This window comes from Python bivittatus, unplaced genomic scaffold, assembly GCF_059951505.1.
Source record: "Python bivittatus isolate LINGU-HERP-01145 unplaced genomic scaffold, Pbiv_v1 ctg000340_np1212, whole genome shotgun sequence".
NCBI lineage: Eukaryota > Metazoa > Chordata > Lepidosauria > Squamata > Pythonidae > Python > Python bivittatus.
Genome location: NW_028277056.1, coordinates 12,156,282 through 12,228,370, shown reverse-complemented (window position 1 = coordinate 12,228,370; position 72,089 = coordinate 12,156,282). Strand labels below are relative to the sequence as shown.

At 41.8% G+C, this 72,089-nt stretch overlaps 1 long non-coding RNA gene across 1 annotated transcript; it reads left to right on the top strand.

The window, feature by feature from the left end:
• Positions 1-17,472: 17,472 nt before the first annotated feature.
• On the top strand, positions 17,473-67,687 carry LOC103048946 (uncharacterized). Its single transcript, XR_456408.4, has 3 exons — positions 17,473-17,691; positions 59,091-59,183; positions 67,557-67,687. It is a non-coding gene; the product is annotated as an uncharacterized LOC103048946 (long non-coding RNA).
• Positions 67,688-72,089: the final 4,402 nt, after the last annotated feature.

Sequence of the window (72,089 nt, the reverse complement as noted above, 5' to 3'; positions counted from 1 at the left end):
AGAATTCCCCAGCTAGCGTCAAGTTGCCAAGGTTGAGAAACACTGCTCTAAATGCTTCACTTGGGTCACAACTACCTTTATGGACTAGTATTTATGTTTGGGTTCCCACCTGATATTGCCTACAGCTCATCTCTCGCAGGGGCCAACCATTTGTGCAAACTTTGCTGAAAGCAATTTGTGCTGAAAGGCAGGCTAAAAATACCTTAAGTAAATTATTTACCCAAGTAATTACTAATTGCAAATTAGTAATTGTTTAAAAGTTCTAAGAAGTTATTTATAAACTATAGAAACTTAGACTTATAAACTTATCAGATGTTCATCTACTTTTCCTCAAAATGATCTACATGGCATCCTTCTCTACATCACAACAGTTTGGTGAAGTAGCTCAGGAAGCGTTTACTAGAAGAGAAAATGTGGGAGAAAAGAAGTGGTTAAAATATAAAGATTTATTAGATTTTGAGGAGGGTGAACCAAGTTTTAAAACAAGAGAACAGTTCGAATTAGAAGGTTTTACATGTCGCTGGTTTACTCATATGCAAATGTTTGAACGTTTTAAGTTGGATGAAAAGAATTATAGATTTGTTAATGAAATATCTTATTTTGAGACTCAACTCTGTATAAATGGTGAGTTATTGCTAAAATGTATAAGATGTTGTTACAGATGAACTTAGAAGAACAAGTCTAGGATTGTATGATTAAATGGGCTAAAAATTTCAGATACGATATCATGTTGGAACAATGGGAAAATATGTGGAACAAAGATTTGAAATTTACGCTGAATTATAATTTGAAAGAGAATTTTTATAAAATGATGTGCTGCTGGTATTTAACTCCTGATAAGTTATCAAAAATGTATACTGGTATAACAAATTGGAAATGTTCAGAAGGTGAAGGAACCTTTTATCATCTTTGGTGGACTTGTGAAAAGGCTAAAAAATTTTGGGACCAGATATGCATTGCTATTCAAAAGATTCTTAAAGTGAATATTAAAAAAAACCAGAATAGTTCCTACTGGGTTTGATGAGAAAGGATTGGAGAAACAATATGGATCTTTGCTTCTAGATATGATCACAGCTGCAGGATTGTTATATGCGCAAAGATGGAAAGACAAATACCTACAGTGGAAGAGTGGATTATTAAACTAATGGACTTGGCTCAAATGGCGAAGCTAACAGCTTTAATAAGAGATAATACTGTTTCTAAATTTGTCTCCTCATGGCTACCCTTCCTAGGTTATGTGTTGGGTTGGGAAAAAATGAAGCTTTGATTGTGGGATTTAATGATTAGATGGTTTGCATTGATAGAAATAATGTGAATTAGGACTAAATAGTGGTAAGAGATTTTTTTTTTTTTAATTTGTACTCATATCTGTATTGGAGATAGTCAGAAGTCGCTTTCTGTTTTATCTTTCTACTTGATCTCACTCGTTTAGCTTTTGTCTTTTTCTTTTAGTTCTATCTTCTCTCTCTTCTATACTTTCTGATTTGTATTTTAATTGTACCTTTTATATATCTTAATAAAAGTCTTGATTAAAAAAAAAACAATTTGGTGAAGTAGGTTGGGCTGAATGATACTGACTGGGAGGGTCCAAAATCATTATAGAGAGTAAGGAAGGTGACCTAAACAGAGATACGTAAGCTGCATTACCAATGCAATGAGGGCTCCTAGTTCCCAGTCTTAGTTCTCTTCTAACCATCTCCATCTCTCTTCTCAACCTCCAAAGGTTTTATATATGTGCATGAAGACTTCTCCACAGTTGTGTGCCTTGATTGTTCAGGATTCCTGATTGTTTGGAGAAACTTATATTCAAATAGATATACTGAAAAAGCCCCCGATTCTGACTTGCTGATCACATGAGGCTCAGGAAGGTGAAATTCTACTGGCCAGTATATTGATCTTATTTCTTAAAAGGGATTAGTAAACCCTCATAATAAAAATGTGGGGAAAGGCAATCCACCTGAGATGCCATGATGGCTGAGTGACTTTGGGCCAGTCACTCTCTCTCAGCCCAACTCACCTCATGGGATTGTTGTGGTGGGGAAAATAGGAGGAGGAAGAAGCATTAGTATGTTTGCTGCCTTGAGTTATTTATAAAAATAATAAAGGTGGGATAAAAAACCTTTTTAAAAAAAGCATTTAATGCCAACCCACTGATGCCTTAATTTCATATGAGAGATATTTTAATGCATCCAGTCCCATCCTACACTATTTGAGGTGGAAGGGAATCACAAAGGGAGATAGTTAAATCCCTGTCATGAAGTAAAGTTATTTAGGATTGTCAATGGTGTAAAAAAGTGTCCCCAGTATGGCCAAGTGAATGGAGCTGGAAAATGTCTTGCTTCACCTTTTCACCCAATATATTAGGGACCATCCAACCATTTACCAAGTCAGCAGAACAAAATTAATAGAACGTCAAGAGACTATTTACACTCACAGTAGCATCACAGATATGGAGTGACACAGATAGGAAACAGGTCGCTGGTGCCTAATAGCTGTTTTAGTCCTTATTACCATCCCCTGGAGTTTCAGTTTGTATTAAGGGTCTGATAAATAAAACCACTTTGTTTTTAAAGCACACTTGCTACTTTAGAGATACAGTAGATTGAAATGTCCTCAGCCACTGTAATTCAACCTCCAGACAATATGGATCATAGGTCTCCATAATAGGTTTTCTAAAGAGGATGGGCAAAGCTTTCCCAAAGATTAGCAATCTATAGAAGATAAAGAGAAACTGCTTTGACCTCCACAATATCAAGTCGTTTTTATTTTGATCTGCTGCTCTTGTCTCTCATCTTTCTATAAGAAATATCTTGGAGATACTATCTCCAGATCATTAGAGCTCATGAGACAAATTGTGGAATAAGATTCTCTATCCTTGTAGCAGGACATGGTTGGCAACTTGAAAACCACATCCAACAATGTAAGGTTTGAATTCCAGTAGGTTACTATTCCCAGAAGACAGGGTAGGCAACAATCAGTGTAGTATCTACAGTCACCAAGATACTCCCAAAACACATCTCCTTGGTACCCAGATTCCTTGCCCCATCTGGCTTTTAAAAAATATTCTTTTAATTAGAAAAATTAAACAAGAAGCTGTCATGAAGTAGCTAAAGGCATCTTTAAGAGGCAGTTCATCATAACAGCCATTTAGATGCTCACCTGCCACATCCTTTTGACATTCCAGATGTGCCTCTGGTCAAATAAAAGCTGCCTACTCTGAAACAGCCAATACAGATGTAAAAATGGCAATTTATGGAAATTCTTTTGGAGTTCCTCTCTGGCATCCCCCATTCATTTTCAGTCTGGCTCTTCCATAAATTACCAGCCTAGAGAGCTTGAGATCACATGGAGAGAAAAGGGATGATGTGGCAGGGGGAGAGGGTGGGAGGGGGAGAAGCTTTGCAGAACTGAGTATTTTTCACTTCTCTCCCTTGAGGGGAATGTGATTCCTGGGCATATTCTGGGAAATTTAGTGATCTACCATTACTACCATTTGTTAGAAAATAACAGCTCCAAAGGAATGGTAGTGGTATAACTCAGCTCTCCACCTACCCCTCAAAATGAAGGGACGCAAGACCTGCGGACAAGAATGAGTTCCTTGGAAACCCAGAGAGGGGGTCTCTTATTGCTTCACCTTTCTTTGAGTTAATTTAGCTCTGCCCCATGACATATGCCAACTTTGCCCAACTTGATGCCTTCCAGAACTCCCAGTGCCAGCACATCTGGAGGGTGCAGGATTAAGTTAGGCTGAAATATTGGGTTATTAGCAGTCTGAAGCAGCAGGAGCCCCCAAACAGAGTTCAGGGCTTAGTTGTGCAGGTTTTATATAGATTATGCAAAGTACTCTTGTCTATGAGGAGGAGGGAGAAAAAAAAATGGGTCAGGCACAGGAGAGATTGCCTCACCTTTTGATGTGTATTCCCCATGGTGTGCCTGCTTACTCTCTTGTAATCCCTTCCTCTCCCATGAATGTAAATACAAGCATTAATTCCCTTCTTGCTAATTATCCCAGCATTGGGGTGAGCATTCCAAAGGGCGGGGGAGTGGGAGGAAGGAAAGCTGAAGAAAAATCATAAGCACAGCTGTGGTCATGTGCTTTTCCACTTAGCAATCTCTTTGTTTAGCGACGGAGTTGCTGGTCCCAATTGTGGTCGCTAAATGAGGACTACCTGTAGCTTGCTAAAGCCTTAAATCCTTTTATCTTTAAAGGATCGAAAGGCTTTATCAAGGACTCTTTATTAAGGACTGCCTTAAAAGAATTAATCTTTGTCTCTAGCTGTTGCTTTCTCCAGGGATTCTAGAGAAAATGAAAAGCAACCTTGGCTCCCTCAGTTGGCTAGAGGATGAAGGACAATTTAGAGGGGGAGTATAGAGCAATGGGAAGCCAGTGTGGTACAGTGGTTATGGTGGTGGACTAAGATCAGGGAGATCCAGGTTTTAGTCCTCCCTTAGGCACGGAAACCAGCAGGATGTCTTTGGGCCATTCACCTTCTCTATCTCACCCCTAGATTGGGAAGATGAAGTCACATGCATGCTCCTCATTTGCAAAAATCTTGCCAAGAAAACTGTACGACCTATCTGTTAAGTCACCAGGAGTCAAGATTGACTCAATGGACCCTAACCACAGTGGTATAGAGCAAAATAGAAGGTCCCCAGGATGGTGGTGGAGTGAAGCTGGGACGGACTACATGGTGAAACCTCAGAGAGCTATTACCAGTCAGCATCAAGAAACAGGACGAGACTGGCCACTGGGTGAGGCTCATTCAAACATGTTAGGGCATCATGCAGCTTCTCTGTTTTTGGCTTCGTAAGTGGTAGGAATGCCACACTGTGCTTTGTAAACTACAGGTAGTCCTTGTTTAGCAACTTCCTTGTTCAGCAACCAAAATTATGACAGTGATGAAAAAGTAATTTTATGACCAGTCCTCGCATTTATGACCTTCACAGATCTGTAAAGCAAAGAAAAGCTGAAGTAAGATCATAAGCACAGTCATGGTTCCACTTAGCAACCACTTTGCTTAACCGCTGAGTTGCCAGTCCCAATTGTAGTCACTAAACAAGGACTACCTGTATGCTTCAGCATGTTCTGCACACTCAACCAATTGTGGCTTAGTTATCAAACCATACTTAAGCACAAATCATGATTTAATGTGCGATCCCAATTAATCTGAACTGGTTCATAGGATATGCCAAACCAAGCACTTTAATCACAACACGAAATTATGGCTAAGTTTTATTATGTGTACCTTAACTATAATCTAGTATGTCATCCAAATTTGGATGTGAGTTAAAAATGGACTACTTGTAAAACCATAAAATGAAACTGCAGTTGAAGCTTCTTTTCCCCCAATGAATATCTTTGTGTGATTTATATATAAAATGCATGGAGCTTTGATTGCATTGTTCCAGCTGCCATTTTAACTTTTTTTGACTACCTCTGCATTTCTTGTTCTTGTTAATGTGTTTTAGATTGTGAGCTTCAGGCCAGAAACAGTTTAATCTCTGTACAATACTGTTTTAGGTACTTTGTAAGTTAATAATAATAATAATAAAAGTAATAATTTACCATTCTTGAAGTTTATACCAATACCTAATACCAGATAAAAACTCTTCTTGATTTTTCATACTTACATAGGGATTATTGTATTGTGCTCTTCATAAATAGCCTCTGGGAGACATAAATCATGAATCAAAATTCAGATAACTGACTTCCTTTTAATATAAATGTGGGATTAACTAACTGTTGTGCTTGGCCGCTGAGCTGTGCTGAGCTGATGAATACTAAATTGGCAAAGAAGATAAAACAGCAGTAATGGACACTTGTAAACTTCTTGTCTGAACATCTGTCACCAGTAACATAAGCATGAATGATGGATGATCCTGTAAATGCCACTTTCTGTTCTAGTATAATGCAGTTACTTTAAACATTTCCAAGCAAACATTCTGTAATCAAGGATGGGAAGCAAAGAGAACAAAGGCAAATCTAATAGAAAAACAGACCACCCCCAAGTCCAACATTGTAAACCAAAATCCAGCTTAGCTTTGTTTCACTACAGGGCCAGAAAAATACTAATCGCTCTTGAAATGAACTGTTGTCACAGAGGTGATCAGGTCTAGTTAAAGATATCAGGGAGGTAAAATGTCAAAATGGCAGCCACATTTACACAGCGATGGTCACTTTCTTGACTTCTTTTAACCCTCTGCAAATGTTCCTGGGTCCAGCCACTTGGCAGAGGCACAAAGAGAACAGAGGAAGGGTCATAAGGAGAGAGATGGATGACAATCTATGTTTCAGTCTGAAAAAAAAGGAAACTGAGAGGGGGTATGAAGGATGTCATGCAGTACTTGAATGGGTATCAACAGAGAAGGTTAAGAAGTATCTTCCCTTGTTTCAGAGTAGAACGGACTTAAACTACAGGAAGGCAGATTCCACCTGACTGATGGGAAAAGTTCCCTAACAGTAAGAACAAGGTTATTTATTTATTTGATTTATATCCCTCCTTTTTTTTCAGGAGCTCCAGCAGTGTGAATAGTGCTCCCTTCTCCAATTTGTTCCTACAATCACCACCCTATTAGGTTGGTTGGGCTGAAAGAGAGCGATTGCCTCAAACTCATCCAGTGAGCTTTCATGGCTGAAGGTAGACTTGAACCTGGGTCTCCTCAATGCTGAAGATCCAAATCTAGGGGCAGTGACTCTTCAGCACCTTGTGATCTACTGACCACGAGGAGGCCTTGGTTGTAGATAGAGAGTTAAGCACTTAATCCAGTGCCAGTCCAGCTCTTTAACCACCACCCACACTGGTTCTCAGACTGAAAGTGAAAGATACTTCTATTATGACATCATGACACAGGTTTCATCATTTTGGCATCATCTTGCTTGAGAGGATGCCTACTGTATATACTTGCGGGTAAGCCAAGAATTTTAGAGGCCAAAATACACCCCCCAAAATTGGGTTGGACTTATCTGCGGCTGGGCTTATCTGTAAATATCTACGGTAGGTTTCTTTAGAGTTCTCCACAATCTCATTCTGCGTGGAGGTAGCCTTATCAGAAAACAGTGCCACAGTCTTTGTAAAAAAAATAAAAAAAATTCCTTGGCTCGCTTTTTTTTGCTTGCATAAGCAATGTGAACAGAACTCTTGCTTCACTTCCTTTTCAATTTCTCAAGCCAGCCATTATGTTCTCAATACCCTCCCCTCTGGACACTTAATGCTGTTTCCTACAATCACAGTTAGAGCTATTGTGAAAAATGCCTGGTTGCTAAACTGCCATTACACTGTCCTTCCATGCATTAAAGTTAGCAAAGGCTTTTTAACAGAGAGAGAAGGAACGGTACCTTCACAGCAGAGTAGTTTCCTCCACAAACAAGGCTCCCATTTCTTTTTGCAAGTGGTAAGAGGAATGCACGCGTGTACTGAAAATGTAGAAGACAGCGCCCTAGCCATTTTCTTGTGCTTTTGTGTGAAACAGGGGCAAGGGGACTTTTGTTACCCCATGAACCATCACGGCTCAAGGAGCAGGACAAGCGGTCTGACTTTTTAAACTTTCTTATTAGTTGGTTGGGAGAAGATTCACTTGACTTACAGGATAGAGCACACACAAACACACACACCCCGTCTCTGCATTTTGAGACTAGGAGAAGCGAAGACAATTAAAGGTTAGCTTCAAACTCCTTTGTGGGGTTTAAAAGGTAAAAAGCTCCCTCAGGTCTTTTCAGTTCCTTCCTAAATGAACCAAGACTATCTGGGCTTGGAAGGAATTAGGGGATGGAGATGGAGTGAACTTGTGTCTTGTGGCTAACTCCTCAGATCAGCTCCGCTGTACTTATTGTCCCATCTCCATTTTTTGGTACGTATTTCAGTTCCTCTGAATTGTTGGGCAAATACTTCAGGTGAGCTCTGACCAGTACAGAATAAAAAGGAACAATTACTTCCTATGATTTAGATCAGTGTATCTCACACTTGGCCGCTTGAAGATGTGTGGACTTCAATTCCCAGAATTCCCCAGCCAGCACAGCTGGCTGGGGAATTCTGGGAGTTGAAGTCCACACATCTTCAAGCGGCCAAGTTTGAGAAACACTGATTTAGAAGCTGTGGTTGCTTTCCTTGATTAATGCATTTTGTTTCTGCTGGTTGTGTGGCTGGGCAAAAAATCTGGGAAAGACTTGAAACCCAGGATCTGCAAGTAATCTGTTGAAGGCTGCATTGCCTGTAAATAGGAGGTGGAGTTAAGCAAGTTATGGGCGGGGCCAGAGTTGAAAGTCGGTGGGGCCACCATTCTGGCATCTCTTTCTAAAAGGTTTCTGGCAACCTCCTCTCTCTCTCTCTCTCTCTCTCTCTCTCTCTCTCACACACACACACACACACAAGCCACTTCACATAAAACAATTAAAGCCTGATTCTTTGAGTGGGTCTTCACGGTCTGAAAAGCCTTCTTTGTTCCTTTCTGGAGGGCGAACATTTATACGTGTTACTGTAGTTCCATAGTGTCTGGTAACTGATACTGTTTTGTTTTTAATCCTATTACTGTCTGGAGGCATGTGAGGTGCGTTGGAGCAGTATAGGAGCCGGTAACTAAGTAAATAAATATTATATTTTATTAATAAAAATGGAAACTGAGAACCCAATGGAGCCTGCTGCCCTTGAGAATGTTTTTTACATTGGCCTAACTCTTTTATTTGCTGGGAGCTGATAGCTGAGAAGCATTTTCAATCCCATTAGCATCTATGGTAGTTTAACAACTTTGGTTAAGCAAATCAGGCTGGTGTGTATATATATATATATTCTCTCTTGGGAGTCTGGAGCTGATTGTTTTACTCTGATTCCTGTACATCTGTTCTTCGAATTCCTTTCTGTACATCAGCAAAGGGACTTTGGCATGTTGGCTTGACAATTAAACTAACTAAACATAATCAAATGCTTTGTTTGCTTCCCCTTCTCCCCCCCCACTGCCCCCCCCAAGCTTATGAGGTAATCAACAAAAGCTATGGTTCTCTTTGCTGTGAGCAGAAATTGGGAATTTGGTACATCTATCATGGGGAACAGACAGCTTATTTATTCTGCTTAGTGAAATTAAACCTTAGAATCAATTTCCTCATGTAAGAAAGAAAAAAAAACCCTATTCACACAGTCCTCCTTGAAGAAGGGGGGACATTTAATCACACATTCTGCATGCATTTTGAGATGGCACACTCCCAGACTATTATATCATTTGATTTTAGGGGGGGAAAATTCATAGATCACCTCCGTCATATCTTACACGTTCTTAGAACTGATCTATCTAATCATTGAGTCTTCAGTCTCCACCATCTAAGCCAGGCAAGTTTATTGGTGCATATATTTATGTGTATTCCCATCTACCCACCCTTGACAGATCTTCAAAAAGGTAAGCAGGTTTGGATCTGGGATGGGAGATCACCAAGGACTCCCAAAGTGGCAGGCTAGTGTGGGAAGTTGAGAAAACATCTGACAGATGTAAATAGAAATCCACTTCCATATTTTTGCCAAACAATTATATTAATATGTCCATATAAAACAGAGTTTTTCCAACTTGGCAACTTTAAGATGAATGGACTTCACCTCCTAGAATTCTCCAGCCAGGCTGACTGGGGAATTCTGGGAGTTGACACCCACACATCTTAAAGTTGCCAAGTTGGAAAAACACTGATGTGGACATTAGGAATCAAACTTGACTCAAGGGACACTTGGCTTCAGAGGTTCTGTGTGTGCGCGCATGTGCGCACACGCACATGGCTTTCTGGTTATGCTATTGTTACCACTAGGAGGTAGGGGGTTCCTCCAAAACTGACCAGCTCCCCAAAATAAGCAAAGTCACAGAAACCAATTGCATCAGTCGGTTAATTCCCTATTGTGGGAATTAAGGTTCCAAAGAAAGGATCTGTCAATCGATGGGAATAAGCATTCATTCATTTATTCAGTTTATATAGCCGCTCATCTCACATACTTGACTGGGGGCAGCTTATAAGGTTAAAAACACAAGCAATACCAAAAACCAAAAAATAAACATTAAAAGATTGAAACAATTAAAACCATATCATACAATCAACAGGAGAGTGCAGTCAATTCAGGAACAATATAACCATTTTATAGGCTGTGCGCCACTACAACTTGATCTCCAGGCCAGATGGCAAAGCCACGTCTTCAGGCCTTTCTGGAAGGCCAGCAAGGTCAGGACCAGCTTGACCTTGGGAGGAATGATGTTCCACAGGGTGGCTGCAGCAGCAGAAAAGCTCTCCTCCTGGGTCCCATTGGATGGCACTCGCTCATGGATGGAACCCGCAACATGCCCCTGCCGCTGGAACTGATGGGACAGGTAGATGTAACTGGGGAGAGGTGGTCCTTCAAATAGCCTGGCCCCATGCCATGCAGGGCTTCATAGGTCATCACCAGCACCTTGAATTGAACCTGGAAGCAAACTGGTAGTCAGTGCAGCTGGCGAAGCAGAGGTGTCCCATGTGCAGATCTAAGTGTGCACCTAACTATGCTGAAGGACAAAAACAGGGCTGGGGGGTAGGGTAGAGAAAATTCCCAAATACCTGAGATGCTATAACATTGCCTTTCTCAATCTGCATACTCCCAGATGGATGGAATGGATTTCAGCTCCCAGAATCCCCTGGTCAGCCTGGTTATTACTGGGAATTGTGGGGATCGGGCTGCTAGATTGATTGATTGATTGATTGATTGATTGATTGATTGATTGATTCATTCATTCATTCATTCATTCATTCATTCATTCATTCATTCATTCGTCAAATTTATATGGCCGCCCATCTCACAAAAAGTGACTCTGGGAGGTGTACAAACCAAACTCTGAAAAAGTTAATATATAAAAGGCAATTATTCTTTTTTTAAAAAAAAATTTAAACCAGAAGGCTGAGAGAGAGCAGCAAAGTTAATAGCCATGGAGCCCCCTCAATATCTCACCAGTCCTCTGGGGCCCCCATTCATAGATGAATGAAGATTGCTGTAACGGGCACCCTGGAAAATTATCTTCTCTCTCTCTCAACTCTCCATGATTATACGTTACTGACTAGGGTGCACATTTATTAGGGTGAAGGGCTGGTGTGTGCAATTTGCTAAAGCAAAGGCAGGCTTCATACAACACACTGAACCACAACCCCATTTCAGCTGGCTCTGATTTGTTATGCACACTCAGCTATTGCAAAGATGGTCAGCTTTCCTTTTAAGATGGGCTTCATAAACAAGAGAGGGAAGGGTGAGCACTTTGTGACATCATAACGCCAAGACAGTGGCCAGGACTTAGCTTCCTAGGTAGGTAAGCCTCAAGGGAAACATCAGGCAGGACGTTTTTCCCAGTGGGAAATGGGTAATGGTTTGTGTCACTGCTACAAATGACTGGCAAGACAGGTAGCAGAAGTGTCATTTGCCCTGGAGCATTTAAGTAAGAATCAGTCCAGTCCCGGCATTGCCAATAGACAGCTCAGCTTCTTCAGCCCATTTTCTTTTTTACTGACTGTACAATTATATCTATATAGCTTATTCATGTTTTCCATGACAACAGCCTGCACTTCTCTTCTCACCAGTCGCATTCCAGAAAACAGAAAAGTAGAAGAACACAAAGAAGCTCTCCTGGCAACAGAATGACAGTAGGAATTTTAAAAAGGCAAAATTAGGTAATGTGCAGAGCACCGACGGCTGTTCATGTACATAATTGCATTAGCGCTGGCTCAGAGCAACAATACCTGCTCCATAAACAGAATTCCTCCATGTGGTAGGTTGTCCTGCAGGTTAAATGCAAGGCATTTAACCTTTCTCGCTGAATTTGAGAGAAGGCAACTCCTTGTGGATCCAGGCAAAGAAACCCATTCTAAATGACACAGAATGTTGATGGAACAGCCAACCATGTTGCAAAGTGTTTAGGAATATGCACCACGTCACCGAAGTTTGGGCCAGGGGTCACCTGCCACATCCTACTGCTTCTGTATCAGCTTCAGTATTGGGTTCAGCAAATCAGGTAGGTGGGAGGGTTTTGAAGGTGGGAGGGTTTTCTTCTTCTTTTAATTGCCTACACCAGTGTTTCTGAATTTTGACAACTTTAGGATGTGTGGACTTCAACTCCCAGAATTCCCTAGCCGGCATGCCTATAGATTTTTTTTCTGGCCTACAGACTTTCTCTGCTAAGTTGTGCCATTCTCAGGTTACCATAAAATGCCAAGTGCCATTCTTGCATGTCAAGCCCCACCTCCTGAAGTGCCATAAACCAACAGATTCTCATGTTATTATTTTTACCTGACTTGGAGTATTCCTTGTGAGAAAGAACTTGAAACAGTAATAGGCTGCAAAATGAGTATGAGTCAGAAGTACAATATAGTTGCATCAAGAACAAATTCCATTTTAAGTTTTGTCATGAGAAGTAGAGTTTCCAAACCACAAATGGGATTGTTTTACTTTATTCTTCATTGGTCAGTTCCAACTTTAGGATATGGTGGCCAGTTCTGGGCACACACTTTTAGGAAGACTGAAGTAAAGGAAAAAGTATTTTCCAAGAAAGGACTAGCTGGCTGGCTGAAGAATTCTGGGAGTTGAAGTCCACACACCTTAAAGTTGCCAAGATTGAAAAACACTGTTCTAGTTCCTGACCATTCTCATTGCCATCCTAAAAAAAAAAAAAAAGGATTGTACAAGCTGAGAATGGTTAGCCTTGAGAAGACGGGGAATATGATAGTACATTTTAACTACCTAGGTGTGTCTGCAGGAAATGGTGAAAAAAGAGTAGAATACTATCTATTTTGTATCTGCACGTCTGGTTTTTCCTACCTAAGTGTAGAATCTTACATTTCTTGCTACTGAACAGCATTTTATTGGACAGGGCCCAATGTTCAGGTCTACCAAGTTCTTTTTAAGTCTTGAGCCTGTCTTCTGAGATGTTAGCAGTTCTTTCCCCACCACCCACACCATCCCCACCTTTGTCTCCAGTGCAAATTTGATGAACATCCTGCAATCCCCTCATTTAAGTCATTTATGCAAATGCTGAAGAGCATTAGACCCAAGACACCAGCCTAAGGTTGCATGCCTCCTTCCATGCATACATAGACCCATGACCTGGCTGATGACCCAATTCACAGATTACAGTAGCTAAGAACCATCATTTTGAGAAGGTTTGGGATCCTAAATGGTTTGGGATCACAAAGCATATTCTAAAATAACATTGTTAGCATGATATAGGAACCAAACAAGTAACTGGCCCAAAGTCCTGTTCACCACTGGCCTTAAACCTGACAATTATGAATTAATTAAGTTATTAATTAATTAGCATCCATTACATCATGCTCTAACTAAGGCCTAATTAAGTTGGGAACTCCACACAGACTGGACAACAACTCTCACTGTACAGACTAACCTCTTGATGAAAAGTGTTCATAAAATGCAAGCAATCGAGTTGGAGTTCAGAGAAAGCCAAAGTATTAAGCCATTAATCATATATTTATTGCAGCCAGACAACAAAAAGAGAAATACTCTGTGGAGTATTTGGTTACCAAGGGACTATGCATGAATTTGCTTTTGTTTCTTAACTGAGATTGCTGTAGTGTCTCATGTAGCTGGTGACATCAAATCCATGCATTATTCACCTGTGGAATGTTAACTGTGGAGTGATAAGGGTAACCAGTCATCATAACAGCAGAAAGCAGAAAAGCTTTGATTTCACCAAAAACTGCCACCATAGCAGGGCATCTTTTAATAAGGTCAAAACTCACCCTTCATCCTGGACAGAACTGAACGTTCATTGCCCAGGAGATAGTACCATGTTGGGCGGCAAAGGAGAAGTTGTACTTTAATATTCCACCAGTAAAATCAAAGCAAAACTTGTTTGATCAAACTGAACACATCAGAAAGAGAAAAATCTAGCTCAGCACATTCCTTGTTGGCTTTTTTTAATTTGGGGGGGGGGCGGCAGGTAAGGCAGATTATGACAAAACAGTAAAGCCTGAAGTAAAGTCTTCTTCAAGTCAAGCTTGATTCTTAGTTCTATGGGGCTTTCCCTCCCCCCCCCCATTTTTCCCCTATGGCTTCACATATTAAAATATACCAAGTTGGATTCTGAGGTTGTCACATGTAGAACAGATCCACTGAAATAAATGGGAATTAAATCAGTCATGACTACTTCATATCCCACTGATTTCTACAGAGCCACACTGACCTTATTCACTTTCAGGACCATATTTTTCATCATCTTCGCTGCCTGCCTGTCAGCCCAAAAGGTAGACCAGACTGAGAAACCAAAGCCACATTGGTCAGGACTACTTTTATTGTAACAGCTATACTAAGAGAATCTGCATATCTGAATGTGCCTCCCCTCCCTCACATTATCTTCATTTGAAATAGGAGGGGCTTATCTGAGATGTTTTCTCAAGTTACTTTCTTGGCTGGGCTCTCTTTTCTGACCACTGCTTGGTAATGGCTTTTCCTCCTGACCTTCAGGGTCATTCCCTCTTCCCTCCACACTGCCTTAGACAGTCTAGCCAAGAGAATATGTTATGGCTACCCACTCCTCAAGAAATCAAAGGGGTTGGGTCCAGAAGAGGACCTTCTCAATGGCAACCCCCAGGATCAGATTAGTCTCCACCCTCTTATCTTTAAGAAAATGGCGGAAACAGTTCTCCCCAGAGTTTTTAGAAGGAAAGATTTTTAAATGTGGACTGTAGCTGAGATATTTAAGCTATCAAGCTGAGATATTTATGACATGTGTTGTTTTAATGTTTTAATACTGTCAGTGGCCAAGAGTCTGACACAAAGGCAGCACAGAAATAACTGTAATAAATAACAAATATGGATAACCCAGTTAACCATCGATCCACTTATAGTTCTTACCACTAATTTTGATACTACACACTCACAGTACTTAGATCAAAATCCACTATTTTAGGGGAATACCGAGCTTTTGCCCATATCTTCCAAAACATCCTTGTATCCCATAAACCCTGCACGGAAGATTACAGACAAGCTTCCATGAGTAACTGGCAATATACAAATGCAGTATTGTAATTATACATCTGTATTTATTTATATATCTCATGCTTGCTGGGGAATTCTGGGTGTTGAAGTCCACATACAGTATCTTAGAGTTGCTGAGATAGAGAAACATGCATTATCCCCTACTTGATTTAATCTTTATCTTCAACTTCTTTTCCTGGAGCACTGAGTTGGTAAGGTTTTAGAGCTCACTTTTGATTGTGTCAAGGCGTTTGCACAACACAACTGAGTGAAGATTGATCAATTATGTGCCATCTAGTTGATGTTGACTTAGTGTCCATATAGATAGATGTTCTCCAGGACACTCTACCCCCAACCTGGCCCTTTAGTTCTTCCAGTGGTGCATCCATTGCTGTTGTAACTGAGTCTATCCTCCTTGTTGCTGGTGGTCCTCCTCTTCCCTTCCACCTTTCCCACCGTTATAGACTTCTCCAGAGAGCTTAGTCTCTGCATAGTATGTCCAGAATTGGATTATTTGAGCATGGTCCTTTGTACCTGAGTGAGGCTAACTGAGAGCTGTTTTCGATTAAAACTCAAAATCTCTCCTGCCCCACTGCTGCAGAACTGTGGTGTTCCTACAAGCTTAGTGTGCCATTGATTCAAACATGCTATACAATCCCACCTATGTCTGTCTAACTCTGAATCTCACCAACAGTGCAACAGAATTTTTCTGAAAGTAAAAGTATGTGTTATGCTAGTACTAAAGCGCAGCACATCCCCCTACTTTGTATTCTAAAGCAATATCAGGTATCTTCATCCTAACTGAGATGACATAGGACAGAAAGAGTTTTAAACCCCCCTCTTGTTTTCTGAAACTTGACTCCCCCCATGCCTCAGACTTCTGAACAAAATCTAGATTGCAAGGCTATCCTTGTAGAAGGTGCTAACTGGTACACAATACTGAAAGTTTATTACATCGTGTTGAAAGCTCTACCCTTGGTTGCAACATGTTTCCTAGACCCAATTTAAAGTATCGTTTCTGATCTTTAGAAGGAGCTTCAGGCCTGGTTATCTTAAGAAGTGCCTATTTTGATAGGACCCTGCCTGGACATTAACGTCAGCTCAGAGAGGCTTCCACTGTTGGAGACCTTATTGTCCATGGACTCTGTCCTTTTCACTATGCCATTTTCAAGTTATGGACCACAGTCTGCCGCCAGAGTTGTTTTTAGCTCCCACTCTATTTTTAGAAAAAACAGTCAAGACCTTTCTGTTTCATTAGGCCTGTTCAGTTAATTGCGATTTTCACATCTTTTTTTAAATTTAAAAAAAAAGAAGAAGTTTTAACTGTTTGCTTTATTTTTTGTAAGGCAAAGTATACATTTTGTAAATAAATAAACATACGTTTAAAAAAAAAAAACCTCCCCAAAGATAATCAGCTGTTCTTTTATTCTTGGAGAAATTATTCTCTATAAATAAAAGCGGTTTTAGCTGCTCCACTGCTGGGGAGTGGTAATTTTCTTTTGTACATAAAAATGTACAAAATTGTACATGTTTATTTAAATATTGTGTGATTCTTTTTTTAAAAAAAATATCCCATCGATTTCCAATATTCAGGCCTGAGCGCCATTGGTTTTGCATCAGAATGGAACTCTGTCACATGAGGAAGGGAGCCAGAGGCTCAGGGAAACCCCAAGGTTTGCAGAAGATGCATTGACTGTGGGGGAAAAGTGCTAAGTCCAGACATGCATTCCATCCACTCCCTCCCCAATACTCCAAAGGGGGCTGAGGGTCCCCTTTTCCAAGCAGCCCCTTTCCACTCCCCCCTCCCTCCCTCCTCTTTTCCATGCAATTCCTTCCCGGAGAAGGACACCACCCTATATAAAGCAACAGGTCCACCCATCATGCTAAGCTTTTGTAGCTGGTTCAGTTTGGGCTAGGTGTGTTTTCTGAATGAGGTTTCCTGCCATTCACCCCCCCCCCCCCCCGCAGGTTCTGCATGCACGTTTTATTCTGAAGGGTTAAGAGTCAGAGGAAAGACCACATGGGGAAAAATGGATGGGAAAGGCAGACTGGGATTTTCACGTCTAACTCTTCATTCAGCATCTCACTTTCCTATTCAGCAGGACCACCAGTGCTACTCACAGAAGTAAAGCACGATAATGAAAACATAATCAAAAGAAACAGACACCCCTTACAAGCACCTGGCACCGACAAGGTGTAATTCCCGTACTGTTCACTCCCAGGTTGGGCTGCACCACGCGCCAGACAAGACGAGCACGGGATGAGGGCCTTGTATTCGGGGCGGCGTGGCAAGGCAGTCGTTTCCTTTGGCGGACCCGGGTTTAGCGTGTCGTGGGAACCCAGCCAGCGAGTGTTCCTCGGGCTTGCTCTGCAGCACGTTGGAAGCGCCTGTCATCGAACACCAGATCTTCCTCGGGAGAAAAACAGGGGGCGGGGAAACGACTCCGTGCCGCGGTTGCAACAACAGGAAACCCAGCCCAGCGAGCCGCCGCCAGGACCGGCCATCGAGCGAAGCGCCCGTCCTCGCCGGGGCAGCCGGCTCAGGCGGCCCTCGCTCGGCAGAGGGCGTCCCGCCTGCGGCTAGAGCGGAGCCGGGAGGCGTCTCCTGCCTTTCGCAGCTGGGCTGGGGAGGAGCTGCGGGTGTCGCCGCTGTTCTTGCCACGTCCCCCGGGCGAAGGCGAGCCTGGCGGCAGCTGGGAGCGCCAGCACGTGCGCGCCGGTGAGTTCCCGCGGGGCTGCGAAGTTGGGAGCGCGGCGCGGGGGGATCGCGCTGCGCCGCGCCGCGCCGCCCGCCAAGAGGGGGCGGCGGCGGCGGCGGCGGCGGCGGCGGCGAAAGTCTCGCCGGGTCGGCGCGCGCGGCTGGGACCCCTTCCGTCCCGCAGTCGCGCCTGGCGCCGGCTTCCTCCGGGCGGGGACGGCGGACCGGGCAGCTCGGGGGCCGCCGAGCTGAAGTTCGGGCTGGGGGAGGCGCGCCGCAGCCCGCGGCTCGAGAGGGGCGCGTGGCGCTCGGGGGCCGCGGACGGGGACGGGCGCTGCCTCCGCGCCAGCCAGCCAGGCAGCCAGCGAGGGGGCGAGCCGCGGCTCCCGACGCCACGTTTCCTCGGAAGCAGGAAAGCAGGCGCCCGCGGGGGAGAGGGCGAGCGGGGGGGAAGGAGGCCAGCCGCGGGCGGCGGGCGAGGCCGCTTGGGCGGGCGGGCGGCGCAGGAGCCCGGCCAGCGGAACTTTCCGGGCGAGGCAGAAGCGCCGCGCTTGCGGGAGGCGACGGGAGCGCCTCCCAGACGGGCGGCCGGTCCCGGGCGGCCGCGCTCTCCCCTTGCCGGGAAAGGGCAGGGGGTCCCGAGCCTCTCCTGGAAGGGGGCGGAGGCGGGACGAGCCAGGCTCCGGTCCTTCCCCGCGCCGCTGCAACCTCGCCTCGCCTCTCCTCGCCTCGCCCCCCTCGGGCGCCGCGCCGAGAAGCGGCTCGCAGGAGTTGGGCAGCCGGGAACTTCGCGAGCTCGCGGCTGGCGTTGCCCGAGGGCTGCCCGCTCTTCTTTCGCCCTCCCGCTGGGTTCTCCGCCTCCGGTCCTAGCGCCAGGAATCCCCCCTCGAGTTGGGGGAAGGCAAGATGCGGGTCCCGCTGTCTGTGGGGTCTCCGTCCGGCGTTCTGCGTTCCCGGGACGCCCCGAGCCCTAAATCAGGGCACGCCGCGCGGGCCGAGCCCGCCGAACAGGGTGGGGGAAACGCGGCTGAGTTCGTGGCTGCTCGGTGTGTAGTCGAAACACAGCGATGGTTGCGGCTCGTGGGCGCTTCCCTGTATCCTCCGCGCGGGATGGACCTCAGCCTGCCTCGCAGGCTGTATGGGTTGGGGATGATGGAAGTCGTAGTCAGCGCCTCCGGAGGGCACCAGACTCGGGAACGCGGGTACGAGTTGAACTTTGCTGCGCTTCCCAGAGAGAAAGTAGCAGTTCATTCAGAGGGGTGCGGGCGGTGCGGTCCGCAAAATGAAGATTTGTGGGGACATTCTGCGGTGACCTAAGATTGATTCCTAGAAATGGGGAGCCCGGATTTTGTATGAATCTGGGGAGGAAACTTTTGTAAATCTTGAGAGGAGCAACAACTTTCCTTTAAAAAGCGAGAGTCTTCTCCCTGCTTAAGCAAGATGAGTAAGGGCAACAGCAGAGACGGAATTACCGAGAAAACCCAAGTTTATTGGAAATACTGGCATGGCAGAAATGATTTCTGGCATTCCCCTAGTAATAGTGATACAGTTTTCACTTTTATGGCCTGAATTTATTTATTTATTTATTTATTTATTCATTCATTCATTCATTCATTCATTCATTCATTCATTCATTCATTCATTTATTTATTATGCCCATCTCCCCCAACGTTGCAGTGACATTAGTGGTTCCTACTTTTATTTGGGTAATAAAAGGTTAATTGCCTTTTCATCCTCTCTTCTTTCCAAGAATCTCTAGGCAAGTTACAAAGTCCTTGCATATTTACTGCACATCAACCCTGAGAGGTAGGCCAGGCTCAGCATGACTATTCTAAGGTCATTTGGCAGGTGTCATGGTTAAGTGGGGATTCTCCATGGCTTTCCCCCAGCCTGCTCCTCGACAGGTATTTTGACACGGAACTCACACTCTCTTTAGCCAGGATAGTGGTCTTCTTGGCTGTGGATGATGTGATTGTAGTCCCAATGTAAATAGAGGGTTTCTCTTCTGATCATTAGACAGTACTGGCCAGTTAGAGAATTGGGGAATGGTAGAGCCTAAAAGCAAAATTTGAAGTTACTTTTAATAAGCCCCTGATCATTTTGCATCAGTTATTCTGAGACGGTTCTCGTCCTTTGGGTCAGTAGTAAGATATAGCTGAGGCTTCATTTCCTTGGCCTGATTTACACAGGGTGCTAAATCCTCAGTTATTTAACTACGGTTTATTAATTAAACCAGTCTTCCCTGTTCGTACATCATAGTGAGTAAACACGAACGCACATTATGGCTTCATACAGTGGGTAAACCCAGCCGATATCCTGTCCAAGCGTTGACCTTCAGATTTAGTAAGATTGCTGTATCAACAATCCAGATTCTGAAATGATGGCACTTATTTAAGAGTGGTGTGAGCAGAGAGTTTCTTTTTTCATTGCCATCCTCTACAAATTGAATTTTTGCTCCCTGCCCTGTTTTTATTGGCTGCTGAACAGCCTAAATAGCATATTAAGTGATCTTGAATTTAATGAAATGCTGTTTTCACACTTCCATTTTTAATTTCCATCATTTAGCTTGCACCCTGTTGGGCTTCACATAATCGAACCTCAAGAAGGGCTGTACTCATATTCCTGACCCCCATGCTAGAATACAAGTAAAATAAAACCCACATTTTACTTATGGATATGTAAAAATGTAGGCAGAGGCTCCTACACAATATTTGTATGACATGAGTAGAATTTTTGCACCCAAAGCAGTTGTATGCTTGCCTTCTGTGGTTGGATGAGCCTTATTTCAAGCTGAATTCACAGCTTGAATTAAGCCATAGTTTGTTTAATCATTGTTTTTTTTCCCAATAAACTCCTGCGGTTTATCTTTGTCTTTTTTTCCAGAACGTTCCAAACCAAGCAATGGGGTATAATTGCTTGCCCATTTTGTTCCTTAAGAATGCTTATAGGACATATATGGAGTCAATAAATATTTATCCATTTGTTACATTTATTTTCCTCCGTTAATTCCTGCCTTTTCTCCAAGGCACAATGGAAAAAATAAAATTAAAAAGTTTTTTCCTTCTAATATTTTTTCCTGCAACAACAACCCTGTGGAGTAGATTGTGCTAAGAGGGAGTGACTGGGTGAAAATGAACTTCCATTGCTCATGTTCAGCTTGAACATCCAGATTCCAGCCTAACATCTTAACTCTACATCAAACTGAACCTATGGTGAAGTGCTAGAACAAGGCTGAACAAACCTTGATCTGCGTGAGACCTATGGTGTGGATTGACCAAATCATTTTGATCTGGGGCCTCGGTGTTTTTTTCTAAGGATCAAAATGTTAGGTTAAGGCTCTGCATCCTTTTTGGCCTTTAAACACCTAGTAATCCCCAGCGGACCAGAAATGTTGGACCTGCCCACTCCAGCGACATCATAACATCACTAGCTACAACCACTGTTTACTTTGGAGGTCCAAACCATTCAAAGTAAGGTTGCCTGCCGCTCCCTAGAAGTTGGTGTTTTGGGTTACATCTTTCAATGTATTAGTTAAAAAAGATAATGTACATCTCAAAATCAAGTCAAGTGGGACCAGATGCCTAACAGAGCTCTAGTTATGAGCAGAATGTTGTCTACATCTGGCTTAATCCTATCTGGGTGCCATCTAAGGTGGACATTATAAATTCCTTATGGAACTGATTAGCATAAATGAATCATGTGCTATGCAAAAAAATGGTTCCTTTTCTCCTTCCTAACTCTCCTTAGTTGCCTTCATTGGAGTATCTTCCATTTGTTCCATTCAGCTCAGATTAATGGTTGGGTTGCCATAGGTTTCTGATGTTCAATTAGGGTATGGTAGAAGTTGAAAAAGCTTTGAGCTAAAGTGATTTCTGCTTTTTCATTGCTGGTGACAAAGCTGTTAATTAGAATGTGTCCTTTTAAAAAAAAAATCCTCTTATAAAACAGTTGCATTATCTGACCATTGTTTTAAGTACTTCGTACAGATTAAACCTGGAGTACTTTCAAGACAGAATACTGTTGTTAAGCTTTAAGAATTAAACTCCTTAGAATTTTGGGGTTGTTGTAAGTAGAAAAAGAAAAAGAACAGAAAAATTCATAGAGAAGAATATTAAGAGAACAAAGTGAAGCTCTAATAATTGGCCAGATAATCCATTTTGAATGTGAATGAAGAATGAGCTCTGAGACAAAATTTGGCAGTTTGTAGGGAACATAAATTGTGTATTAAGCCAAATTTAATTTATACTGTTTTCACCCTTTGTTCTGAGTTGATAGTTACCTGCAAAACCAAATCTTATTGTGATCCTTCCTTTTTGTGTAACTTATTGATTTTTTATCAGTAAGGGGGAACAATTCAAAATACAGGGAGGCTAATGATTTTAAAGATCCAACTAATCAAAATCGTATACAAAAAATTATTGGCTTTATGCATTTTGGTAAACCAGGGATAGGTAATACATTTGTAATGGCCACATTTAATGACTTGGGGGACAATGATGAGCAAAGCAGGCAGGACATTGTCACATGTGGGTAGAGCTGTGAAATTTTGTATTTTAGAACTTACATTGCAGTGTTGTGTTTTCTGCCTCAATATGGTGAGAAACCAAATGGATGATTTTCAGCAATTGTGAATGGGGGTGGCCCAAAATGCTACCAAAAAAAAATGGTTTAGGAGCTGTAGGAATCCCTGGGACCTCACATTTTCCTCTGGTTGCTAAACTAAGGTTTGTTAAACAAGCCACCATAACCCAAGCTCACAATTGCACTCATAAACCATGGTGTGTAAACCATGGTGATGGATTCATATAACACATGCCAAAAGCAAATAAATCATGTTATAACTTAGTATGTTATATGAATCTTCCTTGGATAGTATGTACAGTTATGGTTGATTCATGGGGAAGCCATCAGAAATCTTTGGCCGTTTAGACCCGCAAATGTCCTGGTGGTCCCTAATCTCTGAGAACAGATTCCATCTGTACTAGATCTTTTATGTGGGCTGATGATGATAACTACTGGGAAAGCCAATACTCATTCATACTTGTCAGTCTAGAAAAGAAAACTGCTTTGTTTATAGAGCAGAATCATCTTGCACAGTTGGCGTCCCACCAGCCCCAACATCATTCAATAACTATTATCAAATGCTTCCTCTCTCTGCTGCAAAAAGATGCTGCATTCAGTTGGGTGGGCTGGGGTCCTAAACTGTAAAAATTATCCTATGGTTTAAAAATTGTGTGGTGGCAACCATGGTCTTAAGGGAGTTGTAGTCCAGATCAACTACAGGACACATGTTTCATCCTTAGTTCAACCTAAGCAGGACCTGGTCCTCTCGCAGCACAATTTGTAAGCAAAACAAGAAACCTAGCAGTAGATAGAGAAGATTGCTCTCAGTTTAAAGTATTAGCACCTAAAGATTTTTTAAAGGTAAGTTTATTATACTAATAATAAGGGTTTTTTGTTTTTTTGGTGCCTTTGAGTCAGTGTTGACTCCTGGCGACTGCCTAGACAAGTCCCTGCAGTTTTCTTGGCAAGATTTTTCAGAAGTGGTTTGCCATTGCCTCCTTCCTGGGGCTGAGAGAGAATGACTGGCCCAAGGTCACCCAGCTGACTTCATGTCCAAGGCGGGACTAGAACTCACAGTCTCCCAGTTTCTAGCCTGGTGCCTTCACCACTACACCAAACTGGTTCTCCAATAATAGTATATTAGTGCTAATATATATATTCAAACTTGTAGCAAAACAGGGTATGCGGTGCTGTGCTGTTTGCAAATGTTGAATAATATTCAAGTCTCCATGTTAAAGAGAGAACACTCTTTACAATTAACTGCCCTGCCGTTAATTGTGATCGGTTTTGCTGGTATTGCATTATCATCATTCTTCTCATCCTTCTTGGCGCTGTTCATAAAAAGTGAGTTCTGCCTTAGAAGGGTTTACTCAGGGTGCCCTTCACATTGTATAAAAATGTCATGTTTTCATTTGGTAAATGTGAGGGCGGTATATAATCTTGCGACGATCTTCTCTAAGTTACAGCCTGCCAGGCAGCTGACCTTAGTGACACTGAAGAAGAAAGTCATAATATTGAAATGCTTTCTCTTCCCCATCGCTGGAAGACAAGAGCTGTTGGCCGCAGGTGATTAGGTTAGAGAAGTGATGGTCTGAAGCAAAATAAATCCCTCTTCCACGATTCCCTGATTTTTGCAACAGAAAAATTGTTGTGGAATATTAGACAGCAACTCTTCTATGGTTTTTCTCCCCCTTGGATTGAGCAAAATGTTTTTGGAAACAAGGTTTTATTCATTCAAAAATGTGTAAGAAGATTTTTCTGGAAGGCAATCTAGAATAGCTGAATGCAACTTGTTCCAGAAGACAGGAAACAATGGGTTTATATTACAAGGAAGTAGATTTGGGTTGGACATTTTCATAAAAGCATTCCTAACTTTAAAAATTGTTTAGGGACGGAAGAGACTTTCTCAAGGATTGATGGGCTCTTCTTTGCGGGAAGTGTTCATACAGAGGCTGAATGGCATCTGTTAGGGATGCTTTAATACCGGATTCCTGCACTGGGCAAGGGGTCGGACTAGATCAGTGTTTTTCAAACTTGGCAACCTTAAGATGTGTGGACTTCAACTCCCAAATTCCCCAGCCAGCGTTCTGGGGAATTCTGGGAGTTGAAGTCCACACATCTTAAAGTTTTTATAACTGTTGAAAGTTTTTATAACTGTTGAAAACAGTTGCTAAGGTTGAGAAACACTGGCCTACAATCTTTATCTGCCAAGTTGTGCCATGCTCACATGCTGGCTGGGGGATTCTGGGAGTTGAAGTCCACACATTGTAAAGTTGCCAAGTTTGATGGTCTTCAAAAACACCTCCCAGCTCTGACATCCTATGAACTTCATTGGCTGAATAGCTGCATTCAGCTTTATATACCCTGTCAAGGTTACGTGCCAAGTATGGGCAGTGTCAGGAACCAAAGCAGACCTGATTTTGGGGTGGCTGGGTTAATTTTTTAAAAGGCTAATATATGCAAAAAGGAGCCATTTTAGCCCCTCCCATGGGGGGGCTTTGGGACCCCCAAAGGGATGCTGGCGAGCTACACATTTTGCCCCATTAGTCCAAAGCAGTAGACTATTTTTTGGGTATACTTAGAATTCCAGCCATGCTACAATTCCTTAAAAAGATGATTTTATGTGGCAATCTCAGTCTCTGTAATTTGTTCTTTTGTTTTGTTAGAAAACTTGTGGTTTTTAATAGAATTGCTATTTATTCATACATCTAAACAGGTTATGGCTAAGATACATATGCCTACTGTTAGGAGCATATGGTGCTCCAGTCTGCATCTAGCCATAATTTGGGGCCTGTGCACATCGTTTAAGGCTGCAGTTCTGTGTGTTCTCGTTGAGGGAATAAACTTTCCGAGAGCAAGCACGTCTTCTGAGCACACGCGCGTGAGTTGCCTTTCTTTGCAAGTCACCTTGAGAGACTTTCTGTCCTAAAGGGGGACCTGAAAACAAAACCCTCTCCGCCGAAATAAAACAGTGAAATTGAAAATAAAAATAAAATAAAAAAGTAAAATCATACTTTCATAAAATACGATTTTATATGCTGAGTTCTAAGTAGTGCATTTCTGTTAAGTAAAATGCGTGATGCTTTCAGAAGGAATTATTGTATCTTCCATTTTCAGCAGCAGCTGCAACACAAGTGGGGTAAGGTTTTCAGTAATACTAACATTTCTGTATAGCTTCCTTTTCTTGTTGGGCTGTTGGTCTTATGTTGTAATGGGCTGCAAAGCCAGCAAGAGGGAAGAGATGTCTGGAAGATGTGCCTTTGCTGGCTTCTCAGGCACTTAGATGGGCTCCTGCGTGTGCTTGGAAATGTAACAGTCCTTACCATAATGACATGAGCTGCATGGGTTGGGGGGCTTAAGCAATCAAATTGTTTTTCTAAACAGTGGCGTCCGAGGCAAATTTTCAAGCAGTAATTCCCTTAGAAATGTTTGTCAAGCGTCAGGTTGTGAGACAGTGAAGTGGGATCTTCAGTGCTGATGAAAACATGCACATCAGGAGTGTTGCTCAGACTGACCCAGACCAATCTAGTAATCTCCTTGGGTTCAAGGCACACCGTATGTACATTGTCCTGGATTATGCACCGATTTTAAGGGATATGGGGAGGCAGCAAGAAGAGGTGTTGGGATACAAGGAGGTTATGACTGATACTGAAGAAATAATAACAACATCAACTAAGTTCTCATCACTAGGCTGGGAATATATGAAATTCTGAGACCCAAAAAACTAAGCAGGGTTAGATCTGGTTAATAATTAAATGGAGATTAATAAGCCATTCTATGCCCATTATAGTCTACAGTACTGGAAAGTAGAAAATCAATCAAGAACCACTCACACCTCTTTTGGAAGAAGGTGATGTCTAACCACTTCTGTACTGCTCCCAAGCAAACTACCTAGACAGATCTCAATAGACACCAGGAATAATTCAACTTTGCAAATCATTATCATGAGATGTGGTGCTGGCTACCAGATTGGCTGGCTTCAAAAAAAGGTTGGACCAATTCATGGATGCTATTGGAATCAATGGCTATTAGCCTTGGTGGCAGTGGGACTACTCTGAAGGCATCTGCTGGGAGACTAGCGGGCTTCCTTATGCAGTTAGTTGGTCACTCTTGAGAATGTGCAGCAAAGTGCAGCTGGCCATGTCCAGCCAGCTGGCCAAGTGTCTTAGCCACGTTTTAAGGCTAAAGTCAAGTTTAACCTGGTTGGTTGTGCAAACATGAGCCTTGTTTCAGCACTATGGAATAGCTGCTGAAGGAGATAATATTGGGAGGACAGGGATGAGCAGCCTATTTTGGCCTGGGGGGGGCACGCTTTATGCCCCCCCCCAAGGGTTGCTGCTAGTGAGATCATGATGTCACCAGAGCAGTCAAGGTTGAAATTTTCTGCCCTTTTAAAAAAAGTTTTGGAGTGGATGTTAACAGTGAGGATATGTGCCTTTCTGGGGCAAGGTAAGGGGTCCAGCTTTAAATCCTTTTTATGTTTAAAAATGCTTTGTGGTGTTGTAAATTCCAGGATTCCCACAAATACGCTGATGTGTCTTCTCCCTGGTTTCACTTACAGTCCTGTCAGCTTTCACTGCAAAGCCTTGCTCTTAGGGTGATGATTTGCTCTCTCTCGATGGGGATAACTTTTAATCCTCATGATGACTACTAGTAGATTCCTCAAGCACAGGGCTGGTGAATTCTTTTGTTTGTTTGTTTGTTTTTTAAAGTCACCTGAAGTAGGTAGTAGCCAGTTTAACCCCCACTTGGCCTTGCTCTTCCGCAGGACTGCCTGCCACCATTGATACTAAGCCAACATCTCTGTAGCTATCTAGCTGTCCTTTGGCAGGATCCTCTTTATACAGATTGTTAATCGTTAACTTCTGCCTTCTGTTTAAGGTAAATTATAAAGTTTCTGAGCAGGGACAGAGAACGCAAGCTCCTCTATAATCTTTAGGATTTGATTGGCCTAATTGGGAAGCTGTTCCTTCTTTTCATGGGCCTTCTGATTGCCTTGATTCCCATTCTTCTCCTTACAAGGATATTCCCTGTAGACCATGCTGAGTTCCTTGCGTGCAATTCTTGGATTCCATGGCTCAGCAATGGTGCCAAAAGCTCTTGCCTGCATTGAGGAGGGCTTCCAGATTGGCTCCAGTTTGTGGATTACTTTGGAAATAAATTAGTTTGTTAATTGATATGGTCCTTTATATTGCAGAATGAGCACAGGAGACCTATCAGAAACTGAGGAGAGAGAGAGCAGGGACAAATCAAGACAAGTCTTGGTGAGGATTTACTTCTGCCACTGAGTGTAGGGTTTCTTGGTGCTGAGGATATGAGCCATTTGCCTGTAGCTAAAAAGCATGTACACACAGTTTCCAACAGTGGTCAGTCTGAGGCTTCTGGGAGTCCAGAAGCAGGAGAATGAGGCTGAGGGTTGTCCCCCGCATTTGATCTTCAAAGATATGTTGCTCCTCAGTTTGAAGAGCATTGGCACACACAACAAAACTCCCCTTTAATTTCAATGGCTCCCTTGGCACTCTCCTAGTTAGTGGCCATGTATCCATGTGTCCCAGATCATTGCATATCGCTCTTTTGGAACATCTATTTCTTCTAGGTGCCTCCTCCTCAGAGCCAGAAGAGATGTGTCTGCTTTCAGACTTTGCCTGCTGATGAGTGGAAGGACCTCATGCTAGATGCCTATCACATTTTCTGCTTCTAGCAGGATCTGGAAAGCATTTTTCAACCCACTCTGAGTGACATTATCCCAGAGGATAAAGAGACCGTCTTGGTCCTTTGTTGGGGACAGCTTAAATGCCCATCAGGTTGCAGAATGGTAGAGTTCAGAACCTCACTCTTGGCTCTCATAGCTAACAGGCTTCTATCCTCCATGAATAACACAGGACAATCCAGTGCCTGTGTGACTTTGGCTAATTGTGGCCGATTTAAGAATCATGGGTAAGCAAACCAAACCAGAAGGTGCATAAGTTAAGTCATCCTTCTGGAGCACCTCCAGGCTGAAATGTTTAATGTGACAGAAAGGGGAAAATATTACATGATAATTAATAACTGCATTTAATTAATTTTTATTTTAAATAATTGCATCCTGAGAGGGTTTCAGTGCTCTGCATGATACCCATTTGTTGGTGCAATATGGTTGGTAGATAGGTAGCAAAACTGGGCTTTATGCTGGTGGCAGATGGCCAAAATATGATCAGACGGACAAGTACTATCCTTAGCATTAGTAGATAATGTTGTATGAAGCACAGCTGAAATTTAAGGCTGGTAACCTTGTCTACACTTTCTCTATCTTTTCTCAGTAAAAGCCTGGATTGATCAAAGCTGTGACAAGCAGCAGGCTTCAATATCTGTGGGCCTATTTAGTGACAACCATAAGTATCCATGAGGGTGGGCAAGAAGAAACAAGTGACAGAAGTGCATTGTGATACTCCAACACAAACTCCATCTCTTACATGCATACGTGCAATGCTGTGGCAACAAGATGAAAAGGTGGAGCTGGTGTCCTGAAGTCTTGATGTATAGTTTGTATTTTGGTGTCGTTGTAGCTAGCTGTGAATACTTGTGGTGATGACCGTAGCACATAAGGATTGTGACTTGGAAAGTAAGAGTTGTAAATGGTGAAGAGCATGAATTGATAAATAAAATGAATGAAAGAAAAACAGATATATTGTATATTTCTGAAACTTAAAGGGAAGGATGCAGCAGATTTGAATGAAGGTTGTCTGGTCTGTGAAGCGCAGATGATGAATGCATGCAAGGAAGTGAAGGTGGAGGTTTAACTGCGAACGAAAGGGCTAAAATGTATATTTAAAAATATGAATTGGTGTAGTCCAGGTTGCCAGTGTATATGAAGGTGGGAATCCAGAGGTTGGTGATAGTTATGCTTCAGTTAGTATGATAATGACAGAACCAGAGATGAGTTTTGGGAAAAACTCTGCAACTTTCTAAATGAATGAGTTCCAGGAGGAAAAATGATTCCGCATCTGAATGGTTGGGTGGGAATGAATTGAGGGAATATAGAATGAGTGATTGGGCCATTAAGGAGATCCAGGGATGAATGAGAATGGTTAATGTTCGGTGAGTATTTGCTTAGAAAAAGTTTTTATTGTTTTGAATAAATCATATGCATTCATGCATATACATGGGAAAACAAAATAATTGAAAAGCAGGATTGATGTGATTGTTTATGATGAGAGTTTGAAGAATTAATGAAGGGTGCAGAGTTGATGAGAGGTTTGCATGTAGGACAGAACATTGTTTGGTAGTATCAAGAGTGGTTATTAGAAAAAAAGAGACCTGGAAAAAAGGGAAGCAAGTGAAGGGAACTAGAGTGAAAATACAACAATGGCAGAAAGAGAAATAAAGGAATGAATGGAAGGTGGATGTGAGGAAAGAAGTTGTGGAAGCTGCTTGGGAAAAATGAAAAGAATTATGTTACAAAGTGCTGCAGAGGAGGGTGGAGTTACGTTTATAGGGAGTATGAAAAAGGATGCTCGGCAGAATGATGAGGTGAAAGAGGCTGTGAATGAGAAAAAACACATATAAAAGATGGATTGCTGCATAAACCAAGCAAGATATAATGTTATATATATGGAAAGAAAGCCATAGTTCCAATAAATGTGTTAAAGAGGAGATTAAAAGAGGCAGAGAAAATGCAGAACATTGTTTTAGAAGTAAATGAAGAGGTCTAAATAAGAAACCCCCAGCCGTGTGAATGGGATTAATCATTTAGCGAATGATTTAGTATGAATCCAAAATGAGGGAATGCTAGCAGTATCTTAGAGGTTTGCGTGAGAATTATAGGACTATGTCAAAGAGCGAAATTGAAACAAACATGATACAAATGTTAGCATCCAAGAAAAATGATGAAAAGGAAGTCATAAATGCTTTAAGAATGCTGGAATATGATAATGCTCCAGACATAAATAGTGTAACATGAGAAATTAAATATAGATGTGGTTGGCTTATAAAGTGGGTATAGGTGCCTGGTAGAAGACCTGATGATATCAAAATGAGGTGGCGTGAATCATTATGTTCTTGTGCAAATCGTACAGATTATGTATGTACTTGTGCATCATGTCCCAAGTACATTATTCATGCCATTTGTGCAATGATGCCTGGTGCATCCAATGTTACTCTCCCCCTTTTAGATGCCAGTGGGAGTGGGATTGTTTAATATAGTATGTGTTGGGGTATGACGACCACCTTGTTGCTGATGATTAGAAGAATGCCATCTGTAGAATGGGAAAGGTAGCAGGAACAAATGCAAAAACTGCAGGGGGATTTGTTTGTTAAGTGGTCTGGGAAGACGTTGGCCAAATGTTGATCAGAAGGCCACAAGAGGTGAATAAAATTTGGGAAGTGCAGTGCAGCCTTATGCCAGGCAGGGGGTGTGCAGACCAGATTTTTTCCTCTCTTTGTAGAGAACTTTATGAATCTGAGAAAGTTTATTGTAAGTTTGTTTATTTAGAAAAAGTATGTTAAAGTGAATAGGCTTGAATTATGGAATTTTTTACACAGATAAGGAGTTGAAGGTTGATTGGGGAATGAGCTAAGAGTGGTAAGTGATAAAAGCGAGCATATGTGAGAATAATTAAAAAATGGACTGAGAAATTTTAATACATAAAACTGCTGGCAGAAAAGTAGTCCATTTTATGTTGCCTGTGTGAGAAATGAATGTTTGTCAAAAGAAGTAAAAATTGCTGTATATAAGAATGTGCTTCTGCATGCTGTATTATATGGAAGCGAGAGGAGAAAGATAAAGTTGAATGCAGTGGGAATGGAGTACTTAGGAAGAATATGTTGGAAGAGAAGAAGTGATAGGATCAAGAACAAATGGGTGCTAGATTAATTCAAAGTGAGTGACCAGTAATGAAGAAGTACACAGTTTTGTCAGGTAGAGAGAATAAATGAGAACAGAATTACGAAACAAATCTATGAAGGAAGAGTGAATGGGTAGAAAAGAAAAAGAAGGCTGAAAAAGTAGTGGTTGGTTGGGGTTGATGAGATCCTCAAAAACGGAGAGGTGAGAAGATGAAAGAAAAGGCAATGTAGGATGACGTATATTGCCATTGTGGAAGCCTGGATGGTTTGTAAGGGCAGAACGGTATGGAAACAAATTGTGAATTACGTTGTTATAGACTAGATTTAGTTATGTTTCCTTTTCTTTTGCATACCTCGTGTCTTTAATGTCGACTTTCTATTTCTGGCTTCTTTTCTGTGCTCTGCGTAATGTTGCTTGTCCCGAAAGTGAATGGTGAGAAAGGTCTGTATATTATTATACCATCCTTTGGGATTGGGGCATCTTATAAATGCTGTTAATAGGTAAAAACAACATTTGCTGGAATTAAATTTAGTTTGTTCTCCAGCGGTCTTGTCTTTTTAATGAGCACCTTCTGCGTGCCACTCAAAGGCTAAATGAGGTCCTTGTTCCCCCTAACGTTGTGCAGCTTAGCGTGAGAGTGATGTACAGAGCAGGCCTCTATGATTGTGTTCTGTAAGCGGTGGTAAAAGTATTCTAAGGACTGCAAGGCCACCTCACCTCTTACGTCTTCCTGAATCACCGATCTTGAAGTGTTTGCTGAGTGCTGTGTTGTCTAGTTCATCATGACCACTCCATACTAATTCACTCTACTAGTTTCCTTTCCCAGACTGAAAGCTGGTTAGAGAGTGCATTGCAAATTAATCTCTGGGATTGTTTGGGCAATGTCATCTCGAGTCTTGTTAGTTATTTTTAAAGTATCCTGCAAAATTCAATTAAAAGCTCTTCAGGGAACGGCCAGTGGAGTTAATAAAGCATTGCCAGCGTTTGAGGTCTGTGTGTGGAAATCAGACTGAGATGTAAGTTCGTGCCTGTGTGGGTGTGTAGGGGAGAAGAATAGGGAAGCAATGAAGGGACCAGAAGGCGAGGCAGCGTTTTAAAATATAAGCAGTCTGAGCAAAAATGAGAAACCTGAGCAGTGCATTTGCGCTTACTTAAGATACATAACGTGTGCATCCTATAAGCAGCTGGATTGCATATACATAGTTTATTGCAGGCTTCGACCATAGTTCATGCACAGAAACATCCAGTACTTTTTTCAAAATTATGAAAGTAACATCACGCTACTGTAATGCAAGCACCATCCCTTTCATATGGGTGTGCGACATCACAGTGTGCATACAAAAGGGGTGGAGCTTGCGTCCTGAGGACGCAGTGTTGATTTGCCCCTCACTGCAGATGCCTTTGCCCATTCACAAAATAAAATCATAAAAGAGAATTCAGGTAGTCCTCGCTTAACGACCACTTGTTCAGCAGCCATTCAAAGTTATGACGGCACTGAATGAGAGGTACTTACGACTGGTCCTTAAAGTTCCGGCCATCCCAGCATCCCCATGCTCATGTGATCATGATCCGGGCGCTTGGCAACTGGCTCACACTTAAACAGGTGCAACATCCCGTGGTCATGTGATCACCGTTTGTGACCTTCCCTGCTGGCTTCCCACAAGCAAAGTCAATGGGGAAGCTAGCAGGGAAGGTCACAAGTCGCTCCTGTAAGTTGTTCCCAATCCCACCACTTTTTCTTCTGAGGAGCCCGGGTATGGAGTACGAGATCCTGGGGATCTCGTACTCCATAGCACATGCCCACCTGCAGCACCCCCCTGCCTATACTGTGTAGTGCCCGGCTGTGCTTGCACTGGGCTGCTGCAGCAGCACCTACCTGGCTGCGCTTGCACTGCAAAACCCAAGCATGCTGGCTGGGGAATTCTGGGAGTTGAAGTCCACACATCTTAAAGTTGCCACGTTTGAAAAACGTTGAGCTAGATGATCTCTGAAATCTCTTCAAACTCCATGAGCCTGTGATTCTTTGAAGGACTTGTCTTAAAATCAAGCAGCTTTTTGTGCCTATTCTTTTGTGCCTATTCTGGGAGATGTGCTACTTGCCCACATGAATATTATGAGTATCATGCAGTCAGTATCACTTTAGGAAGTTGCCATCTATCACTGACTCACCTGGATAGCCAGAGAGTGTCTCTCAGGGGACCGGGAAGAGTTCTTTATCACATCAGAGATCTTTCTGTCTATTCTACAAGAGGACCAGGGCACCTCTAGCATAACAAGCAGGTGCTTTGCCTCTCAACTAATGCCAGCTCAAAAAAGGTCTTAAAATAGATGACATCTCTCTTGATTGTTGCTTCTTCTTTCTGATTTTTCAATACTCCCTTTTTGCAATCTATTTTTTCTTCTCCTTGGCTTCACACTAACTTCTTTCTCTGTCTCAAACTTGTGGAGTTATTTTGCTGAAGCTAATACCCAGGGCTTTCTGCCATCGTCCCCTCCCTCAAACAAGCAAGCTTTCCACTTTCCACTTTTGTTTATCCCTGGAGTCTTTTTCATTTCCCATATCCCACCCCCACATTTTCTGCTCCTCCTGTGGAATTGACTGCCTCTCAAGCTGGCCTTCCTTTTATTGATTGCCAAGCCCTGATTTGAGCTCAATTCATTTGCATTCCTGACTCTCATTGTTTTTGACACAGGACTAGTGATTTGTGAATAAAGCTTCATTTCTCCAGCCCCCTCCCCAAAGTCACCGCTCAGAATTGTCTCTTTGAACAAAGAAAACACTGATCTCAACAGGGTTGTTTTATTTTACTTTTAAAAGCATTTTCCACTTCATTGCACTAGAGCTTTTGTCACAAGGAAAGTAAGAGAGGGATTCTTACTTCTGAGCTCCAAGTGACTGTTGATACAATGCTTAACTTACGTAATTTTCCTAGTTTGTATTCACATCTTTAGGTTGTTTGATGAGAGTTGTTTATCGTTAGATATGTTTTTGCCCAACTCTGCATGCCTGCTATGTGCCTAAATCTGATGGAAAGAAGGTGTTGTTTGGACCAGTGGGCAGAGTTGGGATTTTGAGAACATGTGGGTGTTGTCACCAACGGCAAGTGACAGAGACTTGCATTTTCACAGAAATCACTGCAGCGGTGTGCATTGCCAGTTACAGAACACTCATATAGCAGAGGATAAATTACACCTTGTAGGAATGTTCTCTTCCACAGCCCTGTACCTTTCTCTCCTGGGCAGATTGGCCCACTTCTAAATAGGTTGCACCATTCACTGTTTTTATTTTCCTGAAATGGCTGTGGGCCCTACGCATTTGATACTGGCTTTTCAGCATACTAGTGTTCTGTTTTCTTTTATTTTTAATTAAAGGGATCTTGAAAATATTAAGTCAGGTGTATCCATGAGCCTGAAGAGGACCAAGGAAGATATCCAGGGGCATTCTTATTTTACAGCTTTGGTTTGATGATGTTTAGCTTTTAAAAAGGCAATTTAATGATAAAAGTGTATAAAATAGGCAGAATTGGGGTGGTTAATATTTCCAGACTTGGGGGCCTCAAAGAGCTGGGGCAATGCAGGTGGTTTTACCAACAAGATTGTGACATCTCAGGAGATTGTGTACCCATTATTGTTGCTGTTGTTGTTGTTACTCATTTTTCAGGGATTTCAGGGTTTTTAAGGTAGAATTGGGAACAGGAAGTCTCAACCTTAAAAACCACCAAACTCTTCATATGGTAAAAAATTGTGCATCTGATATTCAGCCATATTTGGTTGAGTGTGTTGTGTTTGGTTTAGGATTACAGTGGACAACCAGGTTAATATGTGCTAGAAGGACAAACCCTTGATGGATCACTGCCGTGTCCTGGCGAAGGGGCTTGGATAATTCAGTGAAGCCATGAGCTATGCCGTGCAGGGCCACCCAAGACGGAAAGGTCATGGCGCAGAGTTCTGACAAAACGTGGTCCACTGGAGAAGGAAATGTCAACCCACTCCAGTATCCTTGCCAAGAAAACTCCATGGACAATGTCAAAAGGCTAAAAGATATGACGCCGGAAGATGAGCCCCTCAGGTTGGAAGGTGTCCAATATGCTACCGGGGAAGAGCAGAGGGCAATTCCAAGTAGCTCCAGAAAGAGTGAAGTGGCTGGGCCAAAGCTGAAAGGACGTTCAGCTGTGGATGTATCTGGAAGTGAAAAGAAGGTCCAATGCTGTATAGAACAATATTGCACAGGAACCTGGAATGTAAGATCTATGGATCAAGGCAAGCTGGATGTGGTCAAACACGAGATGACAAGATTGAATATTGACATCTTGGGAGTCAGCGAATTAAAAAGGATGGGAATGGGTGAATTTAATTCAGGTGACCATTATATCTACTACTGTGGGCAAGAAGCCCTTAGAAGAAATGGAGTAGTCTCATAGTCAATAAGAGAGTGGGAAAGGCAGTAATGGGGTAAAACCTCAGAAACGACAGAATGATCAGTGCGAATCCAAGGCAAACCATTCAACATCACAGTAATCCAAGTCTATGCCCCAACCACTGATGCTGAAGAAGCTGAAGTTGACCGGTTCTATGAAGACCTACAGCACCTTCTAGAACTAACCCCAAAAAAGATGTCCTTTTCATCATAAGGGATTGGAATGCTAAAGTAGGAAGTCAAGAAATAATTGGAATAACAGGCAAATTTGGCCTTGGAGTACAAAATGAAGCAGGGCAAAGGCTAATAGAGTTCTGTCAAGAGAACAAGCTGGTCATAGCAAACACTCTTTTCCAACAACATAAGAGATGACTCTACACATGGACATCACCAGATGGTCAATACGGAAACCAGATTGATTATGTACTTTGCAGCCAAAGATGGAGAAGCTTCATACAGTCAGCAAAAACAAGGCCAGGAGCTGACTGTGGCTCAGATCATGAGCTTCTTATTGCAAAATTTAGGCTTAAATTGAAGAACTTTCAACTGAGTGGGAAAACCACTAGACCACTCAGGTTTGACTTAAATCATATTCCTTGTGAGTACACAGTGAAGGTGATGAATAGATTTAGGGGATTAGATTTGGTAGACAGAGTGCCGAAGAACTATGGACGGGAGGTTCATAACATTGTACAGGAGGAAGCAACTAAAACCATCCCAAAGAAAAAGAAATGCAAGAAAGCAAAATGGCTGTCTGATGAGGCTTTACAAATAGCTGTGGAAAGGAGGAATGCGAAAAGCAAGGGTGAAAAGGAAAGATATAAGCAACTGAATGCAGATTTCCAGAGAATAGCAAGGAGAGATAAGAAGGCCTTCTTAAATGAACAATGCAAAGAAATCGAGGAAAACAATAGAAAGGGGATGACTAGAGATCTCTTCAAGAAAATTGGAGATATCAAGGGAACGTTTAGTGCAAAGATGGGCATGATAAAGGACAAAAAAGGCAGGGACCTAACAGAAGCAGAAGAGATTAAGAAGAGGTGGCAAGAATACACAGAAGAACTCTACAAGAAAGATCTTAATGTCCCTGATATCCATGCTGGTGTGATCACTCAAGCCAGACAGGAACAGGAGGAAGAGCCACAGCCAAGGCAACAGTCAGATAAGAGAAATCTGAGTCCAAAGCAGGAATGGAATTTGAGAAAATGTCTCGGACAGGACCCTCCCTAGTTCTCTTTAGCATAAAGGCAGGGAGGGGAGAGGCACATTCAGAGCTGCACATTCTATTACTGTAACCCTATAATATAAGTAGTTTAGTATTCATAACTTTGGTGTTCAAATGTGGTCTACCTCAAAAGGTTGGCATCAGTCGTGCAGGTCTCAATGTGCCTCCCACCTTCCCTGCCTTTATCCTCCTTACCCACTTCCATATAGACCCACCAGTGGGCCTTCAGACAGCGTGATGAGTTCCTTCATTAATTCCACCCCTCTGACAGCATTCGCTTCTGCTTACAGATGACAATTCGAAACACTGAAGTGACAGGAGAAAAAAGTTTCCTTTTGTCTTTCTCTCCCCTCCCATGAAAAATTGGGAAACATTGAAATATTTGCAGTACAGCTCTTTAATATTCTTTGCAGAAATAACATCGCATGACACGTTATATTATGTATTAGTTGGGTTGCTTTAACAATTACATCTAGTGTGCAAAATAGAAAAAGTATATTTGGAGAATAATTATACATTTATTCAGTGAACGTGCTTTATTTTCCTGTTTTGCAACGTGGGGCTGAAAGCTGCTTAGCTTTACAAAACACAGTCTTTTCATTTCTACCTGTTTACAAGAATCAGGCAAAAGAGAAGAAACACTTAACTTTGTAATAAAATTATAGATTCGTGTCTGTTCATTCTGACGTTTCTTCTATATTATATCAAACAGCTACAGGAAGTTCTAGTTTTCAAAAGTGGAGCAAGGAATACACATTTGCCACATGAAATATAATCTAACTTTCTGAACTGGAAGAATTCCAGACGATTGCTGCATCTTTTGTGTTATTTATTGTGCTACTGTATTGGTAGTTTATAAAATATTATAATTTTTAAATTCTTTTTTCCAATGGGGGGAGGAAGGGGCTTAAGAGAAAAAGCGGTGTGTCTCCTCTTGGAATTTTTCTGTGTCACCTCCCCTCCCCCCTTTCTGAATACTGGAGAATACATGGTCCGTTGCCCTCCAGCACCGAGGAAACCCTGTTGATTTTTTTCCCCTTGAGGAAGACCTAGCCTAAATTAGGTCTCAAGAGCCACCATTTATTTTCCCCATTTGGAGAAGATATGGTCCCCTCTGGCATCCAACTTCTTCTTTTTCAAGAAAACGTTCTGGATGCAACCACCTAGTTACCGGGAATCGAACTCAGTTGAAGGAGGTTTATACCTTATCCTACTTTTCTGCAAGAGCTTTTTTTTTACTTCTTCTAGATGAATGTTTTTCATATTTCTAAGCATAGAATTCTACGGTGTTTTTCTCTGCCAGCCAGAATTACGGAATTTCGTATCCCAAAATGATCCATTTAAGTGCAAAACAGGAATGTTTTAGCGAATAGTGTAGGAAAGACATCCATGGGAACTTTGAGAGTTTTCTGGGCAGTTTTTCAAAACTTATGTGAACAATAATACTAATTTACAAAAAATGCTGAAACATTAAAGCAGGCACTCCTCTTACCCTTGTCCTGACATTCAGTCTTGATCAGTTTCTGCATCCTTCTTTAAGGGGAAAAGAGCCGTGATAGGGCAGAAGAATGCAGTTTCCATCTGACCTCTTACTTTAAGTAACTGAATAAAATAGGTGGGTCTGTGTGTACGTGTGCACGGATATGGATGATTTTCCAGCAGCGTGAAACACATTTCTCCAAATCTCTTGTGTCCAGCGGAAATACTGCTTGAATGAAAATCACACTTTCCCAGGGATTCTATGATTTGACTGTTTTGAAGATGCAATATCTCAACACTTCCTGAAGGGTAGGTGCCTGGATCTTTGGCAACAAATGAATAACAGCTGCCCATTTTTGATTCAAAAATGAAACAAAGCTACATTTCTCCTGAAGTCCCATATTTATGCATTTCTAAGCTGAAGAAGTAAATGAACAACAACAAAAATCAGTAAATCCATCCACAGGTGAGTAAAAAAAATTAAAAATGGCTAGTAACTTTTATAGGCTTATTCTGAAGCCTGTTTAATAATATTTATATAGATTACATTTTCATTGCTGAAAGGCCTGCTGACAATTCACTGCTATTAAAGTAGCCAGATGCGGAGTTAATCTGTGTTGAAAAAGTGTCTTGTGACACTGCTCAGTTGTAAGAAGGCACTCTTCCCAGGTAAAAGGTACTATTCACTCTCACCTACAAGTAAGTTTGAGCAGTGGTCCAATGTGTTTCAGACAAACTGGACTCTTTATCTTCTTTTCTCTTTTCCTCTTTCCATTTGGTAAAGTTACCACTGGTGCAAAAAAAAGTGTTGTGAAGACCGACAGTTGTGTTATGACAACCCATGGGGAAGAATTGTTAGGCAACAATTCTTAACTCTCCAAGTTCAAATCCTACCGGCTGTTGAAAGGACGTTGCTCAAATGTGCCCATCAATATCATTAATGAGCAAACAAAAGGCAGGATGCTTGCAATCTGTAAAATGCATCAGACTGTTGATTGATTATATGCTGTCAAGTTGGTGTCAACTCTTAGCGACTGCATAGATAGATTTTTTCCAGGAGAATCTGCCGGGATGTAAATGCTTCAGAATTGCTTTAATAAGGTCGATGCTGTGGATTTCTGTCTTGATCCACCTGTGCAATGTAATCATCTGAGAAGAAGAAGAATTGCAAAAGAGCTTTATTTCCCCTCTCTCAAAGGATGATTTAACGCCAGGCAATTACAAGTTCATACCAGTAGAATAGGCATTAACCTTTTCTGTAAGCATTGTTAGTCTACCGGAGAAATCTACTTTAGGTTGATGCCCGTCTTTCTTTGTATAATCATGGTGGCTCTAAAATAATGACAGTGGCTTTTAGATCTGTGGGAACTAATGGACAGAAGCCCAGAATTCTAGAGTAAATTCTTCCTTGCTCATCTGAAAGCTCTGATTGTTTGTGTAGTTTGGGAGACTACTTGCCTCTTTTTCCCAGTTCCCTATTCTTTTTTTTTCTTTTTAAAATAAAATATTTTTTGATGCATACTCCACTTTTCTGCTCTGGCAAGCAATTCATAATGCACCAATCACAATAAAATAGTTCTAAAAACTAAAGAGAATTATAGCAAAAGCAACAATATTTAATATTTGTGTGCTCATAATAGCCTTCGGTGAGATGGGCAACATTTGGTCTGCCAGATGTTGCTAAATGACATTCACAGCATCTCTTGCCACTGGATATTTATTTATTTATTTATTTATTCGGCTTGTATGCCGTCCATCTCCCCCACGGGTGACTCTGGGCGGCTCACAATAAAAACGAAGAAATACAATTCTCTCCAAGATGGCTAAAAACTATAAATAATTTAGAAACATATTAAAATACTGTAAAAAACCTCCTCTAATTTTGGCCCTATAAAAATCTGTAAGATGCTGGGGGGGGGGCAACCCATCATCCCACCAGCCATCTCCACAGGTGCGAGTCCCCCTCTGGCCCCCAGGCCTTCTGGCAAAGCCAGGATTTAATACCTTTCCTGAAGGCCATGAGGGAGGGGGCACACCGGACCTCAGGAGGCAGGATGTTCCATAGGGCGGGCGCTACAGCAGAAAAGGCTCTCTGCCTAGACCCCACCAATTGAAATTCCCTGACCGGTGGGGTCTGCAACCTGCCCCTTCTGCTGGACCGAGTGGGACGGGCTGAAGTGACCGGGGCGAGGTGGATATGCTGGTTGGTTTGCGAGGAGTTGAAGTGGGGCAACCACTGAAGAGCCACAGGGATCAGGGTTATGCAAGATCTAAATGGGCATTAGGATCTGAGGCTGTGGAGGATTCTGATGATCAAATGAGTGCAACAGAACTCTGGTTCATACCTTGCAGCTCAGTGCAGCAAGCTTTGGAGCTGAGGATGGGTCATCTATATACCCCTTCCCTCCCCCCTAATGGTCAAGGCTCTGCAGGATGATCTGTCTTGGGTCCACCTGCAAACAGGAGGGGAAAGATTCTAATAAGTCCTGTGACAAATGATAAAAAGAGCCAGGCATGTTTAGCTTGCAGAAGAGAAGATTAAAAGGAAACATGTCAGCTGCCTCCAGATATATTGAAATGCTGTCACTAGAGCAAACTTATTTTGTGTTCTGCTAGAAGGGCAGGATGCGGAGGAGAGGGCAAAGAAGTAGGTGGAAAGGAAAAGAAAAGATTGTGGTTAGGCAGGAAGAGAAATAGGACCGTGGATTAGAGGTTTTAGGTTCCTCTTTACTGAAAACATTTAAGCTGAAACTGAACAATCATTTGTCAGTTATGTTGTAGTTACATCTTGTGCTGCAGGTCACACATTGAACAAGAAGCTGGATTAGATGACTTCCAGAGTTCCTTCTGTGATTGTGAACCAATTCAGTTGCGGTTAGTTTGCTACAGCATTGGTTCCCATGGTAAAAATTGAGTCTTTGCAATAAGTGGGAGGGAGGTTTTACTAGAAGTCTTATCTTGCTGAGGTGGCAAGATCTGCCCCTTTTGTCTTGCTGAGGTAGATCTAAAGTCCACATTGCCCATCAGCTTGTTTACAGAGGCAATTAGCTACATGCTTCACAACAGAGCATAGCCTTCTCCCACTACTTGATCCTTGCATGGAGGCTCCAAACCTTTTAAAGTGATCAGAATTATTGGCCCTCGTATGTAAAACAGAACTGTTACCCTAGAGGAGAACGTTTTTGGATGAAACAGGTCAGGAATTGCTCACAAAACAGAATTCTACTGCACTGACATCAGCTAGCCCCATCATTGTATAAAGCAGTGTTTCTCAACCTCAGCAGCTTTAAGATGTGTGGACTTCAACTCCCAGAATTCCCTAGCCAGCATGGGAGTTGAAGTCCACATGTCTTAAAGTTGCTGAGGTTGAGAAACACTGGTATAAAGTGAGACAACTCTCTTGGGCTGCAGATCCTGGGGAGAGTAGGGGTGCATGAAGTCCATACTGGCTGGGCATTCTAGGATGTCTGGAGGGAACTAGATTGAGGGACAGTGAAGAGATCAGCCTTTCTCTAGGAATAGAGAAGACTTTTGCTTGCAGCTGCCCGCAAAACTAGACCAGGTTTCCAAACCTGATGTCTTCCAGATGTGTATGAATTCAGTTCCCCAAATGGCTGTGGGAGCTACACTGACTGTCAATATGTTTCTAGGTGCAGTCCAAGGAGCTGGTCATTACTGATAAAATGCTGGGTATCTTCCAGATTGTCTACTGCACTGTTTTTCAACCTTAGCAACTTTAAGATGAGAGTGGACTTTAACTCCCAGAATTCCCCAGCCAGCCATGCTGGCTGGGGAATTCTGGGAGTTGAAGTCCACTCATCTTAAAGGTGTCAAGGCTGAGAAACACTGGTTTACAGTATCTCATATACAGGTTCTGCCTGTCCAATCCAAGGGCACAGAGAAAATGGCTGCTGATGATCTCCTGTTATTGAAAGGTGCGAGGGGGACTGAAAATAGGCATTCTTTACAGAGGGTCCCCCCTCCCCCAGTAATTCTAAGGTGTATTCCTTGAGTTTGAATTCCTCGACTTTTCTCAATTTTTTTTTGGTCTTGTTTTGTGAACTGGAATTACTTGACCAACCCTGACCCCATACCACTCCCCACTTGCAATGCACGTGGCTTTTTAAGCTGAAAAACACATTAATTTGGAATAGGATCACCCCTCCCAGTGTCCACCGGACAGCTGAAGTAATCATTTGAGCCTAGGGTGAGCCTGTCCTCTTTAACGCAGAAGAGTTCCCGTGGTTAATATTTATATCAAATGCTTTAATGATGCCACAGCAAAACCGTCTTTCTATCAAAGGAAGAGCGGTGGCTTTTCCCTGTTGAATGAATGAAAGGGGGGTGGGGGTGGGGGGCTGCTGCAAAGAGCTTTTCAGTTTCTGAGGCACACATCAAGTTGGAAATAAAAGCCCTTGCCTGTCTCTAATTTGGTGATTCGTTTGCAAAATTGCCTACTCAGAGTAAAAAAAAAATAATAAAACATATGCATTTATATTAACCAATGTTCACCAGTTCTTGGAATAATGCCAGCTCTCTCAGGGCCATATCGGTGCTTTGAGCAGAATGAGTAATAATCTACTGGTGTCAGTCCTAATTTATGGATGGGTTGGGAGAGCAAGCGTTTGCCATTTCAAGTTGTTCAGAACATAGACCGTTATGTCTGCGGTGTTGTTTTTCCCAAACTGGAAATAAAAGTGTTGAGTGTGTGCTTTGGAATAGCTGAGTTTGATACACTTAGGACTGACTTCAAGCGTGCATGGCTGTTACTGGGCCTGTGATTGTAGGTTAGAAATAAGTTTAATTAAATAGAGTGGGCCATTCCAGTGGTAAAAATATGCGTAGGCCAGCATGGCATATCACATGTAGCCCTACATAATCTGTGGAGACCCCACAGCTCAACCCTGACCTACATATATTCTCTTCTATTGGTTCTACACAATCTAGTTTATACACCAGGCTAAGCTAATTATGGCTCGATTATGGCTTATCATGTTGGCTGAATCCAACTTTTGCAATGTATGAATCTTGGGTTTTGCTTGGTGCAAGAGAGCGCCCAGGGAATTGTGATTTCTTCAGTCAGCCATGGTTAAATAATGGCTTAGCAACATGTGAACCCAGCCCATGAACTGTCATAGGGAAAAACATGGCAGATTTTATTTGTATCATTTGTCTAGGTGTGTGTCTGTGTGTGAGGATTTTTGATGGTATTTTTAATGAAAGGAAGGAAGCCATAGATGAAAAAAGGCCACACGTGCAAGGGGAAGGGGGAAGCAGTTGAGAGAGGCACTGAGATTCCCATAAAGAGAGTGGTGAGAAGTTGAAAGAGCAAAAGGCGGTGGGTGGATGGATGTGATAGAAGCAAGGAGAGTCTGTGAGGATCGAAACAAATGGAGAGGTATAGCTGATGGAGTTGGCTTAATTAGATCTATTTAGATTTATTTTCCTTTTCTCTTGTCTCCAGTCTGTACTTCCCCCCACTTATTCTGTGATTTGCATAACACTGCTCACACTGAATGGGAAAATGTGATGATTTATATATAATATTATGGAAGAGTATTGCTTAGGCGGGATATAGAAGTGTTGTCTGTAGTTATTTATTTAGATTGATATGGCTGCCTCTCTCTCTATAGCAGTGTTTTTCAACCTTGGCAACTTTAAGATGTGTGGACTTCAACTCCCAGAATTCCCCAGCCAGCATTCCCCAGGTTGAGAAACACTGCTCTATAGCAACTCTGGGTGGCTAACGACAAATCAGACCACCGTATAAAATAACAACCCCCAAAATAACCAATATATAAAACCTATAATGATCACCGAGGTAAAAACACATCTAACAAACTAAGAATAGCCTATAGGGTCCAGCTAACCTCCTGACCGCCCCCCCCCCCCCATGCCTGAGAACAATCCAAGCCTTTAAGGTTTGGGAGGAACAATCCAAGCCCTTAAGCTCAGCTAGCTTAGCTTTTATTAAATGCAATTAAAATTCCCTGTTCCATTCGCCCTTGTCATGTCTTTTCCCATCAGCAGTTTGCTTAGTCTTGCAAGTTTACTTATTTCCTGTTATTACCCCAAAAAGTCATATTTTTGGAAGGCTGGTGGGCTCGGGGCCGGTCGGGGGTTATGGCATTCCAAAGGGCAGGTGTGATGACAGAAAAGCTCTAATTTCTGGATCTTGCAATGTGACATTCATTAATTGACGGGACCTGCAACATGCCTCTTCTGCCAGATCAGGAATGGGTAGAAATAATTCAAGTTACTTTCACGTGTGCAAGTCATCATTTGAAGAGAGACTGAATGCGTATACATTCACCCTTACCTGGAAATAATTGGAGATCAGCTACCTGGGGAAAAGGGGATTAGAAAATTAATTTGGTGGCAACCATGGCCATCTTCCCCATGTTTTTCAGATGTGTTGAACCATCATCCAACCGGTCATTGACATCTGTGGCAGGGGCATCATGATTTCATCGTACAGTGGCACGATTATTTTGCTTCCAGTTTCATCATTTGCACAATGATGTCATCACAGCTTCTAACACCAGTGCAACCAGCATGGCCCCTGGTAATTACCGTATTTTTCCGACTATAAGATGATACTTTTTTTCTAAAATCCTTACACTAAAAATTGAAGGGTGTCTTATTCAAGGAAGTCAGCTGAGGAGAGAACCGCGCAGTTGCAAAACTGCCCATACTTTGTCTCTGCAGACAGGCTTCTTCCTATTACTAGCCTCCAGTCACGAGTGAAATAGCTTGTCTCCCAAACGGACTTTCTCCAATCACGAGCCTGATGTAACTGACGTCAGCTGATGCTGAACAAACCAATTAGAGGAAGGCTGATTGCAGAGACAAGCTATCGGCAGTTTCACTCGTGCTTGAATGTAATCAGTTATGGAAAAGAGCCTGGAAATAGAGCTGCAGAGAGACGGTCTGGACCTCCTCCCACCGAGTGTATCAGGTCAATGTTAACTAATTACGAAATAAAAATGTGTTCTGCACTATCTTTAAAATATTGATTTCTTAATTTTGGGTTGGAAAAGTGGGGGGCGTCTTGTACATGGGGGCATCTTATTGACGGAAAAATACGGTATGTACAAGAAGCACCAGAGGAAGGCAGGCCTAGAAACTTTCTGAAGTATTATTTCTGGCTCTTACATTTGAATTAAAAATTCTTTGGAAAATCTGCATTTTGTTGGGGACGACACACTGAAAGGATGTAAGTCTTGTCAGAGCGCCGCAGCAACAAAGATGCAGAAAAAGATGGCCTCTTCATTTTTATGCTTTTGATTTTTTTCCCCTGTAACATTGATTTATTCCTTTATTGCATTGTATTGTGGCTGATTTTGTTTTTGTGCGCGTGTGTGTTTCTTATATAGGAATAAAGCACTTGTTGAAATATTTTAATCGATACATTGAATAACATCTGTGGAGTCAATTAGAAATATAAGTGGAGTAGTCTGCCAAAACGTAAACAGGTTCTGGCCTTGGAGGTGAATAAAGGAGATTGTTGAAATATTTTTCATCGGAGGAAATGCACACAAAAGAAGCACGTGTTTGGAAAAGTTGCACTGAAAAGCAGTAATATATAAGGGTCAGATGCATATAACCAAGTGTTATATGTTACAGAAATTTGTGCTGACCCCATCCTTGACATCTTTCTGGAAGTCCCTTAAACCATGACTGTGTCATCAGGCTTGGGGATCTCAAGTGGTGAATTAGTAAGGTGGCTGCATTGTCTGTAATAATAACTCTCTCTGCTACTCTGTCGCTAGTCATCCTGACGGTGCTCTCAATTCTAGAATGTTGTTTAACTGTTAGTTTTTTCATGATGTTTTTATCGTACGGCACCCAGAGTCACATTCTTTGAGAAGGGTGGCCATGTAAATATGAAAAATAAAATAAACAAACTTGTCATGTCATAAAAATACTCTGTATAAATTAAAATAAGTACATAAGACAATTGTGGAAGATGCTTGCTGGGGAGGATTGTTGCTGTAGTACAAGGTGTCCAAAGGTGGTGAGTTTGGCACACGCTCACACACTGCCCCTACTGGTTCTTGAGGAGCAACACCAAAGGGCCACAGACATCTTTTAACTGAGAATAGCTTTCCAGATAACTTATTTCATGAGAATGGATGAATGCTTCCTGCCTACCAGCCATCTCCACCCCCCCCCGTGGTCCAAAGTGAGTGATTTCTGATCGTTTCTGAGACTCGTGCATCCCCAGTGGAACTTGCCTTTTAAGTGTGCTGTTGGAAAATACCGAGTTGGGGACAGGTTGCTCAGGCGTGCATTTGTACGCATGGTGGGAAAGGCTGTGTATTAAAAAAGCAGCAGCTGACTCAGATATGGGCAATTGAACATCCAGGGCTCTCTGCATTTCCATACCTGAAGCCAATTGGATGAACATCTTCTGATGTCTGTTGCCTACCAAATACTGCATTCCATATGCAAATTCTACCCCTGGCAACAGATTACCCCAGCAACCACTTAACCATAGTATGCCTTTTATGGTTGAGAACTGTGTCCATTAAACATTTCTTGGTACAGAGATACCGAGAAAGATCAGGATCTCTGGTTCACTCCTGATGCTGGCTTGTGGGTTAGTTTGCCTCTAAATATATTATTTTATAAAGCAGCATCCATGGTTCTTCCATCTTGAAGGATTTCCTAATCCCCTAGGATAGCCTTTCCCAACCTGGTGCCCTCCTGAGATTCTGAGCTTCAACTCCTAGCATACTTAGCCTGCATTGCCATGTTAGCCAGGAATGTTGAAAGTTGAAATCCAACGTATCTGGAAGGTACCAAATTGTGGAAGACTACTGACTCAAGAGCTAAGAATACAGCTGCTATAGTGGATTCCTGCAGTGGGCAAGGAGTTGGAGTAGATGATCAAGATCCCTTCTGGTTCTTACATTACGTAATTCTATGAATATGTTTTTTTTCTTGCCCGTGTGGTACAGAATAAGATGTCATCTTTATATAATCTAATTTGGAGAATTTATATTTGGTGCAATAAATGGGAATCGTTGGGGAGGAAGGGAGTTCATCATCTAAGAGATGTTTCTGTTGCTCAGGAATTACACCTCAAGGTGGTAATTATAAGAAGTTAATAACAATAATTAATAAGAAGCAGCAGGAAACAGAACCATGTGTTAAGTTGCTCTCATGAGGACCATGCTAAGAACAAGAAAAATTACTGCAGGTTTTGAGATGTTTTAGAGGTGTCAGTAGATAAAGTAGAACATGAAACATTAGAGATAAACGTCTTGGAGCTCTGTTACTGTACTTCAGGTCCAAAAAGAATGAGAAGTCAATTGTATGTTCTTCCAAAGCTGTATTAGAGCACACAGCTCCCTTTCTGCCTCCATAATCAAAGATACCTGACATATGTTGGATTAATCCTTGAAAAGTGCAATTCTGTGTGTGTCTACTCTGAAGGAAAGCAAACTGAATTCAATGGGGCACTCTCAGGTAAATGTAAATAGGACTGCAGCCTAGACTTCTCTTGTAAAATGAACTAAAACTAAAGATGTATATCTGCTCCAAATTACTGGATAAAGATATGTGAATTAGCTGCTATTCAGATTGTCAATTTGATCTGATTCATATTGCCACTTTGATTTGGATAATCAAGGCAGTTCAATCTGACATACTGAATTTCAGTTCAAACCAATTTGATTCAGAAAGTAAATTCAAAATTCAAGAGAATCGCCTTCAAGTTGAATTTCTAGATTGAATCTTTGCACAGCCCTCCCTCCTGTTAGGGGCCACCAAGGGAGCTGCATGTAGCACTGAGCCCTGTTGAAAGCTGTTAGGCCTATAAGCCATAACTGTGACGATGGTTCTGATCTCATGGCCAAGCCATGGTTTAGCTCAGTGTTTCTCAACCTTGGCAGCTTTTAGATGTGTGGACTTCAACTCCCAGAATTCTGGAAGTTGAAGTCCACACATCTGAAAGCTGCCAAGGTTGAGAAACAGTGGTTTAGCCTATTGGCCCTATTTCTGGCTCACATTCTATCTATCCTTTCACATTCTGTTCTTTCTTTCTTCTACCAGCTTACTGCAACCATAATTTGTTACAACTGCCAAAGGAAATCCTGACAGTGATTATCTGCTTTTAGTTACTATAAGTAATTACAGTTTGCTCAAACTGGGGAGAGGTAGAGAATTTCTGCTCCAGGGAGTAAGATTAAAATAATACAAAACCAGAACATACCATGCTTCCTTAACCTACCCCATCAATCAACAGCACCAACATCCTTGAGGCCAAAAATCATCCCTGCATCCTGTTCCCAAAAGCCTTCCAGAAGAGTAAGATCTTGACTGCTCTACCAAAGCATAGTAAGGAAGAGCTTATACCCAAGAGAAGATTGTTCCAATGGAGCGGGGCCATCACTGAGAAGGCTTTTGTATGGGGATGACCTAGATGACCACATTCTTTTGTAGGTGGGGCTCTTAATTTACCTTCTCTTCTTGATCTCTCTGAGCAGGCAGAGTTTGAGTGATGGTCAGAAAGACTTCCCACTCCAGGAGCTTTCTCAAATACCATTCGGAAGTTTAGAGTGGTTCAGCATGTGGCTGCTCAGGTAGTTATGGATGAATCTAAATTCACCAGTGTGACAATTCTATCTTGGGAGCTGCATTGGCTCTAATTCTTCTTCTGGGTACAATTCAAGGTATTAGTTACAACCTTTAAAATCTACATGGCTTGGAGTCTGGATATCTTCAAGACATCTTCTCTGAAGTAAGTCTGCCTATCCAGTGAGATCATGGAGAGGGCTTGCTGAGGCTCCCATTCTCAGTTGAATTCCATCTGTAGGGATCTCATAGCTGATCCTTCCCAGTGGTGGCTCCTTTCTGTTTGCCCTTGTACATCTGGACTGCTGCCTCCCTGTTGGGCTTTCTTAGGGCTATAAAAAAGTTACTCTTTGAGAGAGCATTTAGGGGATTCTGAGATCTGGACTGTCCCCAGCGGATAGTACTGTCTGTTTCTGAGGTTACATGGCTGAGTTGTGTATTTTTTGATGATTGTATGCCATTCAGAGTCTGTGAGAATGGAGTGGCATAGGAATTCCAGAAATAAGTACATTTCCTGTAGTCCTCTGATTCCTAGGACCATGATACCATAGCCTTCCTCAGTATACCTACTGTTTGCAAGATTGTCAGTATGAACTCTGGAATTCACTGGCTGGAACACCACAGTGTATGCACTGTATCAGCCTCAGATGTCATGTCTGTATAATGGGAATAGTAGTGACTCAGGCTGTTGGGAGGATGAATTAAGATACTGTAAAGTTTATTCACCATGTTTATATTGTACTAGTCCTCCAAGATGCTTTTCTAGGTTCTAGGGCATTGAGGCTCATATTCTAATGGTCAGGTCAGTAAAACAAGCTTGTGTTGGGGGAAATCGAGATGTGAGCCAGTGAAGTTTGCATTTTGCCCTTGCTCCATCTCATAAGATCCCACGTATTACCCTCCTTGCTCCACATTGAACAGGGACAGGGACACTGAATAGGGAAAAAAATTAGGCAGCCTGCTGATCAAATCCAAATATTGTAAAGCTGAATGAACCTGTTATGCTACAGTAGGAACTTGTTTCCTTTCATTGGCAGGGAAGGGATGTAAGCAAATTGCAAGATTTTGTGGAAAAACCTCCTGTTGTTCTAGCTAGAGGAAATTTATGTGAAAAACATGTTTACCTTGCCTGACTATATTAGTGAAATCTTTTAAAAGGTTCGGGTAGGAATATATTTTACTTGTAAGCTGACTAGAGTCACTTCTTCAGTGAGATGGGCGGTGTATAAATTTGATTCATAAACAAAATAATAACATAAATAAGTACATTTCAGCAAAAAGGACTTCTGGTAATATTGATGCCATGCTGTCTTTCTACACAGAATTGAGAGAAATGAACAGGGAATTAAATCAGCTGTATTCTTGGCTGTTGTAATTATGGTCTGCCTTAAATAATAGCAAAGAGGTTCTTCATTCATCTAAGTGCCGGAGATAGCTGCTCCATTCCTGACTGAGATTGTCTTCCTCTGAAAAGGAATGGCATGGCAGATTTAAAGGGTGAATACAAGGAATGGACTGTCCCATTCTTCCTTATAATAACATCACTCATAGTTGGAGGAGGGGAAGAGATAGTTTCTTATTTAGCTGTTGTGATTTCCTATAGCAGTGATACTCTGAGTTATTAGATGGTGAGCAGAAGAAAGATCCTGTGTATAGCAGCCAGTTCAGTTTGAATGCTCTGACCTGAAGAAGCCCACGTAGACCTTGTAGATGTATCTAATGCAATAGTGCTCTCATCTTCACTGTGTTGAAATAACAATGACCTATGCACGTTCAGACACCGTATGAGATGGTGGCTGGGTTCACACAAAAGCTATAAGGCAGTGTTGTCCAAACTTGGCCATTTTAAGATGAGTGGACTTCAACTCCCAGAATTCTCCAGCCAGCCATGCTGGCTGGGGAATTCTGGGAGTTGAAGTCCACTCATCTTAAAGTGGCCAAGTTTGGACAACACTGCTATAAGGTGTTTGGGTTGGGTTTAGTGTGCTGTGCCACCCCAAGCCTTTTGGGGTACTCAATAAACGGTAGCTTAATGTAATGAATTAATGATCATGAATTAATTTATTTAACCTTTGGATGACAGAGTCTTGGAGGACTTGGTGGACAAAGTAAAAACGGTGGTTGAGAACCAATATGCACCTGAGAAAAAAGAACTGTTTCTTTCCAAGCAATATCCAATAACTCTGCTTTTTAAACTGAAAAAGACAGCATTGTTGGGTATGGTTGAGACGGAATAATAAAAGGATTAGAACAGATAAGGAATAAGTACTAACTCCTGATATGGGTGCAGCACACACAAAAAATGGGGAGATTTGATCTTTCTTTCAGGGCCATCAGCTTGACTTTTTTGACCAAACTCTGCGATGGTGCCTACCAGCTTGGCTGGGTTCAAAAAAGGATTGGGTCAATTCATGGAAGTCATGGGGATCAATGGCTATTAGCCTTGATGGCAATGGGACTGCGTCTGAAGGCCATCTGCTGGGAGACTAGTGGGCTTCCTTGTGTAGTTGGTTGGCTGCTGTGGGAACAGATGGCTGGACAAAATGGGCCAGGGGTCCAATCCAGCAGGGCACTGCTTATGTTCTTATGACAGCCCTGATCTCTGTGGAATCCTTGGGGTTCTCTGAGCTTGGTTGTTTTCTTGCAAACATTTCATTACCTGGCTAGGTAACCTCTTCAGTGCTAGAATGGAATGGCTTGCAGAGTGCATCCATGAACACCAACTAGCAGTCAGAAGACATGATGAAAACTCCTTAATCTCACGACACATGGACAGACTTAACCATAGTTTCAACTGGGAAACTGTCAGCATCTTAGAGCAAGCTAAATCCAAAAATTCAAGGGAATTCTTGGAAGCTTGGTATTCAGACAAGGCAGCCATCAACAGGCACATAGAGATAAACAACATCTATGCACTATTCAAAAGAGACAATAGAAAGGAAGACAAAAGACCAGAACATCTCCTCACCAGCAATCATCACCCAGATAAGCAGAGATTACCATCAATATTACCACCAGGGATACAACCAAGCAGTAAACAATACCCTCATCAAGGAACTACCAGAGGGGAAAAAACAAAAACCCCACCCCCACCCCCACTGGCAGGGCATGCAGAGAGCAAACCCCATCCCTTTCTAGCACTAAAGATGTTACCTAGCTGGGTAATGAAATGTTTGCAAGAAAACAACCAAGCTCAGAGAATCTCAAGGACTCCACAGTTCAACCCTGAGCTACACATATTCGCTTCTATTGGTAGCCCTGATCTCCTTTGAGCTTTTGGCATATGCTCCAACCATCCAGACCCCTCTATAATAACTATTCAATAACTTTAAATCCAGGTGGATGAGAAACCTAAAAGATAAACTCTAATTATTTGGCCTTTTCTCAGACCTTGTCATTTCATTGGGCTTTGAAAATGCTGAAAGTGATATTAAACAGCAGGGCGTGATCTGGACCTCCACAGGGATATGAATCTTCCCTTCGTGGGAGGACCAAGAATAACTTTAGTCTTCTCTTTCTGTAATATTATATTGTTGAAACCCTGTTGGGCCTTTATTTTGTTCCAGTTCAATATTTTGCTTTTGGCACTGCTGTTGGGCAGACGTCGAATCACTCTCAATTCATAATTTTTGCTCCTGTGAGTTAGGAGAGAAGGAAACAGTAAACCATCTCCATTGTTTCCTTTATAAGAATGTTTGTGTTTCGCAGGTAAAACCTAATTTTTAGGATATTCCAGGTAGGGACATTGAATTTTGTGGGTCTCATCTCTTACCAGATCAGCATACAAGTATTTGGAGAAAAGGGTCATAATCTGACTGCTGGTGGAGGACTCTTAAAATTTGGAGCATGTAGCTGGAATCCTTTGGCTTTTAATACAAAAACATGTATGTGTTGACAGATAGATGCTGTAAAGTCAAGTCTTCTTAGAGTCAGGCCTGATTCCTGGTGATAGGTCCATGTAGGGTTTTTTCCCCAATTATACAAAAATGGATTCCTTTGCCATCTTTTGGGATATTACACTGTATTGGCTTGCTATAGGTTTTTTTTCCCCCCTACATCGATTGTCTTCTTGGGATGATTTTTCAGCCCTCCCTCCTATGTCTAAATCTTTTCTGTTGGTTGAATGGCTGTAATGATATATTTGTGCCAATTTATGTCACTTGCATAGTGATGTCATTGTGCCAGTGATGTGAACAGTGCAGATGGTGTGAATGATGGAAAAGATGTAATTTGTATCATTTGTGATGATGTGATGACATATACTTGAGTCAATCAACTTTGGGGAATAATGAGTGTCCCCTTCCCCCCAGTTTATCTATTAAAATAAATTTTCACTGTACTTAATCTAACTCCAGCATCCTCTTGTTGTGTCCTTAAAATGCCCTTTTAATAGAGAAGCCTATTTGCATATTTCATCTCCTGAGATAGATGTTATCTATTTATAAATTAATCATTCATGTATGTATGTATGTATGTATGTAAAAAAATAAAATTCTTAGCCACCAACAGTGGACCATTTCTTAAAATTTGTAACCATTTGTCTAAATAGATGTATAATCGCATTGGAAGTCAAGTTAATGGAAGTGTTGGGAGGCAGAAATCTATGATTATCCTAGAATTTAGGACCATGAGCTCTTTTTGTTGGAGTTTAGCCTAAACTCTAAACCAAAGTCTTGTTTGGTTCTTCTAATCTCCTCTGTGGAAGCCTTTCAATTCTGTGGTTTTAGAATTAACAACCCATTTCTAATATGGGTACCATCTTGCCAAGTTCAATGGCTGAAAGATTGATTTTTTTCTGTGCCAGAATTTTAATGCCAACTGAGATTTGACTCAAAAGCACTCACAGATCTTTGTGTTGTGCTTCACTGTGCTGTGCTGTGCTGTGCTGTACTTCGAGCAGAATAGGAAAATGAGGTCAATAAATTCCTTGCACAGATGTTACATTGCATACTGTGAAAGTGCTTGAATACCTGTGGAAGTGACTGAGTGTTATTATTGAAACATGAACTGTAAAGGTGTTTTCTCTCTTTATTGAGTGGCCATTTCCATAAATATGTACACTCACAATTTTTATGCAGTTTGGTGAAAAACTGTTGCTCTCTTTCAGATGTTCTGGATATTGCATATTTTTGTGACTGAATATTATCAGAGCTTGTTGTGGGTCGTACAGATATATAAAGAGAATGAAGAAATAACGCCAACATTTGGTGCTTGTTTCATTTATTTCATAAACAAAGTAATCTCACGAATTATGTGCCCATGTAGCAAAGTAATTATCCCCTTAGATACAATAATGGTTGCCCCACCATTAGTTGAAATAATTGCAACCAAATGCTTCCTGTAATTGGGGATCAGTCTTTCACATTGCGGTGTAAGAATTTGGTCCATTCCTCCATGGCAAACCACTTCAACTCAGTTACATTTGAGTTTTTGGACTTTTACTTGGGCATTCCAAAATGTTGAATTTATTCTTCATCCATTTTCTTATTGACTTGCTTACACGTTGGGTATAATTGTCATGCTGCATGTTCTACTTGCAGAATTCTTCTGTACAAAGCAGAATTCATGCTTGCATCAATGATGGCAATTCATCGCCAAACCATGTCACTAATACCTCCATGCTTTGTAGTTGGTGTGACATTCTTACTGTATAATGCTGGGTTTGGTTTCCGCCACATATGACAATACCCATGTAGCCTGAAAAGTTCTACTTTTGACTCCTTTGTTCATAGAATATTTCTTCAGAAGTCAGGAAGATTATCCAGATGGCTTCATGGAAAGTTTCATAATGCACTCTCAGAGTAATTTTCACAGGATGGCCATTTTGGGGAAGATTCACTATTGTCCTCAAATTTTTCCATATCAAGATTATATCTCTGATTTTGGATTACTGAAGCCCCAGAACTTTCAAAATAGTTTTGTAGGCTTTTCCAGAAGGATCATCATCAGTGACTTTTTTTACAGAAATCTTCAGAAATTTATTTTGAGTGTGGCATGATGTGCTTCTGGAATCTATGTGGTAAAGAAACCAACATTTGTGAGATTTATATAGGGCAGGGCAAAGATAAATTGGCTCTGATTGTTTAATAAAGTACTCAAACAACTGCCCCTAGTTATACTGAACTAAGGTGTGATTTTGGGTCCATATAATACATTTCTGAGATTGTGTAGAAGAAAATTTAGAAAGCTTAGTTTCTGAAGGCACTTTCATTCTTTTAAAAGTGTTGCTTGTTGAGCAAGTTGCTGTGAAAAATAGGACTTTTTAAAATAAAAAAGAGATCAGCACACTCACCTCCCCACCCCAAGCCTCAAGGGTAAATCCAGTGGTAGCGACAGATCCTACATTGGGCTGAACTGAGATGGCTTGACATCAAATGCAGATAGTGATGAAAGACTTGTACACATGTGTCATAGTCCTACTCCTGAGATAAACCTATCTTATTCTGTGCCCTCCCATCTTACTGGGAAATCTATATATAGATAGACTCAAAGGTAGAACCCACAAGTTTGGAGAGTGAATTTCAGGATAGAGATACTACTTCTCTTAAAAAAAAAAAAACAACTAAATTATTTGGAACATCGTCCCTCCTAAGATTAGATTGGCCTCAACTGTATTGGCCTTTCAGAAGACCCTGAAGACATCAGGCCTAAAGATCCCGTGGAGGTAGGGAGCCTGCAAGATGGTCGTATTGTTCATAAACTGCTGGTTGGCACTCTCCCGTATTTTATATTTTTGGTTATTTTAACTTTGTAAAAATTTAAATGTTTAATGGTTTTGGTTGTTTATTTACATGAGTTTTGTTTTTTTGTTACTTTAACTTTGTGAGCCACCCAGAGTCATGCGTGTGAGATGGCTTCCTCTCACACGCATGAATTGAATAAATAAAAAAATTAAATTAAATTAAATTAAATTAAAAAATCCATTTCTGGATGACTCCACCAAAAATGCTTGGTTGATCTTAAGAGTATTTACACCTGATTACTACTTAAGCCCATCTCAGGTCAGTCTCATGCAGTCTGACGTTTTTGAAACCTAAAACATCACAAAGGCACAATGGGTGTGAATATATTGTAAACTGGGGGAGGGGCTTCTTTTTTTTTTAAAGAGAAAAGCAAGCAGCTGTATGATCCATTTGCTTTGTCTATCTGGCATTGTGCAACATATTGTAGTTAGCTTTAATAATCACGGCAAAGATCAATGCTGGTTTTTCTTTCATAGAAGCATAGAATTGGAAGGGGCCATTAAATCTAACCCGTGGCTCTGTGCAGGAATCCAAATTAGAGCATCCCTGGCAGATCGCTGTGTAGCCTTTACTTGAACACATCCAGTGAAGAGACCCCCATCACTTTTCTAAATAATTGGTTCTGCAGTCAAGCTACTCTTAGGGTTAGAAAGGTTTTCTTCTTCATAACATTTGGCTGGAATCTGCCTTCCCATAACTTAAATCCATTATTCTGTGTCCTGCAGTCTGGGAGGAGAGAGAACACATCTTGACCTTCTACGAGACCACCTTTCAAGTATTTGAAACATATCCTAAGTCTGAGGCTTAGGATTCTAAGTTTCTTCAATCTCCCTTCATAGTTTCTAACCCGTTGCACCCTTGCCTTCCTTCTCAGATGATCCTCCTGTTTCTTTTGAAGTTTCTTTTAAAATTGGCCCATAAATAGACAAACTGTATGTGCTGGGAGAGATACTGCTGAGTATGATGGCACATGATAAATAAGATTTATCAGATAAATAAGATAAATAAGATAAATACTCTTATTTATCGTGTGCCATCATACTATATATACAGTATTTTCAAGATGTTTCTTGTGAGTCATTCTGCCAGTCCACCAAGGAATTGGTAAAAAATTGCAATTGCGAGGTATCTAGAGGCCACCTAATTATGGATGCTGTTTTTCTGGTTTGGTTTTGGTTTTTTGGATATTGGACTTTTTTTTTAGTTAGAAAGACCCAAAGTGAACAATAGAGGTTCTTCAAGACCACTTTACACCTATTTTTCTATATTCTGTATAGGAATTATGCAGTCTATTAATCTGTCTCATCTATTAATTATTAGTCTTCAAGACTAGGAGGAAAGGGGATTCTTTTTGGCTGGGTAGATCTTGACTTCTGGTGACTACATGGAGAAGTCTCTGCGGTATTTTTGGCAACATTTTTCATAAGTGGTTCACCATTGCCTTCTCCTAGGAGTGAGAGGGAATGACTGACCCAAGGTCCCCTAGCTGCTTTCAAGTAGGAGTAGAATTCAGGTTTCCCTGAACCACTTGAAGTTCCATAATCACTAGACTTGTGCAAAGCCTTTGAAAGACGCAGTTTGCAATATATGTATACAAAGCATCTCGCAATGTTGTTAAGGCAGCTGCAAGACTCGTACAGCTGCTTCAGGAGCCCTCTCCACACACATGTGCCTGTAGAACATCTTTGTTTTCTTAGTGAAAAGGCTGTGCCTATATACACATGCAGAGGAAGTCAGGAACAGTTTCCAAAGCCATGCGAGCCTTGCAATCAAGGCTGTTTTAATGATTTGAAAGTAGGCACTTCATCCATTTTTGGAGGTGGCTTGCCATTGCCTTCTTCCTAGGACAGAGAAAGAGTAATTGGCCCAAGGTCACCCACGGACGGACTAGAACTCAGCTTCCCTTGCTCCTAGTCCGGCACCTTAACCAGTAGTCCAGATTGACTCTCAGGAAGAAAATGCTTGGGGTAAAACCCCAAGCCCTGACAATCAGTACTCTATATTTCAGATGCCTTATATTTGATCCCGGGAAGTGGGGAGACAATCAATGGAGAAGTCAGGGTTATTTATTTAAGCTATGTATGTATTTATTTATTTATCTGCATCTAATACCTACGGGGACCAGTGGTCATATAGACTGGGGCTGGAGTCAAAATGAATGGAATGAATCAGCTGAGCTTAACTGGGTGGCTTATATAGCACCACAAGCTTGCCCAATGGGAGATGCTATATGAAAGGCCAGGACAGAAGTCCAAGACATCTGGGGCTTGATTGCAAGAGCATCGGATATACTCCAAGCCATTTCTAATATGAAGAACTTGGCCAAGTCCTGGCTTACATTTCAGGGATGCTCCGAGGGTAAATGAGAGGAAGTATAACGGCAACTGTTTTGCACTTAAAACCTGAAAGTGAATGTTAAGAAGTAGGTCTGCACAAACAGTGATCGTGGGTGATTGGAGCATGTTCTCTCCCTTCACTTTCACACCCTGCTGGAGAAGGTACGAGACCTACCAAACCAGCCCTGATGCTGGGAATTATTAAAATCTCATTGAATGTCCTTTTTACCTACTTCCTGTCATTCTGGCTGGAGGCAGAAATGATACTCGTTTTTCCAAATGCAATTGGAAAGCATGGAAACTCTCAAAGCTGCACTTACTTTAAAAGCAATGTTTTGCTAATGGCGGGTCAGTTTTGATTTAGGCCTGTAATTTGGCAAGGAAGAAAAATACCTATCTGCCGTCTCAAGGATAGCAATTTCGTGTGCTGTCCTAATATTCCCAGAATTGCTTTGCATATAACTAAAAGCTTTTTACCCTTAAAAATATGGAACTGGAAGTAGAGGAGAAATCATAATACTGGCTCCTGGAAAAATTGTCCTCAAGCTCCAAAAGAAAGAAATGTATTTTTGGAGCAAGCAAAAGGGTGTGTTATAAGTTTCCTGCTTCTCTTCTTCTCTTTGCTGATGGAAGTCAATTTCTTTATTTTAACTGTTGTGTAGTATTACACCTCTATCACTACGAACTAAGATTTGCAAATCAGCCCTAACCCCTGATCTAAAATTGTTAAGAGTTAATGTAGAGACAATATTGCACCATGGTTAACACTGTAGATCTGCAGCATCATATTTGGACTTAGCCATGACTTCCATGGATATGAAGGTCACAAATAATAAGTTCCACAAATAAATAATTGTGGAACTACTGCTTTTACTATCATCACTAATATTGTCGATCAGCTGCTGTTTAGCTCAATGTTCTACACAAGATTTATTAAATTTTAATATAATAACAAGGATACAATTATTAAAAACATAGTCAAGGTAGATGTGGAGCAAATATTAAGCAAGCCTAAGGGCAAAATGGTTAGACCAGGATTCAGAAATCTAAGCATAAATGAGACTTTCAACATGCCTCTATCTGGAATTCTAGGCAGCCGTGTTCTCTATACATGCTTCCTTCTATTTCTTTATAGAGTTTAAATACTTTTTGGTAATTCTGTTGGGATTTACAATTAATTGTTCTCTTAAGTGATCAATGGAAGCTCTCTAGTCCCTTTTTTAAAATAAAGATGTTATTTATTTTCTTTCAGCATGGATGTCTATTTGCTTGTGGTGTGAGCTAGGTTTTTGGACAAAGCAAGGCTTTAGGAACAGAACAGTTGAAAGAGAACCTCCAGTCAAAGGTAAGCCTCTCGGTCCTGGGATACTTTATGGGGCCTGGTAATGATTCTTCGTAATTTTATAGTTTCAGTGCTTCTCCACCTCAACTCTTTCAAGCCCCTGAAATTGGTACTTTCAGAAATGTTGTACAAAGACTTCTTTTTGATCCTGTCATGCCTCTGTCACTAAGCAAACTTGAGTTCCTGTGGAGTCCTTGGTGCCCTCTGAGCTTGGAGGTTTGCTTGCAGACGTTTCATTACCCAACTAGGTAACATCATCAGTGCTAGTCAGTGTGGGGTTTGCCCCCTGTTTATATACAGTAGCTTGCCCTGCCAGTTTTGATGGGAGTGTGGTTTTCTCCTTGGTAGTTCCTTGATTAGGGTATTGTTTTCTGCCTGATTGCCTGCTGTTGATCTCTGCTTGTCTGAGTGTTGCCTGCTGGAGAGAATATCTTCTAGTCTTTTTGTTTCCTTCCTAGGTTTTTTATTGTCTCTTTTGAATGGTGTGTAAATGTGGTTTATCTTTATATGTGTATTGATGGCTGATGTGTCTGAATGCCAAGCTTCCAGGAATTCTCTAGCATTTTTGCATTTGAGTTCCTTCTTTGAGGATGTGAGGAATTACCTGTGAGGAGCTTCCTGTGAAGAAAATAAAAATTGTAACTTCAAATGACAGGTCAGATTCAGAATGGACACCCTCAAACAGAACGTTTCCCTCCATTGGCAGAGGGAACACTCATAGAAGTGCCTGGTTGCATGAAGAGGATATAGTTGTAATTTCAGGTGATTCTTGCTTCTACAATCCCAGGGCTACCACATGTTCGCCTCCTGGGTTCTGTAACTTTCCTAGATTTTTCAAGCATTTGAGGTTGCAAAGAAGAAATTCATCAAAAATAATCTCTTCCCTTCTTCCCTTGGAGTGCTACTATTAAAGAATTCTACTCCATGCATCTCTAAACTTGCCTGATGCTTATTTCATTTCCATGTATGTTTTTAAAAAATAGCAGGAAATTGTACTTCTGAAATGGCTCCGTTTGCTTCTAAAATTTGGCAGCAGAGCGTATCCAAGGACTCTGGTGCACAAAACTGTGGTTTTGTGGCTTTGTGTGGCCCGTAGGCTGCAGGTTCCCCACCCTGCCCCTAATCCTCTTCTTCTCATCCCAGTCTTATGGAATTAGCTTTATTATAAACGCAACTTTTCAGAATATTTTGTCTTTTAAATTATTTCTGTATTGTAGCAATATTTGTATACAGGTAGTTCTCAGGTTATGACCACTTGTTCAGCGACTGTTCAAAGTTATGACAGCACTGAATGAGGGAGACTTACAACTGGTCCTCACAGTTACAGGTGTCGCAGCGTTCCATGGTCATGTGATTGCAATTTGGGTGCTTGGCAACCAGCCTGCAATTATGACAGTTGCAGCATCCTGCGGTCACGTAATCACCATTTGGGACCTTCCCTGCCGGTTTTCCACAAGCAAAGTCAATGGGGAAGCCAGCAGGAGGTTGCAAGTCACTCCCACTCCCACTCCCACCACTTTTTCACCCTCACGCACGCCGTAGTGCCCACCCATGGTACCCGCCCACTGTCCTGCTTGCCTGGAACTCCATGTCATAATCACGTGAGGTCCTCACTTTACAACCCATGCAGTCCTGGGGTTACAATGGCAATTGGGGTTGCCATCGCTAAGCCATGCAGTCACATGATATGACTGCATCACTTAGTGACGGAAATGCCGTTCCTAATTGCCATTGTAACCTGAGGACTACTCATATGTGTTTGTGATATACACAAAATCTACCATTCCTGGAATGGAACGTTGTTTCAGAGAATCTTGGAATGTTCCATTTCTCCTCTTGCTCATGCTGATTCATCTGTTTTGGTAGTGGTGTGGTGGGTTTTTATGGAAGTTAATGTTCTTGTTCTTAAGTAGTTAATCTTCCAAGCCAGTTTCATCCAAAATATCACTTTGGAAACACCAAGGACCCAACTACCTATTCAGAAGACGAACCTTTAGGAAACCACTAGACCACGCCTAGAATAGTTGAATTGGTATGGTCCAAAGGAAGAACGGAGTATTTTGGAGAGCCTTCTCTGCTGTTGCCCCCACCCTTTGCAATATTCTCCCCCAGAGGTGGGGCAGGCCCCTACCCTCCTGGCTTTCCGGAAAGGATTAAAGACCTGGCTCTGCCAGCTTGCATGAGGTGACAAGAATCTTATGCAATCCTGGGGGTGGCTGGTGCCTTGATGATGCTGCCTGAGTGACTGCCAATTTAACATCTATTCTTGGATTATATTTATTTTCTATTCATTCAGGATCATTTTATATTGTATTTTTAATTGATTTTAACTGCTTTGTAAACCACCCAGAGTTGTTTTTTAATGAGACGGGCAGTGACAGATTTTATAAACAAATTAATTCATTATTTAATTAAAGTTAAAATATTTAATTTTAATTAAAATTAATTAAAGAATATTCCACTCCCAGAGCTGTTGGTTTTGCATATCCCATGTGTGCATGCATGCAGAGGTTTTCAAAATCTAACCGACTCTTCCATGTTAACTGGGATGAATTAAACAAAAAGAGTGAAATTTGTATTTTCTCTTAATATCCTTTGTGAGATCATCTGTGTTATAAAGTCAAGATGATTAGGCCGCAAACCACTCAGCTCTCATTTACAAGAAAACCAAGCTATCAGAAAAACAGTGGCTTAAGCCTCAGTTCAAAAGCTTCTGGGATAAATATGAATCTGTTTTTATTTATTTAGTAACCATAACAATTTAGCTTTTCAGTTCAACTCTGTGTTGGAAGTGGGCAGGTTACAAGCATGATGAATAATAGTAGTCTCTAACAACTTAATTTTAATAAATGATAATAATGGCATTTATATAATGCTTTTTGAGTCCTTGAATGGCCGTATATATACCACTGTAATTCTGTGTCGAACAACCATAAAAGTTAGAGGAACGAGCAGTTTGTCTAAAGCTCTGTATGGAGTTTATATGGGGTCAAAGTTAAGTGGAACTTGGTACTTTCGTGTTGTTCACAATTTTAATTGCTACTTTACTCCAAAGCTGGCAATCACTGGATTTAGTTAAGTTTGAATGAGATCCAAAGAATGGTCTCTAAATGCCTTATCCCCAAATCCCAATTTTGAAAAGTCAAACAGTAGGAGAAAAGTTGTGATATATTGTGTTTGTTTATTATTTATTTACTTAAATCTCTGTGGCTGCTCATCTCATCCAGGGCCCTCTGGATAAAAGAAAGTCAAATTTAAATCACAGTAGCTTGTGATTCTGTCAGCCCATTGCTTTTATGGTGAAGTATTTTGTGCTTCAGTATTTCACTTGTCTGTCAGCTAGTGTTCATAATTTAAAGCCCCATTCATCATGCGTCTGCTGGAAAGTTATGTTTCATTGACTTCCATGAGGCTTAGTTTAAGTAAGTGAAATTGTGGCTTGAATCTGTCGGAAAGAACTTCAGGCTGAGATATTTATTTTGTAGACGCTCTAAGCCAGGAATGAGGAATCTTTAGGTTGCTGAAGTGTGTTCCTGAGGCTTCCCTTAACCAGAGATGAAAAGCAAAAGGAAGATAGCTTTCTAACACCTTCAGTTCTTGGCTACCATTCCTCTTTCCGGCTGGGAAAAGGGAGAAGCCAGAAGACACATCGTAAAGGCAATGGTGTGGCCTTCAGCCTGCAGTTCTTGACCACTAACATTTTCTTCACTTGTTCTTCGGGGAAGACAAGGATCAGTTGAAACAGGAAGCTGCTACTTGATGATACTTTGGTCACCTTCAAGTGGCAGCTCTTTGAGTAAAAACAAGAGGATAATAAAACCAGCTCGTCACAGAGCTGAATGCATTCAGCTCCTGAGGAGAGGACCCCCTAGATTTAATTTTTGTTCAGTTAATCTGCAAATATTCAAACAAAATCAAAATATAGTTTTTCTCCAGGCCTCATCCACCCATTTTTGCTATTATCAACCTTCCTTCCAGTCTGTCTTGCATGCTGCTTTCCATCACTGAAGGCCCAAATTTGAAAACCAAATTTTCCCACCCATTAGGAAGAGGGTGGGGTGGCGTGGCTTCTGGAGCAGTGCACGCGTTCCCATTCTAGGCAAGCCGATATAAAGAGCTAACAGTGCTGGGGGGGCTTTGTGGGAGGGGGCTTCAGTGGCTAGAAGGGAGAATTGGGTTAGATTCCATTAGCAAATTCAGGGTTCAGTCTATAAGTCAGTTCCGATCTTTTGGTCCAGTCTAATTTTCTGAGAAGGAACAGAATCATGTAAACTGTTCTGTGTTCCTTGGAGGGATGGTCAGACATGCTTAGCTTATGTTTGAAAGTAGGACAGCCTGTGAAGTGGCTTAAAATCACTCTCATGCACGTGTGTTCTCTCTCTCCCTCCGTCTCAAACTCTTTTCCCCGCCCCCATTGTTGGTCTCAATCTTTGATGATGTCTGTATCACAGGGGCTTTGCTGACGTAACGGGTTTAACCCAATTACTGAATTAACTGATGTTCTGGGCTTGCACGATACCTTGAACCATAAACTAAGTAGGGGGCCTCAGTCCACGCAGCCCCTTACGCCAAACACGGCTAGAGCCGAGGAAGCGTATGGCGTTTTCTGAATGCGGTCTCTGGGTTTGCAATCCCTGTGGGGAGCCTGCAAGACGGCTGTATTGTGCTTAGTTGGTTGCCATTCTTCGCAGTCTCGGTTTTTATAGTGTGATGGGCGGCTATATCGAATTAATTAATTAATTAATGATCTGGTTAAGCAAGTTGTACAGTATGAACACAGGTACTCGTGATTAAATCTAGAGAGGCTTCACCTCATAGACTGAACTGGAGAGCAAGGCTTGAAATGGCTTTGCAATCTGGAGTTAAGGAGGAATCTAATGGGCTTTAGCTAGTATTAGAGCTAGTGCACAGTTTTTATCTTAGCTCCTGGGTGAGTCTCACTGAAGGATTACGTGTGACTGAGGTTGTCTTCTAGATCCGCCTGTTCATTACTCCTGTGTAGCACTTTGGATCTGAAAGCAAAAGGCACTTCGGAGCAAGCAGGAGTGCACCTGTAGCACAACTCCTTAATCCTAATAATGTAGGTCTTTTCTCAGGATTGTGGTGCAGTTGTGGAGTACAACTGAACAGTCTCAGGAGACAAAACAGTTGCTTTAAGGTGCTTCTGTAGGTTCTCAATACTCCTTTTGCCTTTAAAATGGAAGTGCTGCATCGCGCTAGGAGTTGTATAGATTTTGTTCTGGACGTGTTTCATCTTGACTTAGGAATGGAGAAAGAAGGTTGGTACACCATAACTACAGTACAGAAGATTGTTTCGGGGAACAATGCAAACTATTATACTTCCAAAATATTTACTTCAGGAAAACTACTAAACCCTGTTTAGAAAAGCTGGACTGGCATATTTTGGAAGAAAAATGGATTGTTTTGATGTTCCCTGGAATGGTCCTGGAAAGGGAGGTTTTGTACACCATCTGTTTGCTGAGACGCTGGTACTGTAATTGTGGTAGATATATCAAGAGAGTTACTATATCAGTAAGGGATGTAAAACTAATAGCCCCAGGTCTGTCGATGGTTCCCAGAACCTCTCCAGAAGTTCTCTCCAAGAAAAAAATGTGATGCAACAGAAAAATAAAACAGGGTGTAGTCATATGGATTATATTTCATTAATTTGATTTAAACTAGGCCAAACCCATTTTGGTTCTTGCCTGAGCCCTCCCACTTCTTTGTCCCGGTCCCACCCACTTTGGCGATTGCAGCTTGGGCATGGCGTTCAAAGGCCTGTAATTGCAGAGCTGAATATAATACAGATTTGTGCCACTGTGGACCATTGATTGAGGACAGTAGATTCTATATAATTTTCATGTTATGTTGTTCTGTTGTGCACTATGATTGTGACAGCAATGGCTGTTAAGAGAGATGCTGTCAGTTCCACCTTTCAGCTAGGCTTTTTTTACCAGTATAAGAGCTTCAAATGACTGGTTTGATCAGTCCTTGAGCTTCTCGAGCTGAAACCAGCTGGACAACAAAGTTGCTTCTCAAGCTGATCTTTGGAAGTACGTTGGGGGTCAAGTGGGGACTTGGATGCATTTGCAAATCCTTGCGACTGTCAGTGCATGAAAAACAGCTTGGTTCCCACAGTCCAAATCTGAGCTGGCAGAAGCGATGGGGGGAAAAATGCCCGCTTGTACAGTCTGTTGGTGAGATGGAACAAAGATTGGATTATTATCCCTCATCCTTGTCTCCCTGTTAGTGGCACATTAGAAGGAAGTCTTAGAGCTGTCTTGTCCGAGAAGGCACCTTCCAGATGTATTGGACTACAGCTCCCATCATTTCCAACCAGCCTGGCCGCATAGATAGAAGTGAATTCAACACATAGTTAAAATATGACGTGACTTGGCCTTGGGAATTTCTGTGCATGCACTTTTTCTGCTACATCCCTTTGCCATACCTGTCTATCAAGACCAGCAACTTCCTTCCTTCTTCTCTTCTTTAACGTTCCTCAAATCCTCCCAAAGGACATGGCCAAAGATGTTATGACCATACAGGGCCATATTTTTCAGCCCTTTTTGTAGTGGCTGGAAAGCTTTCAGGAGCATCTGGGGCCTCTCTGCGGTGATTTTTTTCAAAAAGCTTCTGTAATTTACTCCATAGAAATAGATTCGTTTAAAATGATTCTCCTAGCGCTTGACACTGCATAGAAGCTCAGTTTAGAAACAAAAATAAAATCTAATGTTGTGAGGAAGGGAGGGAGAGGGAAATGAATTAAAGACCTCGAAAGGACAGAATCCAAACCCAATGCATAGCAGCGGATTTAAACAACATATTAAACATCTCAGTCAGAAGTTGCTAGAGTATCCAGTTCGTGTGTGTGTGTGTGTGTGTGTGTGTCTGGAGAATCCTTCCTTAATGTGAAAGTGTGCATATTCTAGAACACTTTTCCCTGAACTGTCATTGTTCTCCACTGGAATTGGATTATAAATTTAATTATTCCCCTCCATCATGCTAAGGCTGATTTGTGCTATTCTCTATCAGATAATCACGCACTTAATTGGGTAAAAGGTGTCCTAGGGCTTTGGACCCACTGCTGAGAAGGCACTGCTCTCTCCTGTCTTCTGTTAGGGAGATTTTAGGCAAGATCCTGCTAATTGATTTTACAGGTAAGGGCATATCCTGAGGGGTAAAGATAATATTGGTCTATGCTGTGACTATGGCATAGTAGACAATATTCACGATAGCTAAAATATATTCCCATAATCTCAGGGACTAGAAACTTGACTTTAATAAGATTGTATCCTACCCTACCTTACTCTACCCTACCGTACCCTATCCATATATAGTAAATACATCTGGAACTTGCAGTCCCAATACATCAGAAGCCTACCAAGTTGGGTAAGGCTAGAATAAGGTGACTGTGTAGAAATGAGGACAAGCCTCATGTATCTTTATGGATTTCTTCTGCTTGTCTCTTTGGGTAAATAACATTTGGTGACCTCAGAGATTTCAGTCTTCTTGCTAAATACAGTGGTACCTCGGGTTACGAATGCCTCTGTTAACGAACTTTTCGGGTTACGACCAGCTCCGGCCGCAAAAATTTACCTTGGTTTGCGAACTCCGCCTCGGGTTACGAACCGGATCCGCGGCCATTTTTCCTCCTGTGACACAGTCCGCGGACATTTTTCCGCCCCTGACATGTGGTCCGCGGCCATTTTTCCGCCCCTGACACGTGGTCCGCGGCCATTTTTCTGCCCCTGACACGTGGTCTGCGGTCATTTTCCGCCCCTGACACGTGGTCCGCGGCCATTTTTCCGCCCCTGACACATGGTCCGCGGCCATTTTCCACCCCTGACACGTGGTCATAGGGAGGAGGACTCTCCCTCCAAGCGAGAGCCGCCTCCCTATCCTCCACGCCAGAACGGATTAACGCTAATTACATTGAACCTTATGGGGAAATTTCCTTCGGGTTGCAACCAATTCGGGGTGCGACCAGAGTCACGGAACGAATTAAGTTCGTAAACCGAGGTTCCACTGTATTTCATGAAAACTCAGGGGGTGAGTTTACTGAAACCTCATGAGATTGGGACTGTTCTCCCACCACTAGCACCATTTTTTAAAAAATTGGTTTGGCGTAGCCAGGCCCTAATTCGGAGCTCAGCGTGGACGTTCTTATCAATGGATTGGCATGGGAGGAGCTTGGCCATTCACCTAAAGGCACTGCTGTCTCATTCAAAAGGACAATTTCCAGCAACTTTTGGAAAAGCTTTAGGGGGTCAGCTCCCTGCTGCACAGGATGAGTTTCTTTGCCTTGACGCCGTCGCTCTTGTTCACTAGCGGCACCAACCTCCACTGGACCATCACTTTTTTGTCTCTGTGTTTCAGGTTTTTATACAGGAACCCACCCAAAGCCAAAAGGGACGAGGCTGACCAGAAGAGGTGTACCTTGGTTTGTGCCTTTGACACTACTTTGCTTTGGTTCCCTTGACAAGAGGCCCGGGGAGGAAGGAGAATGAGACAGCTGAAAGGGAAGCCCAAAAAGGAGACGTCCAAAGACAAGAAAGAAAGAAAGCAAGCGATGCACGAAGCCCGTCAGCAAGTCACAACTGTGGTGCTTCCCACCCTGGCTGTGGTGGTGCTTCTGATTGTGGTATTCGTTTATGTGGCAACCCGCCCCAATTCAACAGAATGACATGGATTTTGAACTCTGCCCCTTGGGTCGGCTTGCCTGCTATTTTGCCAAGGGCCAAAAACACAACAAAATCCCTCCCTGTTTCCCCAAGATATCCCTTTCTAATCCCCCGGTTATTAATAATCCTTTTACAAAGGACTCCTCTTTTTCTGACTTGATTCACAATCCACAGTTGCTCTTGTGGAATGTAAGATAGAAGATATGTGCTCCAGGGGCAGAAAGAATGTTTTATTGTCCAGTGCAGTGTTTCTCAACCTTGGCAGCTTGAAGATGTGTGGACTTCAACTCCCAGAATTCCCCAGCCAGCATGGCTGGCTGGGGAATACTGGGAGTTGAAGTCCACACATCTTCAAGTTGCCAAGGTTGAGAAACTCTGGTCCAGCCTATGTGCCTTTTAGACCTCACCAGTCTCTTGCTCAGTCATAAAAGTGAATTCTGTTGCTTTTGGAAATTTGTATAAATCAGCTCTGAGCCCTTCAGTTTTTCAGCAGGATAGCTCATGTCAAGTTCTTGTACATTGGCTTCACAGCTGCCAAAGAATTGGATTTTCCCCTCCCCTTGTGACTCTATAATGGCATTTGAAAATCTTTGATTAAAAAAGTATTTATTTTTGGAATAAAGAAAACGCGTCTTACATAAAAGGCTTTCGTCTTGATTTACTCTTAAAACAGTTTGGTTGTGAAATGTGACACGTAGTAGATAACGTTTTCCTCAAACTTAAGCCAGAATATAAGCAAACAGTTGCTTTCTTCCATATGAGGCTTTAGCAATGAATAATTTAAGATAACTCTTAAGTTCACTCCAGATAAGTTTGTTCTAGTAAAACAGTTAGTAGGATTTTCAGACAGCATCCATGAAGCAAGAAATATATCTTTAGAATAATTTCGATTTATTAACTGGCAAATTTAAAAAGTGTCTAAACTTTTTAAAAAAGTCCTGAGTGCTTTTCTAACATCATCGAGACAAGGCAAACTTTAAGGTATTCTGTTTCCAAATAGTTTAAGTTTCTAATCAGCATTGGAAGAATCATTGCAATCCAGTGTAATAGCGGAGTTGCTTGTTTCCAGTTATTAGCTCTGATTTACAAGCCGGTTGCAGCACTGAGCCAGATGAAGTTTTCAGATTGCTCTTCAAACAGCCTGCATTAGTCCTGCCGAACCTGGTTTAAAAGAATGCATTGGCTGTGCTTCTCTATCATGAGAGCCAGTTTGGTGGAGTGGTGAAGGGGCTGGCCTAGAACCCAGGAGACTGAGAGTTCTAGTCCTGCCTTAGGCATGAAAGTGTCAGAGTATCCCTAAAATAGGGGCTCCAAACCCTTAAAAAGATCCCCAAATAAAGCCAACCCCTAAATTTGGCTGGGCTCATTTTGGTGACTTTTACAAAAGTAAAAGAATGAAAGTTGAAGCGGAAATGTAGCCCTTCACATTCTCACTTAGGAACAAGACCAATATGGGGTGAGTTCACTCCATGCTAAACCATGTTTTGTTGAATAAGCCCTATGACTCGACTCACAATCCTGTTAAGCCGAGTACCCAAAAAACACATGGGCTGGTTGTGAACATCATACTAAGCCTTAATGTGGTATGTATGGCTTTAGCTTCAGGCATTGTGTGAACTGTTTGCCCTTACAAAAAAAATACCACATTAAAGGAATTGCTTTCATTAGAAGTGCAGTGGTTGATAAGTGATAAATAATCACCAGCAGTAAAAAAAAACAAACAAACAAGACAATATCCACATTTGCTGGTCAGAGATCAATCTAACACACTTTATTTTAAAAGAAAGTTCCTGACTTGCCCTATAGAAACTAAAAAAGAAAAGCATTTCAGCAATAGAACTTTCAAGCTGTTTCTTTTTTAACATGAAGGGATGGCAAGAGAATGGAGGGATTTATTAAAATCGTTTTAACAGAAGAGTCACACTGCTCTTTCTTCCAGCCACATCATACGATCAAACCACCCAAAGTGCTTATTGCCTGATAAATCTACTTTACATATATTTCTAACCATCGTTCCCCTTGCACAAATCCATTTATAGCCACGATGTTATGACTTGGAACACATTCTTAGCATGACTCCTATTGTGACTCCAAGCATTTAAAGGGGCAAGGTTTTTGTAATTTTATTATCTTCCAGTTCAGAATTTTAAAAATGAGGATGTAGGAAAATGGCTATTTTAGTTTTACATTATTGAACATCTCTCAGGACTCCCTTTCCCCTCTCTTCCCTTCCCTGCAATTTGTAACTGTCTAAAACAGGGTTCCTTAACCTCAGCAACTTTAAGATGGGTGGACTTCAACTCCCAGAATTCCCCAGCCAGCATCCCCAGCATTTTTTAAGTCCAGAATAGCCAGATAACATTTGGAAGTGGCTCAGTCAGACACCACCCTGATTCACTGAACCACAGGAAGGAGTAGCATTAGGAAATGGAAGCAATGCTACCAAAGATTTCTGCTTGGAGTATGTTATATATTAGGGGAGGCTGCAAGCTAGTCGCTTCTTTACATCCTCTAGCTCATGGGAAAGAGCCCATATCACTACTGTTGGATTACAGCTTATAGTAGCCTCAGTCAGCCAGGCAAAGAAGAGATGTTGGAACATTGGAAGGATCCCTGCAGTTCCATCCTTGTATAAGGTCTTTGCTGAGATCACAATCATCCTTTTGTTCTCCTTCCAAAAAGGACAGACAGGTAGTCCTCATTTAGTGACTGCCTCATTTAGTGACCATTCAAAAATTATGACAGTACTAAAAAACAACTTAGTGGCCAGTTCTTGCATTTACAACCTTTGCAGCATCTCTCTGCTCTTATTTCACATGCTTATTTACCCCATGCCAAGATGTCCTCAAAGAGAAAGAGAAAGAACCCAAGTTCAGCTGAAGGAAATACAGATAGTCCTCATTTAACAACCACAATTGGGATCAGCATTTAGGTTGCTAAGTGATATGGTCGTTAAGCGAATCATCACATGACCGGACCCGATTTTACAACCTTTTTGCAATAGTCTTTAAGTGAATCATGTCATTAAATGTATCATGTAGTTCCCCATTGATTTTGCTTGCTGGAAGCTGGCTGGGAAGTTTGCAAATGGCAATCACATGAACCTGGGACACTGCAACCGTCGTAAGTATGAGCTGGTTGCCAAGCGCCTGGATTGCAATCATGTGACTGTGGGGGTGCTGCAATGGTTGTAACTTTGGGTACCAGTCATAAGTCACATTTTTTAGTGCCATTGTAACTTTGAATAGTCACTAAATGAACAGTCGTTAAGTGAGGACTCCCTATAACAAGAAGCAAAGGAAAACTGAAGTAAAATTGTAAGTACAGTCATGGTCACATGATTTTCACTTAGCAGCTGCTTCACTCAACAACAGAGTTGTGGGTCCCAATTGCGGTCACTAAACAAGGACTACTTGTATACTCATGTAGAATATCAGATCTGCAGCACACTTGATAGTAATTCATTATTTCAAAGTGTCAGGAAAATATTTATGAAGAAGGAGGATTGGATCTCATGAAATAATTCATCAGCAGGGTAGAGAGCTCTGATACGCGTACCTCTGCCTTGCTGGAATCCTGCTTGGGGCAGGGTGGGAGGCATGAGAGAGGAATGACAGATGCCCATTTTCTCTTTCTTCCGAAGACATTTCTTAAAAGTTGAAATCAGAGGCAAACAACATTTGGTGTTGGGATCACAGTTAGCTTTTTTTGTGGGAGGGGGCATGGGCTGCATGGTTGGGATGAGGGTTCAAAGAGGAGAGAATCAGACAAGATTTTACTCGATCCTCCATTTTTAGATGGGTTTGATTTTTTTTCTTTTCACTCTGTAAGTCCTAGTTTAGGACTTGCACAGCAGTTCATACGCATTCTTCCTTCAACATGGCAGGGTTCTTAGTAACATCAAAAAAACTCAGCAGCGTAATCAAGAAAAGCTCTCAAGAACTTCAAAAAGTGGTTCAGAGGACACAGGTTGAGCAAAGCTTGATTTATTCGAAATTCTTCCCATGGGAATTATTGGAATAGATTCAGAGTAGGTATAGTTCAGAGGTATTAAGCCAAGAATGTCAATGGGAAGGGAGGGTCAAACAAGTCAAGATGGCAGCTTCACCCTTTTTTACATGTGTCATACAGGCAGTCCTCAAATTATGACCATTCATTCAGCGACTGTTCAAAGTTACGATGGTGTTGAACAAAGGGACTTACAGCTGGTCCTCAAAGTTCCGGCTGT